Below are 63394 nucleotides of genomic sequence, written 5' to 3'. Positions count from 1 at the left end.
CTTTTTCCGTGTCCGGCAATGGATCGCAACCCTCAGTGTTGCCCCCGTACCGGACCGGGACCGGCAACGGGATCGCAACCCTCGGTGTTGCTCCTGCGCCTCGCTCAGCCAGTGAGCGGGAACCAGTCTGTATGTGGGATCCGAACCCTCAGTGGGAGCGCCGCCGTGCTTCCCAAGCGGCGCACTATCGCAGTGCGCCACCGGGCCGGCCCATAATTTACAACAGTCTTTAACTTCTCTCTCTGAAGTTGTTTTACAGAACCGTCGGGGCTTGGATTTGCTGTTTCTCCAGCAAGGGGGGTTATGCGCTGCCATCAACGAAGAGTGCTGCTTTTATGCCGACCATTCGGGGATTGTTAAAGAATCTTTAGCTAAGCTTAGAGAAGGGTTAGAGAAATGTAAGCGAGAGCAAGAGGCCTATGCTGGTTGGCTTGAAAATTAGTTTTCCTGATCCCCATGGCTCACCTCCCTACTGTCCTCATTAGCAGGCCCTCTTGTCATGTTATTATTAATAATCACCCTGGGACCTTATATATTAAGCAAGATAGTCACTATGGTGAAAGGCAACAAAGCTTCCCTCGTCATGCTTGCCCAAGTGGTAGAAGAAGTCACCCAACAGGATCACCCCCCTCCCGATCCATGGGTTTATGTAGCCCTACAAAAAATAAACACCAAGGTGTAAGGCATCCATCACAGCTTCGCTTGGTTGGATAGTCAACTACGGGTAAGACCCTCATGGAGAGGGCAACCTAAATCAGGCACAGCCACATAAGCAGTGATGAGGCCGAATGACTAGCCGTCACCGGCTGCCTACACAAAACAAAACAAAAGGGGGGAGATGTTGGGTGGCAGCTACCTTCCTGGCACAGATGGTTGCTACACCTAATGACGACTGCTTGTTCCCTTCTTTGTTTTTCACACATGTTCAGGATGGCGCCTGGAGGATGTAAAGGGGGAGTGACTATGGTGTCAGGTAAAACCTCACCCCATTTACGGGGCTTAGCATCATTGGTGCAGAGAGCCTTCTGGGCTCGTGGACACTTCATGATCTTTACTATAAGCATAGGCAGGAGCCATGCATGCACGCATGACCTATAGGGTGATTGGCTTGTTAGGTGTAGACCCCCGCCAGAATCCCCCTCCCATTTAGCCCATTTATGCATAAATATGTAGGCTTTGAGTTGAATAAACGGAACTGCTTGACAGAACCCCCACCGTACCTGAGTGTTCCTTTGCGAGCTGGGTTGGGGCCAGTGGCTGCACTTACCTATCTCCTGGGCTCTCCCGCCCCGCTCCCTCTTGCACCGGGAGGAGGAGGCAGGGAGTAATCTTCTGCCTAGTTCCCTTGAGCTGAGTGCGGTTTAGCTAGTTGTCGGGGCGCTGGCGTGAGTGCCGGCTCCCCCTCACCCCGACAGGACTATATGTCCAATAATAGCCAACCAGCTGTCCTTGGGCATTCACATCTCCAGCTGGGTATTGTCTTAATGGAAATTGTCCTGCCCCATAAAGGGGAACAACTGTACAGAAATGGGTGCTCTGTTGGGTCTTTGAGGGGGAACCATTCCATTCCTGAATCATATTGAGGTGAGGCGGTAACTCCAGCAGGTTCCAAATCATCTGGAAAGTTTTGGGAATGAGGTGTTGAAGGCAAAGCTGCTGTGGGAGTAAGCCCTAGGGCTTGTATAGTATTATGATTACCCCATGGATTTGGAGGGTTTAATGCTGTTAGCAAGTTATGCTCCTCATCTTCCTTCTCTTCTGGACAATGGCTAATTGGGAGGGGCTCAATAGCTCCTTCTTTTTCCTTTATTTGGACTACAAGCTGGGAGCCTCCTTGTGCAGAGTCTTTATTATGTAACAACATAAAAGCTTGTGCTTAAGAGATTTCATCCTATATCCTTGACCTCTGACAAAAAGCTCTAATTGGAGTGTAGTATAGTAATTAAGGGAATCATTTAAAGACGAGTGCTCTTTCGAGTCCAAAATATACATGGGCCAAGCAGTATTGTAATTTAAAAAAATAATTTTTCCTTTTGTCATGGGATTATAATTATGACTGAACCACTCAGCTGAAATTCTTTCCAAGGGATTCCAAGCCAGGATTGAAGGTGTTCCACACTTGTGTTATGAGGTGGCAGTGGTGCCAAACCTGAGAATGAGGATCAAGAGTTTGTCTCCAGTTTCCCAATGGAGAGTTGCAATGGTTAGTGGGGACACACATTTCACAAGATTTTACCCAGATATAATTATCTAACCTGATGGTCTGAAATACCTCCCACAGAGTGAGGGGGTATAGGGGTCTCTTCCCAAAAGGATCAGCAATAGCTAGACACCAAGTGCACAAACATTGGTGTAATGTTTCCTGGGTTCTGATGTTTCCCAAATGCCAATTATTGGTTTCTTGAAAATGTGAATCCCACCAATGCTGTCTGCACACGCTTTCGCATGTCTGCACCCTGGAATTGTACTTCCTCCAATAAACAGAGGCCATAAAAGAAATGTTGAAGCACTAGGGGCTGTCCCACACTGTTGTAGCCAATGTAATTCAAGATTCAGGAGCTCAGTGCATGCACTGAGGAGTTGGAATCTAGGTCTGATATTGTAACCAGGACCCATGTCCAAATGAGGTTTATTCCATTGGTTTGCCTCAAAGAGAGAAAGGAGCCTTAATGACTCTGTCAATGACTGAGAGTTTGTAGATTCTCCCTTTTGAATGGTAAAGAACAGGGGTCTGACTGGCAGTCTGCTGGCACTTAACTAAAACAGCAAAATTCTCCCAAAGTGTACTTGCCAGCTCAGGAGTGTAACAGGCTGAACAGAAGTGACTCTGTGTTGTTAAACTTATAAATTAAAAAAGTTTTTGTCTTACTCTTGTAACCTGAACCACAAAGCTTGCAGCTGGACATTAGAATATAATGATTCTTCTTCACATGCTTGCTATGACATAATGACTTTTCCTCACACTGTACACAGAATAATTACAGAAGAAATTATTAACCCAGATGGCCATTCTTTTTTTTTTTTTTTTAAAAGATGACCGGTAAGGGGATCTTAACCCTTGGCTTGGTGTTGTCAGCACCACACTCAGCCAGTGAGCAAACCGGCCATCCCTATATAGGATCCGAACCCGTGGCCTTGGTGTTATCAGCACCGCACTCTACCGAGTGAGCCGCGGGCTGGCCTCAGATGGCCATTCTTTACGAGCTTACTAACTAGATCTTTTTGAGGTTAACAGGAACTGAATCCGTGACTTGACTTCATGAGGATGGTCAGCATGAATCAGCTCCCACCTGAGAAGTTCTTTGATGTTTATCTGCAATTGTATGATTATGCCTGCACATCCCTGCTTAGATCACCATGAATCAGCCCCCCTGCCACCTGTCCCTCTAAAACCCTTTGGCAAGTCTGGGAAAACCAGAGATGGTCTTTGGGACATGAGTCCACCATTTTCCCAGGCTGCCGGCTTCTTGATTAAAAGCTACCTTTCCTTACACCAACATTTGTCTCTCAATTCCTGGCTACTGGGCGGCGAGCAAACGGACCTTTGGGGTTTCAGTAACAGGACAAGCCATATCAGCGTCAATCCGGTGGACCAGCTGCAGCATAACGGTGAGAGGACAGAGAAAAAGCCTGAGTTTTCTTCTCCCAGTAGCTCAAGACAAAGTTAGAATGGTTAGCTAAAGTGACAAACAGAAACAGGCACCTAACAGACTCCCTGTCCTGGGGATCCAGATTACAGTCCTTGAGTCCCTTCTTCCCCAGCCAGTCAGGTCTGTAGATGCCCCAACCAGGTCCAGACAACCCAGAAAGGGTTCAGACGGTGGAGCAGGGTGCTGCTTTCAGCGTGCACGCTGATGCGACTTACTAGTCAGAAAGTCTCATCAGCCTGTCCAGACAGCTCCATTTCTTTCACCAACTGAAAGGAGAAAATGCATGTGGTGCTTTGGCTGGGAGAACAGGGAGTGCCCCCTGAGGAAAAAACCCTCTGGCTGGGAAAGTCCCTAAGATCAAAGCCACAAGGTGAGCTAGCCATAAGCAACCAGCTGGTGTGTCCAAGCTGCCATAAGCCTGTCAGCAGCAGCCGCAGCCAAGGGGGCTAGGCCTCCCGGGTTGCACAAGTGTCCTGCGGCAGTGGTCATATTTAATGCAGACACTTCAAAGGTCTGTTTGCTCAGTGCTAGATGGCCAATAATCGGGAGAGAAGAGTTGGTGTAAGGAAAAAGGTAGCCATTAATCAGGAAGCTGGCAGCCTGGGGAAATGGTGGACTTAGGTTTTAAACACCATCTCTGCCTCTCCCAGGTTTGTTAAAGGTTTTCCTAGGAGTCTGTGGTGGAAACCTGATTTATGGTGACCAAGCATGGACGTGGAGGCACGCCTGGGTATTTCAAATAATCATCAAGGAACTTTCCAGGTGGGAGTTGAATAGCGTCATACTTTGTTCTCCATGGGTTCAGTCCCTTGTAATCTCAGATAAGATCAAGTTAGTAAACTAGTAAAGAATGACCATCTACGTTAAAATTTTTTTCTCTATTTCGTGTACAATGTGAAGAAGAGTCATTGTATTCTGGCAATGAGCTGCAGGATATGTTGTTTGGATTACAGGGAAAAAAAACCCCAAGCTTTTAAATTCAAAGGTTTAACAAAATGGAGTTACTTCTGTTCGGGCTGTTACATTACGTGGTTCAGCAAGCTTTAACGCTGCCATCGGTAACCGTTCTTTGTATTTCCTAAAATAGGGGCTAAAACGTGCCCTGGAATCTTTATTTTTTAATGTGGCTTTTCCAATTACGACAGACTTTCCCGAAGGCTATTCTTGAATGGCCTTTTCTGCTTGACGTACCGCAAAGACACTGTCAGGTTTACAAGACTCGCCTCAGATTGGAGAGTCTTTGAAGCACTGCGGATCCGACTGCAAAGCTAGGTAGCAACCTCGCCGCAGGGCGCTACTCCGGGGCCGCAGCGCGCCTGCGTGTCCGAGCCCCTTGATTGCGCTGGGGTCCGGCTGCGCCTGCGCGGTAGGCCCGCGCGGACCAGTGCGCCGCACCACCGGCTGCGGCTGAGGGCTAGCAGACCGCGAGCCGCCGCCGCCGCTGCGAACGCCTGCGTGTCCGAGCCCCTTGATTGCGCTGGGGTCCGGCTGCGCCTGCGCGGTAGGCCCGCGCGGACCAGTGCGCCGCACCACCGGCTGCGGCTGAGGGCTAGCAGACCGCGAGCCGCCGCCGCCGTTGCGACCGCCGCCGCCGAGTTCAGAGGGCCCGGAGGTGGGAGGCTTCCCCCACGGGGCCTGAGATGTCGTCCACCATGGCGGTTTACCTTCTCTCTACCTTGGGAGGGTACTTGGTGACTTCATTCTTGTTGCTTAAATACCCGACCTTGCTGCACCGGAGAAAGAAGCAGCGATTCCTCAGTAAGCACATCTCTCACCGCGGAGGTGAGAGGGGTCCCCAAAACCTGACCGCGGAGATGGGGGAGGCTTTTTTCCGAGTAGAGCTGAGGGTTTTTTGGAGCTCCTCAGAAAGGCAGCCGGTTGGAAATGCGTGAGAGTTTGAGAAGGATGGGGATGTTTGAATAGAGGGCTCCCCAGAGGTGAGGGCGCTGAGCGGGGGCGGCCTCCTGACGGGAGGGAGGGAGCGCAGTCTCCAGTCAGCCCAGCGGGCGGCTCTCGAGGGCCGCGGATTCACGCGTTCTCTGAAGGGGGGAAGACCACGGTGAGAATGAAGGGTAGATGGAGCGTTTCTCGGCGGATGGGAGGGTGATCGCAAGGTCCCTTGGTGACAGCAAGGCACAATCGGGGCTGCCCCGCGGGGGGAAACGGGAACAGACTGCTCCGAGAGAGCCCGTGGCCGAGCGGATGCTGACAGCCGGGTCCACGAGCAGGGCTGAGGATCTGCTCGAATCCGGAGCGAGCTGCAGCCCGGGTGTCTGCGGTGCCTGGAGGCCGATCCCACCCCCACGTCCCGAGCACTCATTATTGAGAAGAGAGGGAAACCGAGTCCCCGAGCCAGGGACATTTTCCCAAGGTCACAATTACAGCTTGAGCTGAACTGAGGCAGGAACTGGAGCGTCCTGGTTCTTAGGGCTGCAAGTCTTGCACCTGTTTTTCGTTTATTTGTTTGTTTGGGGTTTTTTTTGAGCATCACCCTGCATCCCAGCAATGACACGTTGATTTCCTAAAAGACTGAAAGATGATTTAGGTTATGACAGGACAGTATTGTTTAAAGAAAACAAAAATAAGATTCTTTTGGAAAAGTGACTTGCTGAAAGGAGCCTGGGTAGTCTGTAATTTCCCAGATAACAGGCCAAATCTTTGCGTCTTCATTGTTGTGTAATAATGTCTTTATTGCATTTAAAGCATGATGTATAAAATGTTGTGAAATTGGATTATTTCAATCAAGTTTAACTGTTCTTTAGGGATGAGTTTTTTTTTTTTTTTTTTTTTTAAAGAGGACCGGTAAGGGGATCTCAACCCTCGACTTGGTGTTGTCAGCACCACACTCAGCCAGTGAGCAAACCGGGCATCCCTATATGGGATCCGAACCCGTGGCCTTGGTGTTATCAGCACCGCACTCTCCCGAGTGAGCCACGGGCCGGCCCCTAGGGATGAGTTTTAAACTAGGTTAAAATTGCTTGGAATTTACAGTCAAATACTTGAAATAGTAAATTCTAGGAGTTTACAGTCTAAAATTTGATTTAGTACCATAACCCCTTTTCTACAAGTATTGGCTAAGGAATAAGGTTTTAAATATCACAGAAATCCATTATTATTCTTTACGTATAATCTGTATAATTCTATCAATTAAACACAGTTCTAATAAGTGACTTCAGTAGGTATCCTAGTCTCCCACTCATGAAAACCATTAAAGGTTTTAAAGCGTTGTCAGCTAAAATGCCATGTTATTGCTTATTTGGTTTATCTGTGTTTAGCTGGCCAGAACTCAGCTGGTTAGAGCTGGCGTAATAACACCAAGGTCAAGGGTTTGGATCCCCTTACCCGCTAGCTGTCCCCCACCCCAAATTCTCTTTTATCTGTTTTAACAGATACATGGTTAAACTTTAGGATGACATATCTACTAATGTACTTTCAACCATTGGAACCAAGGACCGACTTTTAGTGTTCAAGTTGTTGCCACAGAAGCAATTTTCATGGTAGTAGTACATTCTGGGGAAGTGAACAGTTGTGTTTACTGATTTACAAAAAGGAAAAATATGCTTACTAAAAACACCAAACCAAAACAAAACTAGAAAAGACCACAAGGTCAAACGTTCAGATTCCCATATTAGCCATCTGCCAAAAAAATAAATAAATAAAAGAAAGAGACCACAGGTCACTAGGAAGGAGTAGTCACCTCCTTGATTGCTTTTAATTTTTGTCTCAAATACTGATAATAGAATCACTAGTTTTTCTGTGAAAATGGTTAATATTTGGGCTTATTTTCTATTGCTCTAACTGCGAATACCTGATATTTCTAGTAAATCAGATGTATGACCATTCCAATATTGACACATCGATCATGCTGTGTGTCTGAAATATGTGCACCTGAATTGGTATAACTTGAAACTCTTAATGTCTACTACAAAATAATTATGATAAAGATTTAAATCACCAGAGTCAGATTCTGTATCTACCAGTAGTTAGCTTTGGGATTAAGCCTTAGTTTCCTTATGTAAAAAATGGGGAACATTTGCTTTGCTTACCTCTTTGATCTTCATTCTTTTTTTTTTTTGTTGTTGTTGTCCTTTTTGTGACCGGTAAGGGGATCGCGACCCTTGGTGCGGTGTCGCCCGCACCGCGCTCACTGGCTGAGCGCACCGGCCATCCTTATATAGGATCCGAACCCGCGGGGAGCGCTGCTGCTCCCAAGCACTGCACTCTCCCGAGTGCGCCACAGGTCCGGCCCATTGCTTACCTCTTTGGATTGTTATGACAATTGAGTGCATAAAAAGCACTTTGAAAACGGAAATTGTTTAGAAATATGTGTGGATACAGGAGATCCACAGTTGTATTTTGCAATAAAACTTTGAGTTCATTAAGAAGGAATGAGATCATTGTATACATGTTTTCAAAATTTTAATTAGCACTTTTGCCTTTTACTAAGATTGATTGTCCTTGAAAGTAGAAAATACTTTAATGTTTCAAAAATTAAACTTTACAAAATTTGTTTTTACCAAAATGTAGGCTTTGTTGTTACCAAAATGTAGGCTTTGTTGTTACCAGAATGTAGGCTTTGTTGTTACCTCTTTAGAGCATATGTTTTATTGCATTAAATTATAATAGGATCTGTTACTACATCTGCTTTCCTTTCTAGGCTGTGAGTTCCTCAAGGGCAGGAATCAGATTTATTAATTCTTGTATCTCTAGCCCCTAGTACAAATCTCAACATATAATAAAAATAATAGCTAATTGTCTGCTAATTATCTACTGTATGTTAGACACTTTTCATGTGTTTCCTAAATTTATTTGACCAAAGAACACTTTTTATAATTACAATGTAAAAAAACCCACCAAATTTTAAAAAAGCAAAAGAAGAAAGAAAAGAAAAAAAAAAAGAGCAAAAAAATACATAATTCAATGTATGACACCAGCAGGACTAAAGACATACCCTTTGGATTAAATGGAGAGCAAGCAATATTGTTAAAGACCATTTTCTTAATTATTGTATGAAATTATGAATTTTATTAATATTTTAAAGATTCATTTTTTCTGGTTGCATAAGTAACTCATGTTCATTGTAGTAAATTTGGAAAACATAAAAATGAAAAAAGAAAAAATAGTTCCTAAGACTTTACTATCCTGAGATAAACTGTTAACATTTTGAAGTATACCCTCTAAGGACATTTGGAATCATACTATATATACATTTATTCCAGATGCCCTTTGTTTGCTAGAAAAATAGGATAGCAGGGAAATAACTTCCTTTAATCCTCTCTAACCTATCTCTATGGGCCAATTGAATTAAGCTGTAGGCTTTTTAGAAAGAGTTTTGTTTAGGGCCAGCCTGGTGGCGCACTGCTGTAGTGCGCCGCTTGGGAAGCGCGGTGGCGCTCCCGCCGAGGGTTCGGATCCCACATACAGACCGGTTCCTGCTCACTGGGTGAGCGAGGCGTGGGAGCAACACTGAGGGTTGCGATCCCGTTGCTGGTCCTGGTCCGGTACGGGGGCGACACTGAGGGTTGTGATCCGTTGCCGGACACAGAAAAAGACAAAAAGGGGAAAAAAAAAAAAAAAAAGAAAGAGTTTTGTTTATTAGGGCTCAGTGGCCAAGAATAAAGAAGTATCATCAACTCATCACATCCCCACCTTTTCTCTACCCTTGGTCTCAAGGCAGGGTACTGTCACTATCTTGGCATCCTACCACAGATGGATCTGGCAGGTGATAGTTTGAGGTTTAGTATTGTTCTTTGACACTGTTTGGCAGTTTCTGGGCCCTAAACTTTAATTGGTTGTTCAAGGAGAAAATTGAAGCATCAATTTTCCCAAATTGTCACTGGAAATAGAATTCTGCAATTGTACCTGAAATATGTTCCATGTCAGGGTATTGATTCTCTTCAGCTTTTGTTCCTTCATTCCTATTATTGGGGAACTCTCCCTCATTTGTCAATGAGGACTTTTTTCCAACTGGTTTGCTCATTCCTACTGATGGCTTATTAGCAATGGAATAATTTTCTTTTATTTAATAGTACTGTCTTGCTTAATAAAGTGTCAACCTAAATAACAGAATAGGCTCTCTAAAAGAATAATGAGTTTAATGGGGAATAGAACATTGCAATAGTAATATGTGTGTCATGGTAAACTGTGTGTATATTCAGGGAGGTAAGGGAAGACAAAGGTTTTTAAAGGAAAAATAATGAAGGATTACATAGTTATTTCAGGATAATTATCCTTGGCCACAAGGAACAGTAACAAGGGTGACACCAGTCTGAGGCTGGACAGGCAATTGCTGGGCAGATGTCCTTACAGAAGTAATTTTTTGGTAATTTCTGGGAATACCTTTGTGCGAGGTTGTGGTTTTGCAGATTCCTTTGTGATAGTTCTTGTTATCAGGTATATGTGCATAGCAGCGCCTCTTTGTGGCCTTCCCCAGCTCTGTTTGTCAGGGTTTTAAACATGTTACTCCGTTTTGTTTTGACAACTTTCACAAAAGCAAACTTTAAAGTAAAATGTACTTATTTTCAGCAATGGATATGTGTGTATGGAGATATATATATATGTATCATATGTATATTTATATATATATAAATAGATAGCTATAATCTCCATTGAAATATATATATACCTTAAACTTTCTAACTCTATATAAATTTATAAAAATTAAATACTGTTCTGTAAAAATTATTGAAATTATGACAAAACACATTAAGAAAACATTAATCTTTGAAGAGAGCATACATGTGTTAGTTGGTAAGTGCTACCTGTGAATCAACACATAGTTTGAGTATCATCCTTCTGTGCTTCTAGTGATCTCTCATGTGACTTATTGACATTTTTGGATATGGCACACATTTCTAAAAGCCATTGATTACATAATAGCTATATTGATGTGCTTAATCTTTTTCTTATATCTGCAAATACAAATTTCAGTAGTTGTTTTCCCCCTTGAATTATAAAAACAATTTTGCAGTGTTCCAGGGAACCCATATTGAGAAATGCCCTTTTGTATTACCATCTCTAGTCCATCCAAGCTCTTTATACGCTTATCTAAGTGGTAATAGTAGACTGTTTCCAAGGCACACTACAAATGTTAAGAGATTAAATGAATTTGGAAGTGAAGGAATGGGGCTGGCCGGTTGGCTCAGTTGGTTAGAGTGTGGTGTTGTAACACCAGGGTTAAGGGTTCAGATCCCCTTACCAGCCAGCCACCAAAAAAAAAAAAAAAAGAAAGAAACGAAGAAGGAACTTACTTTATTGCTTGATTTACTGAATAATCCATTTTGAGTTGAGAGAATCAAATCTATCATATCTGAGGATATGTTTTATTTGTACTAAGCTGTTCTTTCCACTATCAGAAAATACTTAATTTTGAATATTGTTCTTTTGTGACTGATGTACGTTATCATATTTGTCATTGGTTTTATAAATATCACATACACATAAATGCCATGTATACAAAGATGTTAACTATAGTGGTGGTATAACTGTAAAAAAGTCTGTAATGTTTATTGAACCTTTATTGGTATATAAAACATTTGAGAGATAAAAAGGAAACTGGACAGATATTTCTTTCCCTGTTAGTATTTAAATCTAGTTAAGGATACAAAGTAGAAGGTTTCCTTTACTTTTCTTATCCTATCATAGATTAACCAATCACAAAATAATATTTAAGAACTATATAGGGGAGGAAAAGTTAATATAGAATGAAAAATTTGGAATTATATAGTGAAGCAATAAGTAAAAAGAGCTGAGAATTTTTGGCGGAGGTTTTCTCAAAGAAATGAAGAATGTGAACTAGTGAAGAGGAAGGTCAGAGGACATATGCAGAGGACTTATGAACAAATTATATGAGGACAGCATGTAAAATTTGTGATAGGTATTCATTCCCTTCCACATTTTGTACTAATTAAAAATGAAAATTTTGTTTGTATCTAGAATGTTATTTGCAGAGCCAGGAATTGTGTAAGCTGCTTATTGGGGGAAACAAAAAATTAATGGTAAGCCTGCTTCTGTGAATTACATGATGATAGTTGGAGAGTAAAGGAATTTATTTATTTATTTATTTATTTATTTTTATTCCTTTTTGTCTTTTTTACTGACCGGTAACGGGATCACAACCCTCGGTGTCGCGCCCGTACCAGGGACCAGCAACGGGATTGCAACCCTCGGTGTTGCGCCTGCACCGCGCTCAGCCAGTGAGCAGGAACCGGTCTCCACATGGGATCTGAACCCTCGGCGGGAGCGCCGCTGCGCTCCCAAGCGGCGCACTCTCCAGTGCGCCACCGGCCCGGCCCCATGGAATTTAAACATTTCTTGAGAGAAGAGCTACTGCTAAGTAATTCCTTCTTGGGGAGAAATGTCATATATTTTAATTAATCCCTTAGTTACTCTACAGGCGTTCACCATATGAATCTAACAAGTAATTTATGGGTATTATCATTGTGGAATGTATCTTCAGGCTTTACAAACAAATAGAAATATATGGAAATATGAATAACTTATCTATAAAGCTGAAATAAAGGTGCTGTATGAGTGGCAGCATAAAAGCTGCAGCATAATTAGTGCTAAAAAGGATGGGCTATGTAATCATACCATTTGCACTTGAATCCCAGTTCCCCTTATTGGCTGTGTGACCTTAGCCAATTTTTTTCTAGGAATAGTTAATACTTACCTACTGGTGGTTGTGAGGATTTTAATGAAATAAATAATATATACTTTTTCTTTTTTTTTTTTTTTTTTTAGCGGCTAGCTGGTACTAGGATCCAAACCCCTGAACTTGGTGTTATGTCACTGAGCTCTAACCAATTGAGCTAACCAGCCAGCCCTCAATGAATAATATATAACGTGCTAAGCACGGTATGTGGCTCCTCTAAATTGTTAATATCTTGACCACCTTTTCAATATTTTAGTAATGACTATGTAATCTAATAAGCATAAAATAGATGAAAGATATTAATGTTTGCATGCTTAAGCTGTTAGGTTTAAATAGATTACAATCAAATTAATATGGAAGGCAGACACAAAAGACATAAATAGGCAGGCTTGGAATGTAAATATTAGTAGTAAAAATCATGTTGACTGTGGAGAAATTTATTTCAGTGTACTGAATTTCTGTCCTATCTTTTTTCTAACGTCTTTCCTCCTAATCAAAAGATCAAACAACAAATGTCCTTTGAACTTTTTATTATGGCACGTTTCAAACATATACAAAGTAATAAGGCTCCAAGAACTCATCAACCAGATGCAAGCAATTATCAATTTATGCCCAGTCTTCTTTCTTCTATATCCCTGCCCATTCTTCTCACCCAGATTACTTTGAAACAAATTTCAATTATATGATTTCAAACATAGTGAATATTTATTGAATACTATTTTTGGATTATTCTAAAAGATATATAAGACAAAGTCCTTGCTATTGGGATTTGAGAACACTAATAAATAACACTGCTTACTTTCCCTTCCCAAGATTGGAACCAATTTAGAAATAAAATGCAGATTTTATTTTTATTTCTTTTATTGATGGAAGTCAAAATGTTAACTTTATTACTAATGGGCTGAATTTGAGCTCTGTAATGCCCTCTCTAAATTGAACTTAACACTAAAAATGGAGGCCTCTTCCTTGCACTGGCAGGAAACCCTGGCAAATTTTCTGTATAGATGAGTGGAAATTTTGTGCTTTCTCAAGATGGGCCACTTCAAATTAAGAAGACCCTGAAGGGTTGAATCACAGATGGACAGACAGCTCTTTCTCCTAAGTCATGTCTGCTCCCATGGGGAGGAATTTGTGAGGGAGTAGAGAAAGGTTAAAAGTGTTCCAATCTTTTTCCTTCAGGGGGAATAGTGTGCAATTTTTCTTCACTAGGTGGAAACAGTGTGGGATAAATGTTTCCCCCCAATACTTGCCTTCAAAGAGCCTTCTTAGGGTTTAGGTGAATATACTAGAATGCAAAAAATCATAAGCCTTAGAACTAAAGGCACTGATATTTTAAATTGAAGGATAGCATATGTGTAGTAGTAGCACAATCCTTAAGTGTACAGCTTGACTTAAAAAATATATATATGTATACATGTAGCCACCAGTCAGATCATGACCATCTAGAACTGTGTAAGATTCCCTTGTTTCCCTTCCCAGTCTGTCCCTCTCTATCCCTAGAGGTAATCAAGACAGCAGTTTTCAAAGTGTGGCCTGTGGACTCCTGAGGATCCACAAGAGACCCTTTCAAGGGTCTGCAGGGTCTAAACTATTTTCATGAAATGTTATTTGCCTCTTTCACAGCATTGACATTTGCATTGATGATACAAAAGCATTAATGGGTTAAACTGCTATTGCCTTAGCATGAATCAAAGCAGTGGTACCAAATGTACTAGTAGTCATTGTATCATTCACTGTCATGTACTCACAGTTTAAAAAAAAGGTTTCATTTAAAAATATGCTTGATGCATTAGTAAAAATTAATTTTATTAAATTTCAACTCTTGAATTCACATAACTTTCAATATTCTGTGTGATAAAATTGGAAGTACACACAAAACATTTTTGCTGCTTACCAAAACATATTATGGTGGTTGTCTTGAGGAAAAGCACTTGTGCAGTCATTTGAGTTGTAAGCTAAATTAACTTTTTTTCTTCACTGAATACCATTTTTCCTTTAAAAAATTAGTGGCAAACTGTGGTTATTCAGGCTTTAGTATTTGCCAGATATGTTCTTTAAAATAAATAAAGTGAGTCTGTCACTTTAAGGAAAATAATCTAGCTGCCTTCTATTAAAGCAGTACCAATGATTAAATTTGAGATTTCAAGCAAAAATGGGAATTTTGGAAAACTTACATTCTCCACCATGAGCTTGGCAGTTTTCTAATTCTTAAAGACTTGCCTGATAAGATCAGATTAAAAACCCGATTTTTATTTTTATTTTTTATTTTATTTTTCCCTTTTTGTCTTTTTTTGTGACCGGCAACGGATTGCAACCCTCAGTGTCGCGCCCGTACCGGACCAGGACTGGCAACGGGATCGCAACCCTCGGTGTTGCGTCCGCACCTCGCTCAGCCAGTGAGCAGCCGGTCTGTATGTGGGATTCGAACCCTCGGCAGGAGCGCTGCCGCACTCCCAAGTGGCGCACTGTAGCAGTGCGCCACCGGGCCGGCCCAAAAACCCGATTTTTAAATATGGCATGATGAAATATGTCAGCATTTACAAGATCAGCATAACTCAGTGAATCAATATTCTTTAAATGGCCAGTGCATGATATTATAAAATCATGCATGGATGAAAGATTCATTCAAAGTTCAAAATGGACCAATGGATTTTCATGTAATAGAGTGTGGACATTATTGATATGGTTCAGATTCCACAGTGAAACTAACTTTTTTTTTTTTTTTCTTTTTAAAAAAGATGACCGGTAAGGGGATCTCAACCCTTGGCTTGGTGTTGTCAGCACCACGCTCAGCCAGTGAGCAAACCGGCCATCCCTACATAGGATTCGAACCCGTGGCCTTGTTATCAGCATCGCACTCTACCGAGTGAGCCACAGGCCGGCCTGAAACTAACTTTTAAGAAACTACCACTTGTTGAATTTTGAGGCAGTATTAAAGAAGAGTCTTTCCAACTACATATCTTTGTGAAGGTGGATATACATGAGGCAGTTATGAGAATCTTGCTGACTTCTATTCAGCCAGACACTAAAGAGATTTGCAAAAATGTAAAAGAATACTACTCTTTCAGTTACATTTTTTTTTGCTTTGGAAAAGTTATTTTTCATAAAAATATTGACATGTAATGCATTTATTCTTCAACTAAGGAAATAAAGTTTAAATTTCTAACATTTTATTTCAACTACATAATTACAGATATAACCCAGAAAATCAAAAGCTCTTTGGAGGGCTGGCCTGTGGCTCACTTGTGAGAGAGTGGTGCTGATAACGTCAAGGCCAAGGGTTCGGATCCCTATAAAGGGATGGCCAGTGAGCTCACTTGGGAGAGTGTGGTGCTGACAACACCAAGTCAAGGGTTAAGATCCCCTTACCGGTCATCTATTTTTTTTTTTAAAAAAAAAAAGCTCTTTGGGATATTCAGTAATAATTCAGATATTCAGTAATTTAAAGGGATTCAGAGACCAAAATGGTTGGGATCTGCCTGTTTAAGGCATTAACATTTTTTTTCTTCTTTTTTTTTGGTGGCTGGCCAGTATGTGGATCTGAATCCTTGACCTTGGTGTTCTCAGCATCATGCTCTCCCAGGAAAGCTAACTGTCCAGCACAAGGCATTAACTCTTAAGTGTAACAAGAATCATTGTAATCTGCAGTGATAAGAAAGTGCTTCATGGAAGAGTTGAGAAATGAACTAGCTCTTGAATTAAGGTTAAGAAGAGAATGGTCAAGGAATTTGGCATGTATATAAGACTTCCATTGTCTCTTCTATTTTAAAAGTAAAGCGTATTCATTGTAGAGGGTTTGTATACTATAGAAGAATGCATATTAGAGAAGCAAAATCCGGCTGGCCTGTTAGCTCAGTTAGTTAGAGTGTGGTTCAATCCCTGTACCAGCCAGTCACCAAAAAGAAAAAAAGAGAAGAGAAATCATTTGTATTACAATCATCTGGAGATGACTGCCATTAATTTGTTAAAGTATAGACTGGTTGTTGTGCCAAAAAGCAAGGAAGTTAAAAGGACACAAAAGTCAGCCTGAAGGAGCGAATGATGTTGACTTTGATCCCTTGATGAAGGTGGTGTCTACCAGGCTTTTCCATTGTGAAGTTGCTCTTTCTCTCTTTATAATTAATAAGTATTTTTGGAGGAGTTTACTTTGAAACACTGTTCCTCATCAAACTTTCAACCCATTTATTAAAATAGATTCAGAATTACCTATTTTATTCAGTGGCTTAAAATCTGTCACTATCGTTATTTTGATGCTAGCACTGTCCCACATGGGGCCAGTGAGAGGTCCTTCAAGCTGCCTTCTGCGTTCTTTTAACTTCCTTGCTTATTGGCACAAGAGGTCAGTAGTTTGACTTAACTTACTGATAACCACGTTAGCACTAGATATTGGTAATATTCTAGAGTGCTTTGTTCTTGAATATTGATTATTTGAATATAAGTTATTTCCATAGTTTTTTACCAAAACAATAGCTAACTAACCACATCTAACAAAGGATCATCTAACCTCAAAAGGACACTTTCTTTTGAAAAAACTATAACCTTCATATTTGAGAAATCTGTTTTGTATCATGCATCAACTCTAGTAACCAAAGTAAACCTAAAATCAAATTTGCATTTTTCACATGGGTATCTCTTTCTCTCTGCTAAACTGATGGAACTTTAGAATATTAAAACAGATATATTTGTTTCTGTGTACCTTGTGTTTCTGTTGATTTATGATTAGGTTGTCATAAAAAATATAGTCTAACAATATAAGAAGAAAATTTTAATATTCTCATAAATATGTTCAGGTGGCATTGTATATAAAACATTTTAATGCTGATAAAGATAATACTAATCTTTCCATGGACATTTTGAAGCCCCCTCGTATGTAAGAATTTTAGATACTTTGAGCAGTACCCTGAACATGAATTGCCTCTTTCTATTAAGGAGAAATTGGCTGTTTTTCCAAAGTGTTTGGAAAAGTATTTCTCAAGTATTTTTTTTATGTATATTCCATGAATTTACTAATAGTGAATTTTAGTTTTAGAATATTTCAAAACTTTTGGCTAGCATGTGTAAAGCTAATTGACTCTACCTACTATATAATGTTAGATAATTTTATTTTATTTTATTTTTTCCTTTTTTGTCTCTTTTTTCATGACCGGTAACGGGATCGCAACCCTCAGTGTTGCGCCTGTACTGCGACCAGCAACGGGATCGCAACCCTCGGTGTTGCACCCGCACCACGCTCAACCAGTGAGAGGACTGGTCTCTATATGGGATCCGAACCCTCGGTGGGAGCGCCGCCGCGCTCCCAAGCGCCGCACTCTACCTAGTGCGCCACCGGGCCGGCCCTAATGTTAGATAATTTTTTATCATTCAGTATATTCACATCAAAATCTGTTCTTTTTAAAAATTGCAATATTATTTATTATTTCAGTTAATAGACATTTACCAAGTATCTACTCTTTTACCAGTTACTGTGATAATGGCAATAGTAATAATAATAAAGGCAATAATCCTTTACTTTCACTGAATATTCACAGTAGTATTTCATTGACTCTAATGCCATAGGTTATAAGTTACACAATTTTTATGTACTGTTAAGAAAGAGAAAAGCCTGCTAATTAAACTATTATACATCATCCACTGTAAAATGCACCATAACTTTAGATATGTTAAAAAGTTAAAAGCTGTCATTTTTAAAATTGATGACATATGGCACTTTGAATTTTAATTCATTTAAATATACCAATCCTATGAAATAGGTGCCATCATTACCCTCTTTTTTAAAGATAAGGAAGCTCAACACAGAGAGGTTGGGTAACTTTCCCAAGGTTATACAAGTATTAATAGACTTGAGACCACGTGTCCTTATTCCAGAGTCTCACCCTCAACCACTACAACATACTGCCTTCAGCCAAGGTGATTAAAACACCATCACTTCTTTTAAGCAATTCACGGGAAAGGGAAGAGAAAGAAATAATTTATGCTGTACTTTGATAAATAGCTTAGTAGAGATATGCATAATAGACTGTGGGGATACAGAGGAGAGACTCTCTGAGGAGATGTATGTGCACCAAGTCCTCTTCTGTCTTTCCTCTGACACATAAGCAGATGTTATAGTTTGAAAATTATGTTTAGGTTCTTTTAAACCTCCTGCTTTGCTGTGGCTGCATTTTAATCTTTGATTCCTACTGATGCAGCTAAAAAACAATTCAAAATACCATTACACTTTTTTTTTTTCCTTTTTGTCTTTTTTCGTGCCCGGCAACGGATAGCAACCCTCAGTGTCGCGCCCGTACCGGACCGGGACTGGCCACGGGATCGCAACCCTCGGTGTTGCTCCCGCCCCTCGCTCAGCCAGTGAGCGGCCGGTCTGCATGTGGGATCTGAACCCTCGGCGGGAGCGCCACTGCGCTTCCCAAGCGGCGCACTAAAGCAGTGCGCCACCGCGCTGGCCCGCATTACACTTTTTAAAACGTGTGAAATGTCTACATAATAAATAAAAATCAGGATTCATTAGATGTATCTTGTTAAAATTAATTTTTGGAAAAGTATAATGTTCAAAATGGCTAAATAAATGAAGTTTAAATTTAATGTTTTCACAGGTGCTGGAGAAAATGTGGAGAATACAATGGCAGCCTTTCAACAGTAAGTATGTAAAAGCTGTTCTTCTCTTTTATAGTTTATCTTTAAAGTGATGATGATTCACAAAATGAGGATAATATACATGTAGCATCCACTGTGATATTTGTTCCTATTTTATTAAAATTGCCTTTTTTATTTTGTTAGTATGAAGTGCTACAAAGAATCTTTGGCTTCTATACAAGGGGTCTTCAAAAAGTTCATGGAAAGATTTGTATTATCTTTTAATTCCATTTTTCGATGAACTTTTTGAAGATCCCTTGTATAGGTGAAAAACTAGATCAGAATTTTCAGTAATCTAAAGATATGATAATTCCAAAGCTCAAAGAAGGCATTTGTAACAAGGAACATACTCTGTGTGTATAATGCTAATTAGTCTTGGAGAGAAAGAGAAAATGAAATAACTATTACATCAGCTGCTGCTTATGAATAGGATTATGTGTCTTTGTGCCCAGTAATTTTTGTACAGACCTGAACCTGGTTTTCTTCTTGGAAGCCTCTTGAGGGTTGATCTTATTTTTTTAATAAGGTAAATTTTAAATTTTCTATTATAAATTATTCATATTTCGTATAGATGTCTTTTAGATTACCTCACAGAGAAGCAGCCAGAGAGACAGGAATGAAAGCTGATTAATACCTTGTTCTTTATCTTAGAGTCAGTGATTATCATCAGTCTATGATAATGGAGAGAACACTTTTATTTTCCCTGAAAAATAAAGCAGGGATGTGAAAAATTAAACCATTGAGAGACATTACCTATCCATATTTAGTAAGAAAAATATCTTAAGTAAGTTTTGAGACATTTTTATATATATATAATTGGGACTAAGAAATCAGGAAAATTTGACTTAAAATTTTTGTTTTGCTTCTCACCATTCAAAGACATCTTAGAGATTATTTTTCCCAGTATTAGGTCCAAAGATACTGCTTCGCCGTATTCTAGTTTTATCCAAATTCTATCCTCCTTGTACAACAGTACTTCAAAAAAATTTGTGGAAAAATGGAATTAAAAGATAATATGAATTTTTCCATACACTTTTTTTTTTTTTTTTGCGGCTGGCTAGTAAGGGGATCTGAACTCTTGACCTTGGTGTTGTAACGCTGTGCTCTAACCAATGAGCTAATAACTGGGCAGCCCCTCCTCCATAAACTTTTTAAAAAATTCTTATTTTCTCTTCCACAAACTTTTGAAGACCCCCTCATCTTGTCATCTCTTCTTCCTGTTCTGTAATATGATGCCTTCTTGCTATGATCCTAAAAGTCTCTTAGAAAAATGCATAATTTTTCCTCCTATTATAGACTGTGAAATAGAATATTTTAACTTAAATTACTTTTATGTAAGTTATTTTTTCTACTTAGATTGTAAATCTGGCTAGCTAGCTATGGCTGAGTATAGATGTACAAGTATAATCTTCTGTATAGTTTCTACTGAGATACACAAACACATAAGCACAGACTCATTTATTATTTGTTGTCTATAACTTTTAAAACTTTTTTGGAGGTTCTTCTGGTACTTCAGAAGAGAAAGTGTCCCTTCCATATGTTGTTATTAATGTTGGTTAGATATATTTATTTGTAAGCCTTCTTTTTATCTGACTGAAATTTATTTAAAACCTGAATCAAAACGTCTTTATTTTAACCTCTTTTTGTGAGTTTTTTGTTGTTGGCAGTGGTGGTTTTTATGTGTGTGCATGTGTCTTATGTATTAGTGCTCTTGTTCTCAATGCATACTTTTTTAATGAACTTTTTTTTTCATTTACAAATATTCTACTATTTAACTGCTGGGACACTTAAAAGGTTTGTTTGGTTTGGGGTTTTTTTGTTTGTTTTTTAAACATACCAGCTTCATGAACAACAAGAAAAAATTATTTAAACATACTATTTGCAAGGTACCATATATTAAAAAGCTAAAGAGTTATAATACATAATCATCAAAAACACAGACACTGTTTAAGTATATATATCCTTGATAGGATGGGAAGTCGAGGGAGAGATAGTAAAAATAAAATGTCTAGCTAAAATTTAGATCTTATTTATGTACATATATAGAGATACATTTCACAAATCATATAAATTATAACATGGAGGTAAAGATGAGACAATATTAGAGAAAGTATAAATAGTTGTTATGGGAAGCCTCGTTAAGACTAATCAGAAAACTGAAAGATACTCAGATTAGAAGAGCTATCATTTGAAGAGAGGAAGAAGCTGTTTTAAAAATATGAAATGTTTGAGATTAAGGTGTGAGGGTATGTGGACAAAGTGTGTCTAGGAAATTGCAAGGATCTTAGGAATGTATGGAAAATTAACATAATGGGGCTAAAGAAGTAATTGGACTGATGAAGAGAAATAATGTAACTCACAATTAATAAAAATTCCTTTAATGCAATTTATAAAATGCTTTCACAAACACCGTCTCCCTTAGGTTATGAATATGGCTCTTCTATATTTCCTCAGGAGCAGAAATCTTTTCTTATTGATTTCTCAATCCCTAATGTCTGCCTCAGGCTCGGATACTAATATGCTTTCACTAGTTGCTTACCAAATGAGATATGGAATGGGGCACTCAAGAATATTAGCAAAAGATAGGTGAATGAGATAGAACTCCTTTACAGTAAGCATAGAACCAAGGGCTCATGAATTGTACCACCCCCCCACCCCCCCACACACTCACACTCGCACACACTCTCTCTCACACACTCTCACACACTCACACACACTCTCTCTCTCTCTCTCAGCCCTTGAGTACGTAAAATCTGGTTCTTAAGGACTAATAAAACTAGGTTATTAAACCAGGCCATCTTTGTAAATACCCATAGGACAACACGATCCCTATGGTATATTAGCATGAATGGTAGGAGAAAAGCAAATTGTATTAGCAGTAGCTGGAAGTATAAGTTGGCAGACAATCAAAGTAATTAATCAGTGACCTAGTTCTCATTGTAAGTTTTTCAGAATATCTAATTAATACGATAGTAATTATCTCATCTATGAAATGGGAATGATAATACAACCTCAATGTTGTGAGGAGTAAATAAGATTCAAATCAATTTCTTAATGTAGGCTCTGTTGCATGTTGTTATGAATTGTTTCTGTGGAGTTTCTTTCACATCTTTTAAAGCTAGATTTTTAGTTTTTTCTTCTGGAAATGTTTAAGCCTTGGATTTTCTAGCTTTTCCTTGTGTTTGTTATCAGCTTGTCAGAAGTTCAGCTATATAACATCTTGGTGTTTCAATTGACGTAGGTGCATGTTATTTATAGAAAATTTGGAAGGCCAAAGTGATAAAAAAATTTTTTCTTTTCTCACTATGTTCTAGCTATTTATATATTAAATTTGGGATAATTTACTAGGATAATTTACAAATTGTATACACTTACTGTTGTTCTAAATTCTTATTAGCTTGTTAATAACAGATAAACACACAATAGAAAATATTTTTTATATAATTCCTAAACATTTATAAAAATAGCCAACATTTCAGCTAGAGGCAAACTTCCTACTTAGGAAGTTTTCTTAGGTAGTATGTGTAATTTTTTTACAGGAAAATATAGATAACCCCTGTACTTACTCTCTCTTCACACACTCATACCAGAACAAAACAAAGGGAAAAGAAAATAAGATATGCATATAGCCAAAAAACAGTAGTACCAATTTTTTTTTAGCTATATAAAGGATCTTATAGTTTTATTTTAAAACTGTTTGCTGGTTATGTATATTGCTTACAGTTTCTTTCTTTTTTATCCTTTTTTGTTGTTGCTTAGTTTCTACATTTAAATTAAAAAAAATACACAGTATAACAGCACTGTTAAAGAAATTTAAAAATTCAGAAAAATAATTCTACCAACCTAAAAAGTGTTTTTGTTTGCCTATTTTATTTTGGATTTTAATTTTACACATTTGTGGTTCTAGCAAACACACAATTGGCAAACAAATATTCTCTCTTAAAGGCGAATATCTTCAGAAAAAGACACATTAAGTTAAGGAATTAATTATGTCTTAGTAAGAATCATTAATTATTAAGGAAGCAGGTTTTCTTGTTTGTTTATTTTCCTGTAACAATTAGAAGTAATAGGACATTGAGGGAGTGCAGGTTGCATAAGGAGACATGGGAGAGAGCTGGTATTCCTTTGTAAAGTATTGCAGTATGAAACTTTGGGTAGCACATGGCAGCAAGTGACCCAATCCAAAACTGGGTTTTTGGAATGGGGTGCTAATGGGGGTAGACCATCAGAAGTAGGGGACTAAGCAGTATTTGGCCCCAAAGGAAAATTTTGCCATCTTTATAATGTTAGAATCATTAGATTTGGGATGAACAAGGATCTTAAAAGTCATATAATCCAGCTCCTATCATTGGATGCTTGTGCAACCATTCTTTTCTTTTTTAAAAATTTATTTATTATTATTATTTTTTGCATTCTAAGATGTTGTTATGGAGCAGTTGGGAAGGAGGGGGAGAGGGGAAAGGGGAGGGGATAGGATGGAAAGAGGAGGAAGTGGGGGGCATGGTCAAGGCCCATGGCACCCCCCATCATTCTGGCAGGGATCCCTGGGTGCTTCCAGAGGCAGCTTGGTGGTCATCACCGGGCTGGATGCAGACATTGGGGGCGTGGCTGAGGCCCTCAGCCCCCCATCACCCTGGCTTGAGAGCACAGGACACTTCCAGCAATAGCTTGGTGGTCATTGCTGGGCTGGATGCAGAAGTTGGGGGGCATGACTGAGGCCCTTGGCATCCCCCATCCCCGGCCTAGAATCCTGGGGCACTTCCTGTGACAGCCTGGTGGTCATTGCTGGGCTGGATGTGGACATCGGGGTGATATGGCTGAGGCCCTTGGCCCTTCCCACAACCTCCACCCTGGCTTGGGAGCCTGGGGGGCTTCTGGTCCTTCTAGGTTTTATAGGTGTTCTTTGGTTGTGTTAGACCTTAACTGGTTAATACAGAACTTTGCGTCTGATCTGTGGGTTTTTTGTTTTTTTCTTTCAGTTCTATGTTGGATTATTTGCTATTGCCACCACTTAAACTCTGCACTGGAACTAATTTGTTGTCCTTTGGGGGAACTTCCTGTGGGAACCAGCACTTGAGCCCTGTGGTTGAGCTAAATTGCTGCTTTGCTGCTGATTCCCTGGGGAAGGATTTTTGTGCAGCTCAGGTTTTCATTGTTGACCTTGTCTTCACCCACCTTTTTCTCCTGGTGAGTCCATCTCCCCTACCTCCCACACTCCAAACACTTCCCATGAGATGGGCCATGTGCTGGTCCCTTGCGATGACTCACCAGCTTCTGAGTGGCTCCTTTTTTCAATTGTTTGTGGCCCGTCACTCCTATGTGTGTCCACAGGAACCCTGTTAGTGGTCTTGCCCGCTTGGGGGCCACTAAGGCCCTCTCCTCCTCTGCAGCCTCCAAGCAACTTCATACAAAGGGCATAGCAGTGGCTTTTGCCAGCTCCTGCTCTGTCTGCTCACCAGGGCCAGGATTGAAGTGACTGGGGCTTAAAATGGGCAGAGCGCTGCTTTCTTTCTGTCATCGTGTCTTTTCCTGCTTTCACAAACTGTAGGTCTCTCCTCCTCTTCCCCTGAGCTCTAGCAGCTCCGGCTTGGCAGTAGTTGCTTTTTAATAGTGTAAATTGGTTTATTGTGGGAGATGGTGACAGTGGGTACCATCTATTCTGCCATCTTGATCGGAAGTTCCCACATTCTTTCTTTTTTAACAAAATGAGTTACCACGTTATCACATATTTCTGAGAAACATTAAGAAACTTTAATTTTTAAAAGTTTGTTCTTTAATTGATATATAATTTTTTGGGTCTTTTTTCTTTTTATTTATTTTAATTGGCACATTGTAATTGTACATACTTTTGGGTTACAATCTGATGTTTTGATACATATATATGTTGAATAATAATTGGGTCAGAGTAGTTAATGTAGCCATCAACTCGTGCATTTATCATTTCTTTGTGGCAAAAATATTAAAAAAAACTTAACTGTTAACCATAGTCACCCTACTGTGCACTAGAACACCTATCTAAATGAATTGTACCCGTGGGCCAACCTCTCCCTACCCCCACCCCCGCCCTTTCTTTGCCTGTCTCTGGTAACCACTGTTGTACTCTGTCTCTATAATACCAACCTTTTTTTTTTTTTTAGATTACACATATGAGTGAGATTATGTGGTATTTCTCTTTCTGTACCTGGTTTACTTCATTTAACATAATGACCTCCCAAGTCCATCCATGTTGCTGCAAATGACAGGATTTCATTCTTTTTTACGGCTGAATAGTATTCTATTGTATATGTAAACATTGTACATCTATTGTATATATATTGTATATATAAATGGATTTTTTAATCCATTTATCCATTGTTAGACACTTAGGTTGATTCTATATCTTGACTATTGTAAATGGTGCTGCAATAAACCCCAGAGTGCAGATATCTCTTTGACATACTGACTTCATTTCCACTGGGTATACCCAGTAGTCCTATTTCTGGATCATATGCTAGTTCTATTTTTAATTTTTTGAGGAACCTCTATACTCTTTTCCATAATGGCTGTATTAGTTTATACTCCCACCAACAGTTTGCAAGTGTTCCCTTTTCTCCACATCCTTGCCAAAACTTGTTTTCTTTTGTTTTTGATAATTGCCATTCTAACTGAGGTGAGGTGTTATCTCATTGTTTATTCGATTTGCATTTCCCTGATGATTAGTGATGTTGAGCATCTTTTCATATGCCTGTTGGCCATTTGTATGTCTTCTTGAAAAATGACTGTTAAGATCCTTTGCCCATTTCTCAATTGGATTATTTGATTTTTTGCTGTTGAGTTGTTTAATTTCCTTATATATTCTTCATATTAACCCCTTGTCAGATGTATAGTTTGCAAATATTTTTTCCCATTCTATTTGGTATCCTTCTATAGCACAGTCACTGCCTGACCAGCTGTCAGGCCAGGCATAGGCACGCAGCTGTGAAGTTCTCTCTCCCAGGGGGTGGTCCACTGCTTGACCAGCTTTTGAGCTGGAAACAGGTGTGCCTGGGTGTGGGGGAGGGGGCAAGTGGCTCTGCAAAGGCCTTTCGGAGGAGTGGGTGCCACTGTCTGTCCAAGATCTGGCATGTGTAGGCTCAGCAGGGCTGTTGGCTCTGTGGAGGAGCGAAGCCACTGCCTGATCCACTGTCAATCAGGGAGCAGGCATGCACAGGTGCAGCAGGGCCCGGCAGCTCTGTGGAGGGTCACTGGATGAGCTGTTGAGCCCAGAGCAGGCAAAAGGGTACAGCAGGGCCCAGCAGCTGTGTATAAAGCTGCCAGATAGAAGCGGAGCTGATTCCCAATCTGCTTTCCAGCAGAGAGCAGGCATGCACCAATGCAGCAGGGCCCAGCAGCTCTGTGGAGGGTGAATTGTGGGGAGATGGAGTTACCGCCAGAATGGCTATCGGCTTGGCATGGGCACCTGTGGATTCAGCAGGGAGCGGGTTGTGCAGGGTGGGTGCACGTGAATGTGATAGGCTGCTGCTTATTTGTGGCTTCCCAGCTGAGCAGGTCTACTGTTCTCCTGGGAGGAAGGGGTGCCACATGGGTTCAGACGCCAGGGTCTTGGTTTTTCTGTCTGGCCTAGGGTCCAGGCAGCTGCCAGCGCTTGTATGAATGTGGTAGAATGAAGGTGGGGCCTTAGGATAGAGGGTGTCAGTTTCCACAGGGCCCCTAGGGAAGGAGGCACTCAAGCAGCAGGTTTGGTTTCAAGATGGCACTGTGCCATTGTGGCTTAGGTCGGGAGACTGAGGGTTCTCTACCTGGGCTTCTACTATGAGGCCGTGCAGCTGCACAAACTTCCTGCTACTCTCCAAACTGGTTTTGGGGCCTGAGAAGACTGAGGGACTCCCTTGTGGCAGGGATTGCTGGCATTTGTGGAGGCAGTGGAAACAGCTGGGATTTTTCTAGCTTGCCTTTCCGCCTGACTCAGAGCTGGTCACTGCAGGGAAACAGCGGGGCAGAGGCAGGATGCCTTGCTCTGTTCTCTGTGGTGCTTTTCTGGTCTTCCATGCCCCACAAGGATTTTGTCATTCCCCTGGTGCTCTGCAACATATTTCTTCAGTCATTCCAGTAAAAATATAATTTATTTGTTGTTTTGATCTCTTTCGGGTGGGTGGGGTGGGTGGAGATGAGCACCAAACAACTCTAGTTGTCTATCTTGTTCTGCCCTCTTTCAATATTTTTATATTATGGGTTTAAAGTATAAAATAGAAGATACATTCACCCCATGTAGGACACAGGCAAAGTAAGAATCATGAGAGCTTGTGTATTTAAAAGGATGCTCAGTGTTAATTAGATTAAATTCTTGCTGTAATTCATTATGTCGATATTGAATAAATTGATTTATAAATTGTCCTTTTTAAAAAAAGACATATTAATGTAAGTATATTTTTCCGTTATAAATGTTTCTATTCTAAAAACTCAAATAATCAAATTGTCTATCTGAAGTAAAAAACTGGTCTGCCCAATTCTCTAATCCCATTCCTGGTGTTATTTATAATATGGAGTCACTGTAATGAGATTTACCCTCTATCTTGCTAGTCTTTTAAAAATTTATGTATAAACTTTATTTTACATCAATGGTATCATGTTATACCTATTTTTTTTCAAATATACCCCTACAATGCCATTCCATGTGAATACTTTATCCTTTAAAATAACTTTATATTACTTACTATGGATATGAATCATGATTGATAAACATTTAGTTACTACCTGGGTGATAATTAATTAAAATTTAAAATGTTAATAGATGTCAGTAACTAAAACATGGCTTCAATACACTCATTTAGAAATGTGTTGAATACCTACAATGCGCTCAACATCATGAACATTAGAAAATGTGGAACAGACATGGGCTCTTCCTGTCTAGGCATTTAATATCTAGTTGTGGAGACAATTTGACTACATGGGAATATATTATATAAGCTGTAATTTATCTACTTTTATATTTCTTTCACCCTAGCTCTTACTCTTTCCATTCTGGCATTTTAAAAAGAAAAAAAAGTTTTTAAAACTTTCTCCCTACTTTTTCTTCAATCTTGAAATATTGTCTGTGGTAACTGATAACGTAATGTTCTATGTAGGCATTTTATATATACAGAGAGCTATCTCTCTTCATTTATTTATTTGATGTTTAACAAATATTTATGGAGTACCTGCTGTGCAGGGCCCCGTGCTTAGGCACTAGAAATACAAGTCAACAAGGCAAGAGTCCACAAACCCTTCCCTCAAAGAGCTCATGTGTAATTGAGCAACTTGTGGGGAATTCAAGATGGAGTGGTAAATACTATGACATACTAAACACAGGGTGCTACAGGAAGACCTGGCAATTTGGATATATGTAAATGGGTGACCTAATCCAGTCTAGGGGGACAAGGGAAGATATTCTGAAGTGTGGTAGTTTCTAAGATTAGACTTGAAGGATAAGTAAAAGCTAGCAGATAAGGAGAAGAAAAACTTTAAAACTTGTTATTGTGTGTAAAAGTGCACAAATCTTAAGTATAGCCCAATGAATTTTAACATATGTATACATGTTTGAAACCACCACTCAGATAAACATATAGAATATTTTTAGCACCCCTGAAGGTCACCTTTCCCAGTACATACTCAGCCCTTGCCCCTTGATAACCATTGTCCTAATTTTTATTACGTTAGATTGATTTTGCTCATTCCTCATAACATAAATGTAATCATACAGTATTTACACTTTTATCTCTGGCTTTTCTGTTAGTTTATATCTCTAAGATTCATTCATGATGTTTCATGAAATAATCTCGTACATGTTTTTTGACAGCCAAATAAATGCACTCTCTTGGATATACACTTAAGTAGGAGTGGAATTCCTCAGTGATAGCATGGGTGTATATTTATACCTTCCAAATGATTGTACCAGTTTACACTCCCACCAGCAGTGTATGAGAGTTCCAGTTGCTCCACTGTTTTGTTGACACTGGTATTTTCAATCCTTTTCATTTTGGCCGTTCTGGCTGTAATATAGTAATGTATCTCATTGTAGTTCTAATTTACATTTCCCTAATGAGTTTCGATGTTGAGCATCTATTCATATACTTGTTTGCCATTTGAAAATCCTCATTTGTGAAGTGCCTGTTCAAGTTTTTTCTATTATTTTATTGTGTATGGTTTTTCTGAGAAAGACATTTCAAGCAAAGGGAGTAGGAAGAAAGCATGGGGCTGCTTGTAAAGTGCAAGGTGGAGAGCTAATATTATTATCACTGTTTTGCAGATAAAGAAACTGAGGCATAAAAAAGCTAAATAGCTCACCTAAGTGGCAGAGTCAGGATTTGAACCCAGGCTCCAGTGTCTGCTCTTAACCGCTGCAGTATGCTTTTTCTAAAAGTCAAAGAATCTTAGAGGTGAAAGGAGACTTAGAGATTATCTGATCTAATCCTTTATCATTTTCTTAATTTAAAAAATTTAGTTTTATCATGGTAAAATATACGTAACATAAAATCGACCATTTTAACCATTTTTAAGTGTGCATTAAGTACATTCACATTGTTATGCAACTATAACCATTATCCATCTCCAGAACTTCATCATCTCCTACTGAAACACTATACCCATTATATAAATACTCCCCTATCTCCTTTTCCCCCAGCTCCTGATAACCATCATTCTACTTTCTATCTCTATGAATTTGACTATCCTAGGTACTTCATATTAGTACCATCATATAATATTTGTCCCTTTGTATTTGGCTTGTTTCATTTAGCATAATGTCTTAAAGGTTCACCCATGTCATAGCGTGTATCAGAATTTCATTCCTTTAAGGCTGAATAATATTTCGTTGTATGTCTATACCATATTTTGTTTATTCATTAATCAGATAATGGATATTTGGGTTGTTTCTACTCTTTGGTTATTCCGAATAATGCTGCCATGCATATAGCTGTACAAATATCTCAAGTCCCTGCCTTCAGTTCTTTTGTGCATATACCCTGTGCTGGGTCATATGGTAATTCTATGTTTAATTTTTTCAGGAATCACCATACTCTTTTCCATAGCAGTTGCACCGTTTTACATTCCCACCAACAATGCATAGGGCTTCAATTTCTCCACATCTTTGCAAACACTTGTTATTTTCTGTTTTTGTTTTGTTTTGTTTTGTTTTTTAATAATAGTCATTCTAATGGGTGTGAAGTGGTATCTCATTGTGGTTTTGATTGCATTTTCCTAATGATTAGTGATGTTGCTCATCTTTTCATGTGCTGATTGGCCCTTTGTATATTTTGTTTAGAGACATGTCTGCTCAGGTTCTTTGCACATTTTGGATGTTTTTGGGTCTTAGAAGTTCTTTTTATATCGTAGATATAAATTCCTTATCAGATAGATATGTGATTACAAATATTTTCTCTCATTTCGTGGGTTACCTTTTTACTCTGATGGTAGTGTCCTTTGATACACAAGTTTTTTAGTTTGATGAAGTCCAGTTTGTCTATTTTTTCCTTTGTTGCCTGTGCTTTAGGTATCATATCCAAGAAAACATTCCCAAATCCAGTATCATGAATATTTTCTGTTATGTTTTCTTCTAAGAGTTTTATAGTTTTAATTCTTACATTTAAGTCTTTGATCTATTTTGAGTTTATTTTTGTATGTGGTGTTCAGGATCCAGCTTCATTCTTTTATATGTGGATAGCCAGCTTTCCCAGCATCACTTTTTAAAAACAGTCCTTTTTCCATTGAATGTTCTTGACACTGTAGTCAAAAATCATCTGATCAAGGGCCGGCCCGTGGCTCACTCTGTAGAGTGCGGTGCTGATAACACCAAGGCCATGGGTTCGGATCCCTATATAGGGATGGCCGGTTCGCTCACTGGCTGAGCATGGTGCTGACAACACCAAGCCAAGGGTTGAGATCCCCTTACCGGTCATCTTTTAAAAAAAAAAAAAAAATCATCTGATCAAGTTTACTTCTTAAATCTCTGTTCTATTTCATTTATCTGTATGTCTGTCTGTCTTTATGCCAGTACCACACTGTTTTGATAGTGAGCTTTGATATCAGGAAGTGTGAGTCCTTGATCTTTGTTTTACTTTTTAAAGATTGTTTTGACTATTAAGGGTCCCTTGAAATTCCATATGAATTTTAAGATGGATTTTTCTGTTTCTGCAAAAAGCATTATTGGGATTTTGCTAGGAGTTGCATTGAATCTGTAGATTGCTTTGGTTAATGTTGACATCTTAACTACATTTATATATATCTTCTTTAATTTCTTTTTTTTGTTTGTTTTTTTGGGGGGTGGCTGGCTGGTACAGGATTTGAAACCTTGACCTTGGTGTTACAACACTGTGCTCTAACCAACTGAGCTAACCGGCCAGCCCTTGTCTTTAATTTCTCTTAGCAGTGTTTTATAGTTTTCATTGTACTAGTTTTCATTTCACCTCCTTGGTTAATTCCTAAGTATTTTATCCTTTTTGATGCTATTATAGTTGTTAATTTCCTTTTCAGATTATTCATTGTTAGTGTACAGAAATACAACTGACTTTTGTGAATTGATTTTGTATCTGGCAACTTTGCTGAATTCATTTATTAGTTCTAACAGGGTTTTTTGGGGTGGAATCTTTAGGATTTTCTGTATATAAGATCCTGTCATCTATGAACAGAGATAATTTTACTTCTTCCTTTCCATTTTGCATGCTTTTTTCCCCCTTGCCTAATTGCTAGAAATTCAACACTATGTTCAATCAGAATCATAAAAGCAGGCATCCTTGTCTTATTCCTTAATCCTTTCTTTGTATAGATGTGGAAATGTAGGACCTGAGAGGGGAATTTACTTGCCCAAAGTTATACGAGTTCATAGTGAAGCAGGAATTGATACCCAAATCTCTTAACTCTGGTCTAGTATTCTTTCCGTTATATTGGGTTGCCAGAGTTCAGGATAACTGGTTATGGAAAGTCATAATAGATGATGGTATTGAAGAGATATTTTAGTATTATGGGTTTTTTTTGGATTTGTAACTCTTGTTACATCTGATGCATGTAACCTAAATGTTTGCTTAAGTTTTAGAAGTCATTCTTTTTATTTTTATTTCTTCAGTGCAGTTTCTGTTGGAACTGATATGCTAGAATTGGACTGCCATATCACAAAAGATGAACAAGTTGTAGTGTCACATGATGAGAATCTAAAGGAATCAACTGGAGTCAATGTAAACATCTCTGATCTCAAGTACTGTGTAAGTAAAAATACATGATAAACTAATATCTAATAGACATTAGGGTCTGTAAGATTTTTAAAAACAGTGAGCACCAGATATTGCTTTAATAAATAATAAAAAAAATAGTGATTAAGTAATGAATGTCAATGGAAATTTTAAAAAACTATTCTGACTTCCACTGAAGATTTGTACTGTATACAAATACATCTATGGAGACTTATTTTAATAAATGTTTTAATAAAATTACCAAAGTCCTCAGATATAAAACTATGGGAGCTTAATTTGTTTGAAGTATTCTGTAATTTATTTGATTCAGATTAAAGATATGAATTAGTTTCAGTCTTCAACTATGAAAAGCATCATTTAAAAATCTGATCATTGTAATTTACATGCTCATTATACAAAATGATGATAAATGGAAGGAAAAATGTCTAATTTTACAGGCATTATTTAAAGAAAATTTATATTAACAAGATACTATGTGTATGTATACTCTGTAGGTTTTTTACAGAGTTGTGTTCTCACTGTGTATTGTGTATATTGTGTTTTAAAAACTTTAACATTACAGCCTGATAAACATTTTTCTATGTTTTTTTAAAAAATAGACTTCATTTTTTAGAGAAGTTTTAGGTTCACAGCAAAATTGAGTGGGAAATACAGAGTTCCCACATACCAGCTAACCCTACACATGCACAGCCCTCCCCGCTATCAACATCTGCACCAAAGTGGCACATGTGTTGCAATTGATGAACATACATTGACATATATCACTCATAGTCCATAGTTTATATTAGGGTTCACTCTTGGTGTTCTACATTCTATGGGTTTGGACAAATTAATAATGACATATATCCACTATTATGCTATCACACAAAATAGTTTCACTGCCCTAAAAATCCTCTGTGCTCTGCCTATTCATCCCGCCTTTCCCCCATCGCCTGGCAAACAGTGATCTTTTTACTGTCTCCAGAGTTTTGCCTTTTCAAGAATGTCGTATAGTTAGAATCATATAGTACCTAACCTTTCAGACTCCATACTTATTTTTCAGAAACATTTCAAATGACTGCAGTTGTTCTGTTGAGTGGAAGTTATTTTAATCATGCCTCTATTGTTGGACATTGGATTAGTTCTGAGTTTTCACCATTATAGATAACACTGCACCAAACATTTTACATGTTAAAGATAAAGCTTTCTCTATCTTTACATGCATATACAAAGTTATTTATAAAGATATAAATAAAATATTTTTATAAAGACATATATAGGTATTTACATATATATAAAGATACTTATATAAAGTTTTCTCTATATTTAAAATTATTATTGGGTAAAGAATAGGACTATTGTCTTAATATACATTGCAGATTGCTGTTGCTTGCTTACTTTTTTGTTTGTTTAATGAGTGGAGTTTCCTTGTAAAGACTGGAAAACCTGCTAGACAAATTCAAAAAGAGCTGTAATGCTTGCTTTTTAAAAGTGTTTTAAAGAGTTCTAATATCTGATATTAAGAGAGTTCCTATTTTTCCATACCCTTACCATTATTGGGCATTATAATTACACCAAAATTTTGCTAATTTGCTATATTAAATTTTAATTAGTATTTCTTTGATTATTAATTAATTTAAAGATTTTCCTATATGATTGTTAGTTATTTTTCTTTGAATTGTCTATTCTTGACATTTTTTTTACTGAAATTTTTGTATATTATTGAGAAAAGGTCTATATTTAAAGTATTACAGATTTCTTGTAGGTGGTGGAAATAAGTAATTATATGGTTAATTTGCTGTTGGGGATGTTCTACTAAAGGACATCTAAACATATATAGTGTTTTGCCCTTTTATTTTTTGAAGAAACAAATCTTTATGTCTTAATGTAAGACACTAAAATACTCTTTATTTTTCGAGAGCTAACTCTTTTTCAATCATATCTTTTAAAGGAGCTTCCACCTTACCTTGGCAAACTAGAAGTCACATTTCAAAGAGGTAATATTTCTCATTTGTGGCTTAAACATCTATATTAAAGTGTATTCATTTATGCTGAGAGGCACATGTGTGTTCTCTTGTCATAGTAAGTTCTTGATAAAAGTACTGCCCTCTAAGCTTGTTCTCTCAGGCCTACAAATCTGAAACTTTGATGGTCATCTGACCCTGAGATGATCAGGCCCAAAGATTTAATGGATCATTCTATTTAAGTTCACATACAGTTAGTTTATACCTGAATACAGATTACAAGAAACCCTAGGGATACCTTTCACCTCTAAAGCTTCAAATTCAAGAATATCACCATAACTTGTAGTACTTATGCATCATAAATATAATAAAGAATAAATGAAAAGAACTGGAAAAGACTCCTTTCAGATCCTTTTTGGTTCTAACATTGATTCTGCCATTTAGCAGCTCCATATTTTAAATGATTAAAGAGACTTCTATCACTCAAATAAACCATTTCCTAGTCATCTTCACTTATCGCTTTTCTTTCTTTTAAGGGAACATTTCTCACAAGGAAACATATCATTTGCCCTAATTCATTAGTTATTGCTTGTTAGAATGGAAAATATACCACCCTGAGATACAGATGCTGAGCTTCCTCACTATCACAAGTCAGCCTCACATTTTGAATGATTCAAATGTATATCTCAATAAAACTACAAGATGCTATATGACCTTGGTATGGCTTGCATATAGTTGGAATCCTTGGTTAAATGTCAAGGATCTATTGATATGAATTTTTTTTAAAAAGTGGAAATTGCTCAATGAACTAGATTTAAAATTGGCTAGGGGGCTTGCCGATTAGTTCACTCGGTAGAGCATGGTGCTGACAATACCAAGATCAAGGGTTTGGATCCCTGTACTGGCCGGCCACCAAAAAATTTTTTTAATAAAGTAAGTAAATAAATAAAATAAAATTGACTAGGTCAATTTCCCCTTGATAGGGAAATTTTGGAAAGCCAAATAAAAATCTGAAAATTTAAAAATTAGCTATCTCTAAGAAACATTTAAATCTGATGCATGTTTCATTTTGCCTTCCAGGTAAGTATCATTAAGCTATATTGATTTGAGGAAATAACTTTTCATTTTTGTAATTTATAGGATTATATTTGCCAAGCTATTGTAATATTTGTGTCCATTTTGGACTTGTAAAGGTTAAGAAAATTTCAGAAGTGAAGTTTTTCTTATTTTTCCCTTGGTAGAGCAAAGCTAAAGCCCTGAAAAGATTAAAAGATCCTTTGAGAAAAAAGGTTCTAATTTTTTTCTGGTTTTACATCTCCCTCATAAAGTCATAAAACTTTTGAATGTGAAGAGACCTTTGAGACCAGGTAATCCGGTGTTCTGTTATAGATAAGGAAACTGAGGTCTAAAGATGCAAACTAACTTGGTCAAGTACATATAAGTAAATAACAAGCTAGGACTTGAAACTAGGTCTCCTTGCCAGGCCAGTTTCAGCTACACTATACTGCCTTTCCATTGAACAGTCTCCTCAAGTGCTGTGTTAATAACAATCTTATACTCTTAAGTTTTAGACAACTGTAAACAATAACAAACTGTTATTCATATTGCATTCAAGTCATATCATAATTGACTTTAGATGTGATTCAAATATGAAGTTGACTGTATTTGAAACAGACTAATATATAGTACTGTAAAAACTTGACTCAGATTAATCAGAATGTTGTTCAGTTTTTTCTATCCTATTCCCCTGATCAGAACTCTTGCTTACTATTCTTTAAATACTGGAGAGAGAAACTATCAGAGGAATACAAATTACAGGGCTCTTGCTCTTTTTGTGGTTCTTAGCTTTACTGGAGAAGTGATGAAGTGTTTTCTTTTAAAGGGTTCTTTGATGTACCACAGGCTACATTAAAAAAGTAAGTACATGGGTCTGGCCGGTTAGCTCACTTGGGAGAGCATAATGCTGATGATGCCAAGGTCAAGGGTACAGGCCAGCTGCCAAAAAAACAAAGTAGTAAATATAAAGAAGAAACATGAAAAAGCATTAACCAAAGAGTTTATTATCCTATTTGCTTATTTATTATCTGCTTATTTGAAAGTAGCCTTTTGTTTCATGGAAAATACATAATTAGGATAATCTAGAGTTGACTATAATTGTGGTTTAAAGTTCTAGCATGCTGTAGGGGCCACTATTCCATCATCCAGTACATCCCATGGCATACTTCTTGCCTATATTTCCTGTTTCCTGTTATTTTCCTCTTTCCTTTTTGTAGTTTCTCATTTCCTAGCTGGTTATCCTCTGCCCAGAACAATACTGGGACAAACTTCTCTTTTTTCCAACTCTTTTTCTACATTCTGTGCTGGTTGAGGCATCTAAATTATATCTTATAGCACACTATTATTTTTTCTTAGCACACATTTTAATTTCCTTGTTTCCTCACTATTAGTACAATATTATTCTTATTATATGTATCAATTTGCTGTTCCAAAGTTAATTTTATCTGCTTGACCTTTTTCTAAGTTGATCTTTACGTGTATCTTACTTTGCTGTGAATAGTTACTGGCAATTCTTTTGGCTGCTAAATTAATTTTTTCACATTTAGAAGCTAATTAAATTTTTAACTAACTATAAGAGCACTGTCCAAATAGAAGTTTCTGCAGTGATGGAAATGTTCTATATTTTCACTGTCAATTTGATAGCCAATAGCCACATGTGGCTGTTGAGTACTTGAAATGTGGCTAGTGCAACTGAGACTGAATTTTTAATTTTATTTAATTTTAATTATTTTTAATTTAAATAGCCCTATGTGGCTAGTGGCAACCATATTAAACAGTGCAAAACTACAGTATCATCGTCATACATTTTAGGTTATAAGTAACAAATCAGTTTAAACTAGCATAAGGCAAAAAAAAAAAAAAAAAAGATTAACTGGACAGAATGATGGCAGATCTCACATCAAACTATTGGATATAGAGGCACAAAACCACTCTTTCTTCCCTTGGTTCTGCTCCTGTATGTATCTTGGGTTTTATTCTCTTTTACCTTAGATAGATTTTGCCCATGTGGCAAAGGACTTGATCACTGACAGCTATAAATTCATATCCTGCCTGCACTGTGTGACTCCAGAGAAAAAAAGGCAGTCTTCCCTATGAGCTTCCAGAGAAAAGTCCCAGAGAAAGACATTCATTGGCCCAGGTTGGGTCATGTGTTCATCTGGAAGCAAAGATATTGATTTTTATAATTGTCCAGACCTAGGTCCTATGCCCATCCCTGAGGATGAATGGGGAGTGGATACTGTGACTGACAGTCTTACCAGAATAATGTGGAGTAAGGGAGATACAGTTTTCCAAGAGAAGGAAGAATTCTGGGTAGATGAAAACAATAGCTATATGCTATAAACATAATTTTTTATAGTTTAATTATATAGTCTATGATAATTTTAAGCTCTTTAGTTATAAGTGCTAGACATGCATCTCAAGATAGTTTAATCAAAAAATCAAAAAACAAAAAATGAATTTATTGGTTTTCATAACTAAAAAGTCCAGGAGTTATATATGCCTTCAGACATGATTGAGTCCAGTTGGTCAAGCAATTATTGGAATTTCTCTACCTCTACCATTTCTTGGTTCTACTTTCATCTGTGTTAGCTTTGTTCTCAGAGACACCTTTTCTGTGTAGAGATGGACCCCCTGGCAGCATGTATATGATGCATTCAGCTGAGGATTTCAGGAGACTTCCAGTATCCATCTTCTCATATTTAAATGGTCTCAAACTGGTCATGTGCTTACTCTGACCAGGAAGATGGAGCCAAATGAATGGCAGTCTCATCAGAGTGACCCAGAGCTCCAACAGAATTACAAGGAGTACAGTAACAGATTTTTCCTTTTTTTTTTTATTTACATGCTTCTTTTCCCATGAACCCTTCTTAGAAATAATTTAATTTTCTGACATGAATTTACTTTTTTGATACGCATCTTAAGCATTGAAGACTCTTTTTAGAATACAAGTGATAGTGCAGAAGAAATATCATGACACAAGTAGCTATTCTCAAAATCTTCGTTTTGACTTGCCATACAATAAGGATGGGATAAAGGATTTTTTCACCATTTAGATATTCATAGATTAGTGGAATTGAAGTTTCAGATGGAAGGAGAAATTTTCTTTTTTTTCTTTTTTTTAAAAAGATGACTGGTAAGGGGATCTTAACCCTTGGCTTGGTGTTGTCAGCACCACGTTCAGCTAGTGAGTGAACCGGCCATCCCTATATAGGATCCGAAACCATAGCCTTGGTGTTATCAGCACCGCACTCTCCCAAGTGAGCCACAGGCCGGCCCTAGGAGAAATTTTTGTAGTAGTTATATAGTATGTATAGCATGAAGGTACTTCAAGAAGTTTGTGGAAAAATAGAATGAAAAGATAACACAAATCTTTCCATGAACTTTTTGAAGTACCTTTGTATATTATAAATGATGAGGCAAAAGAGTCTAGGGAAAAAGTAAAACCAAAAAAACCCCCCAAAAAACACATAGTCAGGAAATGTAAAGAGTGATTAAAATTCTCTTCTAATGTTTTCATTACTCTTAGTTTTCTTTGAGTAACTTCATTGATATAATTTTTCAGCACATTACTGAATTAGTATATACTTCCCTTGCCTGAACATTATTCTCAATCTCTGAAAAATACAATCATGATATCATAGCACAACTTTAGAAACAATCTCAATATCTTGTAGTAGGGGAATGGTTACATTAAAATAATCAAATTATTGTATAGGTACTCAATGGAGTATTTTGAAACCTTTTAAAATCATGGTAGAATGAGATTGGTGGATTGTATTGATGTCAATATCATGGTTATGATATTATAGTTTTTGCAAAAGGTTACCATCGGGAAATCTGGATAAAGAGTCCATAGACCTCTGTATTATTTCTTTCAGCTACATGTGAATCTACCATTATCTCAAAATAAAAAGTTTAATTAATAAAAATTAAATCATAATTATCAACAGTGTATTTATATAAAAAGATAAAATTAAAATACGAGTTGCCACACAATGTTATAACTACTGTATATTAAGTTACACATAGGAAAAAAAGAGTAGAGAAAGCACACCAAATGGTCATAATGGTTATGTCTAATTTGTTGGATTTTGTTTTTTCTTCTTTATACTTTCCCTCATTTTGTAAATGTCCTATAATGAATACATACTATAATTTTTCTAATCATTACAAAAGTAAAAATTATCTTTTAAAAATGCATTTAAAAATCTTGCTTTCTCAGCATGCCAAAGTGAAGGAAAAGATAAGCGAATTCCATTACTGAAGGAAGTTTTTGAGGCCTTTCCTAACATTCCCATTAACGTCGATATCAAAGTCAACAACAATGTGCTGATTAAGAAGGTACTCAAGGCATTGCCTCCTCTGGGTGTGTTGCATTTGATTTCACAAACTAAATAATGTTAGAGTAGGTGACTGCATATATTGATAGTGTTCAAGGACATGTGATAATCCGGGGATCAGCACCATTTTAAATAATGTCCTGGTAGAAGAGCCTGTTTTCAGAGTAAGTTAGCATGTCTCTGTCATGGATAAAAGTAAGCTCTTATGAATCAATCATTCTAGTATTTGTATGATTAAATTTAACTTGTTTCATTTGTGGTTAGTTATGTCAAATTACTAAATAGTTGTATTCTATTAAACAAATATGATGGTAAAATGTAAATAATTTTTATATTTTATAAAATAATCTGAATTTGTATATCAGTTTTCCAAAATTTTATACTGTCCATTGGCAGATAGTCAATTTTAATCCATGTTTAAAGTGAAATGATATAAGTGGATTTAAAAGTAGGCATGTGCATAAAATTTTGAATTTTCACCTGTAGGTTTCAGAGTTGGTGAAGCAGTATAAACGAGAACACATAACAGTGTGGGGTAATGCCAGTTATGAAATTGTAGAAAAGTGCTACAAAGAGGTAAGCTTTAAAAATGATACAGAATAACCTATCTTTGATGTTGTGTATCCATAAATGATAAGTTATTACAGTAATAATGTTTTTAAATTATCTTACTTTATAGCCTTCATACAAAGACAGATGGTACTGAGTGGAAGCAACTAGCCAGAAGTTTACTAACAGAGATAATGTATTTGGACCTTGCGATTTAAGTTAATTGTAATCGTACTGGTTTGCAGAATTATTATTTCTAAAAGCTAATACTGTATTATTTACTAACATTTTATTATGTACATCATAAGACCAAATATGACTCTTATCATTTAATGTCTGTTTTTTGTTAGGTAATTGAAATTTTGTGTGTAATTTTTTGTTGTGTGTAATTTTGAGTTAAAGAATTTAATTCTTCAACTCTATAGCTTTAGCTTCTCTTTACCCTATCCACCAAATAGACTTATGTAAATTAAGGATCATGCTTATTGGGTAGTATATAAAAGCAGGGCCTTTCGACCACTGCAAATTTTCTTTTCTTTTCTTTCTTTCTTTTTTTTTTTTTTTTGGTGGCCGGCTGATATGGGGATCCGAATCCTTGACCTTGGTGTTATAACACTGTGCTCTAACCAACTGAGCTATCCAGCCAACCCTGTAAATTTCCTGATTGAAGAAAATGTCTGTGAAAAATTAATGTGATATTTTGAAATGATATGCTAAACCTCCATTCGCAAGTTAGATATATGATCAGCTAAAAGAATTTAAAATTCAAAATGTTAAAATATCTTAAGCATTGAAGACTCTTTTTAGAATACAAGTGATAGTGCAGAAGAAATATCATGACACAAGTAGCTATTCTCAAATACAAAGAACTCTTTTGGGAGGGCCCTCCTAGCAAAGAAAGCAGAAACATCCAAGATCAGCACCATTACAATTCAAAGTACAGTTGAAGCCCTTATTAAGGCAAGTGAATTTTATATATGTGCATCAGGCTCTGTGAGATACCAAGGTAGCTTGTGTATAAAAGTAGAGAACAGATCAATCACTGGGCTGAGTGGCTTCAGATCCCTAAGAACTTAGGAGTAAGACTTTTCTATAACTAATCATTGCTTGATGTATTTTCAGATGTTATTAAAAAGGGAGGTAATGTGCTAGAGACTTCATGACCTGCTGATCTTTTTACATCAACAAAAAAATTTTCAAATAAAAAATAGTGATAATACCAAATGCTGGGAAGGATGCAGAGAAACTGGATCTTTCATACATTGCTGGTGGGAATGTATGTACAGCTACTCTCTTAAATAGTTGGGTAGGTTCTTACAAAACTAAACATACACTTATCTTATGAACCAACAATCTCATCTTGGGCATTTATTCCAGAAAAATGAAAACTTATGCACACAAAAACTTGTACAACTTTATTTGTAAAAGCAAAGTCCTAGAAACAACCCAAATGTCCTTCAACAGGTAAATGGCTGAACAAACTGCTGTGCATGCATATAGTGGAATACTATTGAGCAATAAAAGGGAATGAACTGTTGATACATGCAGCAACCTAAATGGTCCTCAAGGACATTATGCTTAGTGAAAAAAATTAACCTCAAAAGGTCACATACTGCAGGGCTGGCCCGTGGCTCACTTGGGAGAGCGTGGTGCTGACAACACCAAGTCAAGGGTTATGATCCCCTTAGTGGTCATCTTTAAAAAAAAAAAAAAAAGGTTACATACTGTATGATTCCATTTATGTAATATTCTTAAAACTGAAGACATAGAGAGCAGATTAATGGCTGCCAGGGGACAGGGACTGAGGGTGAGATAGAGAGTGGTTACAAATACAAAGAGATAGCATAAGGGAGTTCATGTGTGGTGATGAAACAGTTCTGTATCTTGTTTGTGGTGGTAGTGATTACAGGAATCTTTATATGGGTTAGAATTGCACAGAACTACACACACACACACACACGAATTACACACACACACACACACACGAATTAATGCAGGTTAAAACAAATGGTGAGTACTGAGTAAGGTATAATTAGACTACAGTCAAACTAACTAATGTAATAACAGCAATTCCTGGTGTTGATATTATACTACAGTTATATCAGATGTTACCTTTCCGGGAAGCTGGGAGAAGGGTGCATGGAACTCTACTATTTTTGCAACTTCCTGTTTGTCTAATTGTTTCAAAATAAAAAGCTCACTTTTGGCCCACAATCACAGAATTTCTCCCTCGATTCACATATTTTTCCAGAAGCCTCTGTTTTTTTGTCATTTTAGAATTGAAAAACTCTAAAAACCACTCAGCAGCAATCTTTAAACATCACAGTAAGAATTTCTCAATAATATTTGTCATTCATATTATCAACATGCTGTATAATTTAACTAGTGCATATTTTAAAGTATGATTTATAAGAATTTTACATTAGCCCATTTAATTCCTAGATACTTCAAACTAAAAATATGAAAATAAAAGGAAGTGGAGCACACAGTGGTGATGGGAAAACATGTGGCACTACTTCCCACTTAATGACTTTTTATTCATTGACACTTTGTACACTGGTTCTTTTTTTTTTTTTTTTTTTTTTTTTTTAAAAGATGACCGGTAAGGGGATCTTAACCCTTGACTTGGTGTTGTCAGCACCACGCTCAGCCAGTGAGCGAACCGGCCATCCCTATATGGGATCCGAACCCATGGCCTTGGTGTTATCAGCACCGCACTCTCCCGAGTGAGCCACGGGCCGGCCCCTGTACACTAGTTCTTAAACATGACTACATTGGAATTACCTGAACAGTTAAAAAAAAATACTAATGCTTGGGTCTCATCCGAGATATTCTAATTTAAAAGATATGGGGTAGAGCCAGTTGTTAAACATTTGCCAGCATACCGCTCTCCCCTTGCCTGCAACCTTTGCATGGCTCTCCAGAAGTACCAGTTATTGTTTTTAATGCTCTGGTTCCAAAGTTGTGTAAGTTTTGGCTGACCCGTTAGCTCAGCTGGTTAGAGCGCACCCTTGTATCACCAAAGTTGCCTAAGCTTTGACAGTCAGCCCCAACCCTATTTTTCCCATAAGCTCTGTTATTCTTAGTGTATGAATTTGCAGAACTCAAGGTTTTTCAGGGACTTGTATATTGTGTTACCCCTGAAACACCTGTATATAAATAAGCTGAAAACATTAGAAAGCAGCATGTGAATACAGGGACAAAATAAATCCTCAAATTTATTCACTTTATTTTTTCTGTCCAGTCAGACTTAATTTTTTGTTTTGTTTTTCTTTTTTTGATTCTTTGTTTTTTCTTTTTTGCCTTCTTTTTGGTCAGAATTAATTTTTAAAAAAATAAACAGGTAATTTACAACTAATTATTTAAAATAAATTACTTCTGCATGATTTTTAATATTATTTCTTTTTGTAGAAAAATTCAACTTTATTGTTTTTAGAAAAATATAAGAGAGGGTGGGAGAGGGAGAATGGAGAGTTGTTTAATGGCATAGAGTTTCAGATTTGCAAGATGAAAAGACTTCTGAGGATTGGTTGCATAACATTGTGAATGTAGGTGACACCACTGAACTGTATACCTAAGAATGGTTAAGGTGGTAAATTTTACGTTATGCGTACTTTACCACGATTCAAAAAAAATGTGTATAGGAAGCGTGCATTTTAAAAGTTTGGGGATCTTGAACACATTTTCCAAAAGAAACTTAAAATGATGGTTAGATTCTTGGAGTAGCTCACAAAATCCTATTTGATCCTTTTATATATATATATATATATATATATATATATATATAATAGATAATAGATATATATTTATATATAACATATAGATATCTATACAACAGTATATATAAAAAATATATATAGCTATTTTTCCTAACAGGAGTAGGGTTACTGAATATTTCATTTCTTTAACTCTTTATCTTGTTCCATTAGATTCTGGTATGTTTAGTCTCAAGCACTATAACCAACAGACAGAAGTGGTGTTGCAAAAGCAAAGAAAAGGGAATAGAGAAATTTTAGTAACATCAGTTATACTATGGGCATCCAAGGTAGATAGATCCTGACCCATTTGTCAAGGATTAGCCATTTCTAAGTGTTGTGTGTTATCAGTAAATAGATATTGATAATTTTGGGAGTGCTTATAACAGATGTCAAGATAAAGTCTTGTGAATTTTTGAGGGTTGTGAAATAATCCTCTTTATCTGAGCAGTTGTAAATTAACATATATTGTTTGTGTCTTTTAGAATTCAGATATTCCTCTGCTTTTTAGTCGACAACGTGTTCTGCTCATTCTAGGCCTTTTCTTCACTGGTCTCTTGCCCTTTGTGCCCATTCGAGAAGAGTTTTTTGAAATCCCAATGCCTTCTGTTGTATTCAAGTAAGTGGTTACCCTGTTTTCATCAATTATTAATTACAGGAGAAATATTATAAAGTCTTATTAATATCATTATCAATAATAAAGAATAGATTTTTGTAACTAATTTTATGTTCTATTTAGCTGGCCTATATAAACAATACTTTTTGATATAATTAACACTCAGTCTCTAAAATGAGTAATAAAGGATTATATGTACTGTACTTAATCTGGACCTATCCCTGGTAACAATGACTTTCTGTGCCTGTGTATTCAGAAGTCAGATAAAAAGAATTGAGTTTAATTATAGAAACTTAATAATTCTTTTATATTGACATCAAATAGGATTTGCTTTTCAACTTCCTTTACTTTTTTCTACGTCATTGACAATTATATCCAGCTGAAATTCTGTTAAACTCCAAATTCACCACTAGTATTCATACTTTGAGGAAGAAAAACAACCACCAACACCACTACAATGAAAACCTCTGGGGATAGGAGAAAGAAAAGGGTAGAAGTTACTTTGTTTAAGGTACTTCTTTATTTACATAATTTCTCTATAGGTACAAAGGCTTGTTTTTCAGTCACTAATTTACTACAAGGACAAAAATATATAAAACGCTTAGCATTGCCTGGCAGATAATTAACACTCAATACGTGATAGCTTTTTTTTTTTTTTTTTTTTTGTCTTTTTTCCGTGTCCGGCAACGGATCGCAACCCTCAGTGTTGCCCCCGTACCGGACCGGGGACCGGCAACGGGATTGCAACCCTCGGTGTTGCTCCCGCGCCTCGCTCAGCCAGTGAGCGGGAACCGGTCTGTATGTGGGATCCGAACCCTCGGGCGGGAGCGCCGCCGCGCTTCCCAAGCGGCGCACTATCCAGTGCGCCACCGGGCCGGCCCATATATGTGATAGCTTTTATTGTTAAATTATCTTTATTTTTACTATTAAAGAAAGATTAGTTTCATCTCAAAATCTTACACAATTAGACTATGATTTCTAGCTGTAGATTCATAATAATAACTGAATCTTGACAAAGGAATTTGGAACTCCTAGGGAGATTATATAAATATGATTTCACCTGCATCAAAACATTTTTATCCCCAAAACAAAACTTTAAAGAATCAAGCTGAAAATTATATACCAATTGTTAGAAAATATTGGTAAGAAAAGTGATTTAGCTGGTACCCTTGTGCTCAGCTTCTGTTTCATGCCTGTCTTCCAATTTGAGTTTCTTTTTTTTTTTTCCTTTTTGTCTTTTTTTCGTGACTGGTAACGGGATCGCAACCCTCGGTGTCGCGCCTGCACCGCGCTCAACCAGTGAGCGGACCGGTCTCTATATGGGATCCGAACCCTCGGCGGGAGCGCCGCTGCGCTCCCAAGCACCGCACTCTACCGAGTGCGCCACCGGGCTGGCCCCAATTTGAGTTTCTTAATGATGATCACGTTTATTTTGTCTATTCCCATATTAATGTTAATAAATAAACAGTCTTTGTAGCTGTTTCTCAGGCAAAACGGAAAACACTTTTTTGTCTACAAAGGAACTATTTTCATTTGCTAGATTAAAATGACTCCTAACCACTTATTCCTAAAGTACTTAACTTTCCTCTGGCCTAGAATGGGCTATTGTGCTGTCCAGATTATCTCCATGTGTTCCTTTTAGAAGCGAATATTATTGAAATACAGATATATGAATAAACTCTGTAAAGTTATTCTTTTCTTTAAAAAGTGACTGGATTAAGACACATATAGAATATTACTTGCATGTGTTTTAATGTTTTTTCAGTGGATATTTTCTAAGACAATATAGTAATTGTTTTTAATGAGGTAATTAGTATATGTGGTACTAAATCCCTGAGATTCCTAAAATTGCCAGGACCTTCTATCTGGTCCAGAGTTAGGGAGAAAAAAGGACTTTATTTAGAGAGCTTTGAATAAAAACTGACTTCAGAGAGAGAAAAAAAATGAACTAAAGTGTGGGGGCTCTCAGAATTATCTTGAGTATAGACAGGAGTAGTGAGAAAGGAAACAAGAAATGAAGTTCTAAGGAGAGTGAAAATCACTATGTGCTGGTAAACTTAGAAAGAAGCTGAGAAATCTTCATAGTAGAGAGGCTAATCAAAAATTTCCTATGGGTACAACCCAAAGTTAATGACACAGGTAGTTGAGATGCTGTAGGCATCAAAGAGATTGGAAGAAGGAACTCAGTATAGGCTTAAAAAGTCAGGTATACTCTTTTAGTTAGAAAGATAATTTAAAAAGACAGGGTCCAGGTTTTCAAATATTGAAAAGGAAAGAAAAACATGCTTTAAATGGCTCATTTTTAGCCCAACTATCTTTTAAACCTTAGTAAAGTTTGCTTGTATGTTTAAATCTACCACATATTAAATTATAGCAGACAAAGCAGAAGAAAAAGAGATTTCACCAAAAAGGAAAAGAGATGTGAGCCTAGGGCATCAGGGTCTCTGGGAAGGTAACTTTATTTTTTTAACCTTTTCACAGTGGTAGCAGAAAGTTAGCTTTAAACCAGTGGAAACAGAGAAACCAACTGAGCTTTAATTTATTTTTGTCTTTTTATGAATATTTTTTAAGAACATAACTAAGTATAAGGCACTGTTTTCATTTTTGTACTTTTTTTTTTTAATCACAATGATATATTCCTGTGTTTCCAATTTGTAATTCAAACTTTATTTTACTTTAGGCTAAAAGAATCAGAGACCATGTCCAGAAGTCAAAAGTTTTTCATCTGGCTTTGTGATACGTAAGAATTTTAGTTTCTTGATATGCAAGTTATTGCTTTAGTTATGTGAGGGCATTTCAAAAAGTTTGTGGAAAAATAGTATTAAAATATAATATGAATCTTTCCATGAACTTTTTGAAGTACCCTAGTATTTATTAAATACTACAGTTGTATTTCAGTGCAAGCTTTTCACATGTAATTGCAACAAGGACTTGTTGAGCATCTACTGTGCTAATATGCTTGTGTATGAATCACTTAAAACTAGCTTAATTCCTAGTCACAGAACCTGAGGAGGAATCGAGAGAGAATCTCATCCAACTTCATGAGAAAACTGACCCCCATTCACCCAGTTAAATGATTTACTTGGAGTTATCTAGCTAATTAGTAGCAGAGCTGGAATAAATAACCATGCCTTTCTACTTATTTGCTGTTCCCACTAGCCCACAGTCAAAAATATGATGAAAAGAAGTGTGTATAGCAATACAGTATATGTAAAAATGTATTCTGCCTACTGGCACATTTCTCAGAAAAATCTGCACCAAGACTTAACAGGATAAAGGAAGTCCCGCTACAGGGTGGACATCTACTTTAAAGAAAATGCCTTAATTTCTGAGACATGTTGAGTTTAATTTCAGATAAATTTCACTGAGTAATTGTGCTGTATTTTGCTTTAAAATGGAACCCTGAATGCTTTAGTATTAATAGCCCTAGATCACAACATTTTATTATTTAGATCCTCTTTCAGAGAATCTTAGAAAATTAGTCTTATCTTTTCTCTGTTCCATAGGGTTTATCTTTTTTGCTTTAGTCCTGACTTAATTTCTAGTTTTCAAGGATGCATTTTTAATTGGTTTTAAATGCACACGATTTCTAGTTCCTGTTATTTAATCATTCTAATAGACATCATAGAAATGATATGTATAATTTTCTAGTACAGTTAGTTCCTATCTTGCTCAAATGATTTGTATTCTAAAAGTTTACTTGTTAAGTCAGTTATTTGGAACTAAAAAATGTTTTTTTCCTAGATATAGAATAGTGTAATTAATGGACGTAAGCTTTCTAAGATAAATGATAAAAGACTAATTCAATATGTAGCCAAACTATGATATTATAGAACTTGATCCAAATTTGCTGCCTTATTTTAACTTGGAAAGTTAGGAACACATACTTCCAGCTCTTTCTCACTCACATTATGGCTCCAGCAGGGAAAGTGAGGAAGCCTCTTCTCCACTGAGCTGCTTCAATAAGAATGGGTCTCCTGAGGATCTAGTGGCAGCAAGAAGAAGAAAGGAGGTTCTGGTCGTCCACTAGCCAGCAGCCAGCAGTGAAAGGAGATAAAGCAGTTAAGACATAAAGTTATCCACGGCAGCCACTCTTACTTGAGGCCATTGCTTGTATTGCTGAAGCATTGGGATTAAATTAAACTAGGAATTACTAAACTCTAAATTGACTAATTTAGGACTAAAGACTAATACTAGTCCTCAGTTAGGACTAAGAAATACCTAAATCTGTTCGGCTTTTCTTTTCTAGCCTACTAATGAGGAAAGCTTTATTTGACCACCTCACCGCCCGAGGCATTCAAGTAAGTTTCTGGAATGATGCATTTTGGAAACAGCTTGGCTGGTCAGTTTAACACAAGTGTAAAGGGCGGGAGCTTTGAAGTGACTTAATGAGGACCTTAAGCTCTGCCTTATAGTTAGCAACAAAGTGTTGGCCCTTCTGGAGTTAGATTCCTCTTATGTATAGACAAGAATAGCTGAGGTCAGAGGGGGGAGACAGCCCGTATTTAATGAGCAAAGTGGAATTTTTAAAAAGGGTTTAATGATATTTTAAAATGACAGCTTTAAAAGGTTATTTTAGTACAGTGTGCTGAGACTGTGGTGGGTAAATATTATTATAAAAATAATTTTCTATTTTAACATCTCTTCTCACACTTCCCATGCTTCTAATTTTCAGGTGTATGTTTGGGTATTAAATGAAGAAAAAGAATACAAAAGAGCTTTTGATTTGGGAGCAACTGGGGTGATGACAGATTATCCAACAAAGCTTAAGGATTTTTTACATAATTTTTCAACATAGAAAAAGATGTACTCAGAAGCTTTCAGAGAAAATACGAAAAGACCTAAGGAAAAAAAAAATGTCATCATCACTCTAAGCCATTTCCAGAATGGTAAAAGGTTTAATCAGTTAAGTTTTTATTACCTCATTTTTAAGCCTGTATGAGAACGTAGAAACTATATATTGTATATTTATTTTAAGTAATCTTGCATAGTCTACATTTGTAAATTGTTTAGAAAGATAACTGGTTATGAGATATAAGTAGGAGATTATTGATCAAGATTTTTGTATGTGCACCAAGATCAAGGGTTCAGATCCCTGTACCAGCCAACAAAACAAAACAAAACAAAAAAAAAAAAGATTTCTGTATATGATGTGGTATTATACTACCTGTATTATAAGTAATTCTGAAATCAAAGGCTATTGAATAAATTTGGCATTAGCTTTAACTGGAATGAGATCAACTAATTAGTAAAAGAAAATTATTGAAGACTATTACAGCTATTCTGCATTATTTTATTATTTCTATGTATGTCTTAGTTAAAGGGGAAAAATACAGTGGAAGAAGAGCTTGGAAATCAGTGATGTAGTTATCTGGAAAGTTATACATTGTTAACAGAAGTCAGGCTCAAGGAAAAACTGAAAGTTTATTACTTGATCAGAAATAAAATCTGTAGACTGATTATATTTCTCTATTACTATTGTTAATGGGGACATCCTATTTGGAATCTTTTTCAAGTGTGTAACAATGCTACCTTGTCTGTTTTTTAAAAACATTAAAAATGGGTTTATTATACCTGGACAGTTAGCTCAGTTGGTTACAGTGCAGTATTATAACACCAAGGTCAAGGGTTTGGATCCCTGCACTGGCCAGCCACCAAAAAATTAAAACTGAAATTTAAAAAGGAGCTTATCAGTTCTACATTAAGACAAGATCCAAATAGTCATTTTTATGTTTTCTCTAAAAAAAATACAAGGTTTCCATTTTTGGCATTGACTAGCTGTTTGAGCCTATATCTAGAAGTAGCGTCTTGAATCCTAATAATCATATTAAATCATTGTTTTTAGTACTTCTGGTATGAATCACCTGTTTCTGATCTTTAAGAATTCATTCTTCTCAGTATTAAGTAGGAACAATTTCCCAGAGCATCAGACATCATTTTCTCAACATTTCTTTTCTTTTTTCTTTTTTTTTTTTTGTTTTCCAGTATCCCTGCCATGGCAGCATTCCTAATATTTCTGATGTGACTTCGTGTAAATCTGTTTCTAATCTTTTTGACTAATTTTCATGATCTCAGACTGGGAGGTATATAAAATCTGGAATAATAAATGTCTTTTACCTAGATTCCATCTCACATTTGCCAGCTAAACAGCTATGAAAGATGACCAAACTCTCCCGTCTGTCTCTGGATTGCATAAATATCATTTGCTTTGTTGTTTAAAATTAAATAAAGTTTTCTAAGAGCAAAATAAGGAGTCTTGATTTTTTTTTTAGTTTTTTACTTGTTTTTTTTATAGTTGTATAATTCCGAATTCCAAATACACTTTATAGATTTTTTTGCAGAATTTAATGAGGTGATGAATTGGTAATATGTATAAATGCACCTGAGATTTCTCTGTAGAGAAAATAAAAAAATATGTAAACAATTTATGGTAAGGAAGTTTCTTCTTGGTATTTGAAAAAATAACGGGCAGGTGATCCATTAAATCAGTCATTTTCACTTTCACTTACTTATTGTGACTTATAGTGGCTAGGGATCATTTTGATCATCTTTGATATAACCTTTTTTGTTATGTCTTCTTCCCAACTTTTGCTTTGTTATGATTTAGAGCAGTCATACTATAGGACTAGCATATATCTTGTGTCAAAATGGTAAAGATGATGTTTAGCAGATCATGTTTTAAAAGTTTGATGATTTTATAGTCAAAGTGACTAATTCTCTTAATAAAAGTACAGTCTCTATAGCAAGTATCATTACCAGATAACATCTGAATACTGCTCTTCTGATTGGGACATCATGTTTAAAAGAGGTTCAGTGCCCTTTCATGTTGAAATAGATATTAGTAGGTGTAGTGAACAACATGGTAGGGAAGGCTAGAGAAATGGTCAAAAGATGTGACTAGGCCTTCTGCTGGTATGGCTATCCCTAGATTTGACAGACATAGCTACAGGTCTAGTCCAGTACACCAACAGTATCCCACATACATAGCAATGGACTACAGTTGGCAGGTGATTCAGCAAACGATTGGCATGAGGGAGTTGTAACATGAAGTAATGAGATCATCTCTGTAGGACGAGGGTCCTACACAGGTTACCAAGGCAAAACAGGACACCAGGTACCAGAACTAGGATCCAGGTCTTGGAAAGAAGCTCATTTAACAGAACCAAAGAACTAAGTGATAACATTGGATTATTATGGGGGTAAGTTCATCCTGGGTCCCAGAGCTTCTTAAACCTCTCGTTTCTGGTTAGGACTGGTTCTAGAAATTGGGATGGGGGTGACTAGGGGTGGGCATCTAGTAGCCACACTGTGGAGAAGTGGAGAAAGAATGGCTGTGGTGGGTTGGGAGAAGAGAACATAAAACATAAATCATAGTACGTTCCAGTATGGAAACCATTAACAGAAATAATAAATAATTCTGCCTAGAGTTACACAGCATGGTGGCCCCAAAAAGTCCATTAAAAAAAAAAAGAGAATCTGCTATAGGCAAGAATGACAATTTAAAGAAGAGCATGAGTGCAGGTTGAAGAGTTTGTTCCAAACTGCAAGTTATATGTCTCAAGTAGGCGGCTAAACTTGAGACATTAAAAACAAAACCAGGCAGCAAGGTTTAAAAATAAAATAAAAATAAAAATGAAAAAAAAATTGCTAGGCAACAATGTGACATAATGATTTCAGTCCCAAAAGGAAAATATAAACAGTAGTCTCAGTCTAGGCACCAAAACAAGATCAGAACTAAAGCAGTCAGATACAAGAGTCAAAGAGCGTACTAACAGTTCATTAAAGCCACTAGTGATGTTTAGCTTTTTTGCCTCTTTTTTATAGCACTGACAAACTAATGTTTGGGAAGTTGGATCCTCCTATAATCTGAAATAAAGATACAAGCCCAGAGCAGAAAACAGTCCAGACACGAGGTCAGAATGCTAAACAGATCCTCAGATCTAATTGCCATTAGATTGCATAAAAATTAATTTGGCAATGGTCTACAGGTTGGGAAACACTTGCAGTAATCCAGGCACGAAGTTGTAAGTTTCCAGATGAAAGTAAGGACAGTGTAAGTGGAAACATGAATATATATGTCTCTGTAAGGGAAAAATTAAGAGTTGGTGACAGGATATGCTTAAAAGGAGACAGAAGAGTCACTGATAACTCCAAAGCTGCAAGAAAATGGGGAACAGGGAGAAGGGATTGATTTTGGTGGTAAAGATGATGAATATGGGTGCACTTGAGTTTCAATTGACAGAAGTTTGAGGGGCTATGCTTTAGGTGTATGGGGGTACTTCAAGAAGTTCATGGAAAAATAGAATTGAAAGATAATACTAATCTTTCCATGAACTTTTTGAAGTACCCTTGTATTAGCCCTTGGATGAAGGGATAGGTTTGAAGGAATACATTTAGGAGTTTTATGTACTTTATAGATATGAATTTGCAAAGCAGTTTAGAGGTGATGTTAGCTCCTTCTCAGTATTCTACTTGGAATTTGAATGTTACTATGTGTCGTGCTCTTTCACCTTCCCATAATCCTGCCGACTGGGCCAACTGTAGAGCTAGGGCTGGGTCTGGAGCTCACAGACCCCTCAAGCCTGTTCACAGACTGGGTCACAAACCCTTCATATGCCAGGCTGGGTCCCCAGACCCCTCACACGCAGGTCTATGAGCTAGGTAACTGGCAAACAGGTCCTTGGAAGCCATAGGTTTGAGAGCACGGCCATGTGTGGTGGATGCCCGAGGCAGTCACTAGCCAAGGTGGCAGCCCTGTGCATGCACACTAACCCCACCCACATGCACAATTTGCTTACAAAGAATGCGCCACACCACCCCCAACCATCCCTAAGGTGAGGGGGCATGATTATTCTATTTTCCCAACAATCCACCCCTTCAAGGCCCTTTCCCATACAATCTACGCATTCAGAATCTTCCTCAATGTTCCCTTAGCAACAATAAATGACCTTTATATTTACATAACCTATTGTTTTTTCAATATACCTTAAGGCCGGTCTTTAAGGCTTGTAGTTCTGGCCTTTTAACTATTAGCCGCATATGTCCAGTTAATAGTCACCATTGGTGTGATCCTCCATGGGAATCCTGCAGCCATACTGATGGGAAGTTCAATGCATATTCGGTAAATGATCACGCCAACATATGTATGTACCCAGTTTACTCTGGTGCTTGCAGCCAGCACACTATGGGCGAAAAGACAGAAGAGTTATTGGTACCAATAGGGGGAGTTCTCGCCCCTCTGGTAAGATACAAGCCAGTTTGCCATCCTGGGAAAGGATGGTTGCAGGAATAGGTATCTTACCTGGTTTATGATACCATACTTTATCTGCTAACACTGTTGGGTCTGTAGGTTCTACATGTAACAGTACAGGGGAGCTCATAATTGGCCATAATGATAATACAAATGTGCCCTTTGGAATAGAGTGCTTATCTGTTCCAGGCCATGTTACCTTTACTCAAGGAGGCCAGGTACTTGTCACCCAAGGTGAAACCTGCAAGCCTTCCTCTAATCCTTTCCTCAAGGCCCTATTAGACCTACCCAGCATATATGGGAGGCTTTTATTCTCCAAGGCCATTCCTATTGTACTGTCTGTCCCTGTTGCAAACAGGTTGGGGCTGGTAAGAGAATATTTCCATTCTTGCCATATCCTGGCTTCAAAAGCTCATCTCTATAGTGACTTGCAGCTGTATAGGTGCTGCAGCCCTATGCAACAGAGCTTCCACTGGAGAGGGCTGCCCTTGCGGGGTCTCTCATTTAGAATTCTGACTGTCGGCCATAACTGCCATGTCCACCCCTTCAGGGATGGGGGTTGGGTAGATAGCCTTAGTCCCTTTTTTAAAAGACCATTGTACCATTCAATCATTCCTGCTGCATGGGGATGATATGGCACATGTAACTTCCACTGAATAGACAACTGGGAGACCCACCTCTGAACCCCGTGTCCAGGAAAGTGGGTTCCATTATCACTCTCTATAACTATAGGCCAACCATACATGGCCTTTAAGGCTATTCAAAGCCTTCACAGTGTTTACCTGGCCTGGGGCCTTACAAGGCCATACAAACAGAAGACCAGTAGCCGTATCAACAGCAGTGAAGATGTATCTGAAGTTCTCTGACGTTAGCAGTGGTCAGACAAAATCCACTTGCCATCAAGTCAGGGGCACCCTTCCTCGAGTTATTTGCTCATCTGTATGAGGCATCTGCTGGGGTGTGGACTCTCTTGAGCACACACTGGACAAGCACAACAGGTGTTCACAACATCTTCCCATTTTATAGGCAAGGCCCATCTTTGAGTTACCATCCACATGGTTTTGCTGCCAGCATGCTGCATTTGTTGACGTAACCACTGGCTACATCAGCAGCTGGGGCTCTCTCCAGCCATCTTACCTTAGCCAAGGCATTGGCTTCATCATTTCCTGGACTGGCTAGGGGGAAATGTCTTGTGACATGGAAAAGAGTTACTTCTTTCTCATGTCCCAATTCCCATAACTCTTGCCACATGGCTTGTCCCCACAGGGGTCGGTGGCCTACCATCCACCATTGATATTTCCAAATAGAAATCCAAAGGGTAAAACCTTTGTACACAGCCCAGCTGTCAGTACAGATGGTTAATAGCCCAGGCTCATTTTTTATCAACATCCATACTGCCTCCAATTCAGCCCATTGACTGCTTTGCCCTGTGCCATTTTCATACCACATAGTATCTGTTAAGGGCTGGACAGCAACAGCTGTCCACAATGCTGAAGGTCCCATGTTAGAGCCATCTGTATACCAAGCTTGCTCTGTGATAGGTCCCTGTCCCTCATGGAAAGGTGTAGCCTCCACCTCTATGGGTAAGGGGTGTGTCAAAGTTTCCCCCACAACCTCTACTGGGCCTAGCAGAGTTTGCAACTCTTTGGACTTGTTGACACAGTGCTTCTTTGTTCTATATATGCTCCCCGTTTAGACAAAGTGGGAGTCTGAGCTACAGCTGTTTTAGGGTTGGTTGCCCATGTGCACAGCCAACCTATTATGGGGTATGTTGTCCTTACTAGGACTTTGGCAGTTCCTGTGATAGCTTCAGTGGCTATCAAGGCAGAATACACAGCGGCTAAGTGTTTTTCTCTTAGGGAATAACGCATTTCAGCACCCTTCCAGAGCTGAGACCAGAATCCTACAGGTGTTTGGCATCAGTCTTGTCTCTGCCACAAACCCCATCCTAACCCCTCCTGGGTTATATATAACTCAAATGGCTTAGTGGGGTCAGCCACTGGTAAAGCCTGTACTTCCTGTATTGCCATTTTTGTAGCCTGGTAAGCATGTTCTACTTCCTCAGTCCAATCCCAGAGGGCTCTTTTCTTTGTTCATGCATATAGTGGGCATACCATTTGGGCCATATGGGGTACAAAAGCTCTCCAATACTCCAAAAGTCCCAAATATGTCAGTAGCTGAGCTACAGTTTTGGGTCAAGGATATGCCTGTATCTTATCTATAATAGCTTCTGGGATGACCCTCATCTTACCCAACCAGACCACTCCCAGGAATTTGACTGATACCCCAGGTCCTTGCAGTTTGGCTGTGTTCACGGGCCACCCACATTGTTCCAAATGACTTAAAAGCGTTGGAGCTGCCTGGGTTAAATCTGCAAGAGAATCAGAGGTTATTAACATGTCATCGATGTAGTGAAATATTATAACTGTGCTGGGCCTAGTCCACTTGGCTAGGTTCCCCCCCCCCAACCATGACAGATGGGCTATGCAGATAACCGTGGGGCAATACTTGAAAAGGTCCACTGTCTTCCTTCCCAGGTGAAGGCGAACTGATCTTGGCTATCAGCCGAGATTGGAATAGAGAAAAAAGCATTTGCAAGGTCCAATACATAATGATAAGTCCGCAGCTGATCCATCAAGTGGTGAACTGAAGGCATGGCTGCATGCAAAGGAGGCACTACTTTGTTCAGTTCTCAATAATCTACAGTCATTCTCCAGGTACCATCAGGCTTTTTCACTGGCCATACTGGAGCATTAAATGGGCTATGAGCCGGATGAATAATGTCAACTTTCTCTAATCCAATATAGTGGCACGTATCTCTGCATGTCCTCCCGGTAGGCGATACTGCTTTACATTAACTACACATCTTGGCTGGGGAAACACCTGTGGGTCATGTTTAGCATATCCTCATAACACAGTCTTTACTGTCCATATTCGCAGCCAAAACTCTCCAACTGTTGTTTGCAGGTGCAAACCATAAAGTACATCCATACCCAAGATGTATTCAGCTACTGGAGATATATATATACAGTATATACATGAGGAGGCAATCGTCCTATGCCCAATGGCAATGACACAGCTTTGACTTCAATAGTATGTCCTCCATATCCATCTATATGAACTGTGGCCCCTGGAAACTTATCTGGATTGCCATGTATCAGGCTACATTCTGCACCTGTATCCACCAATGCCAAAACATGCTGTACATTTGTCCTTGACCAGTGTATTGCCAATTCAGTGTGAGGCCTCCGGTCCTCACCTGCCCCCAAAAGATGAGCACCTTGGCCTGCTCCCTAATCAAAATAGAACAGTTTATCCACCTCCTCGGGAGCAACCAAAATATCTTTTAAATCCACTGAGCGTACCTTGCTACCTGTTTCCGGATGTTTGGTGAAGCGCTGTTCAGGGTGCAATTGCTGCCACAAGGCAAACAGGACTGCATTTCGTTGCTGGTCAATTTTCTTTTTATCAACCCCTGCTGCAAGCAAGTCAAGCCACATCTGCTTATGGCTAGTCTTGCTTGGTCCCTTTGGGATAAAATCTTGAGCCTTTCTTGGGGGTTGTGTCTTAGCCACCTTTTGGACCCCTTTTGCTTGTCTTTTCTCCTCTACTTCACCCAGGCTGGCTATCATGGTCAGTACTTCATGTATAGGAAGACCAATGTATAGGGCCAGTATGGCCATCAGTGACCCAAAGGATGTTGAGGGGGCATTTTGCAGCACTATGTTTCTCATGCTGCCTGTAAAATTTTCATTGTCTGGGCCACGAGTGTTCACATTAAACATGGACTGCCACATCCCTAGCTCCTGAATGATTTGGACCAACTCAGCATACGTTTGCCATTTGTTAACAATCTTGGGCAGTTCTCCAGCATTTGCCCACATGGTTCGGGCAGCTGCACTCACCCAGTCCATTAAGGAGTGATTACCTCGCCCTTGTGCATATCTGTGGCTACTCTGCAGCCGCTGCCTCAGGGACAGGTGTGTGGTAATGGAGGACAACTTCTCCACCTCCTCACCAGAGCACATCACACTATCCACCCCTAGGTCCCATAACCACAACAGCCAAGCAGCCAGGGGCTCCCCATGTTTCTACCTGAACTGTCTTCCCAAGTCAACCAGTTCAACCCAGGTATATGGGACATAGGTGGTGAACCAGGTCACCTGTGAATTGCCCACTGGTTGTCCGTCCAGTCCCACAGGCTGCTCGTGTTTCAATTTCTCGTGCCTGGAGATGCACGGTTTCCCCCAATTCACCACTGGGTTGGTCGTCTTCCCTGGTGTGAGAGGCAGGAGTGGCCAGTTGCTGCGTGTTATCCTCCAGGACATTTATCCAGGCTTCTAACAGCTCTGCTTTCTGCTACAAATCTCGATCAGTTTGCAGCATTGTGAGTAGCAGCCAGGCTCCAGACAGCAGAAAAGTGGCCACCAGGCACCACATGCTCAAGGATAGCCACATTTCCTTCCCTTCCCAAGGGGTTTTCCATTGTAGTACCTGGTCTATGCTTCCTTGCAGTTCAGTGTGCAGCAATAAGATCCAGGTCAACAGGAAGGTGGCCATAGGGCAGGGCATATTCAAAAGTAGCCACACTTCCTCCTTCTTCCAAGGGCTTTCAGCTCCTGTATGTGCTCAGAATCCTGTCACAGACTATGCCAATTGTCAAGCTCTTTTACCTGGCTGTAATCCTGCCAACTATGCCAATTGTCATGCTCTTTTACCTGCCCATAATCCTGCCAACTGGGCCAATTGTTGAGCTAGGGCTCGGTCTGGAGCTCATAGACCCCTCAAGTCAGATGGGGTCACAAACCCTTCACATGCCAGGCTGGGTCCCCAGACCCCTCACACACCAGGCTGGGTCACCAGACCACTCACGTGCAGGCCTATGAGCTAGGTAACCAGCAAACAGGTCCTTGGAAACCATAGGTTTGAGAGCATGGCTGCATGTGGCGGACACCCAAGGCAGTCGCCAGCCAAGGTGGCAGTAGCGCCCATGTGCACCAACTCCACCCACACACACCACTTGCTTACAAAGAATGCGCCACACCACCCCCAACTGTCCCTAAGGCAAGGGGTCCTGATTAAATTATTCTATTTTTCCAACACCATGCCACCAGGTGCCTACATTGTGAATAACAGTAGTTCATACTATAGTGAGATTGAATGAAAACATACTTTCCCACTCATTTATGCCTTTTTCTTTCAAAAGTAAAGAACTCTATTAGAACAAGCATAATATTAACTAGTATTGTTTATGAAAAGAATGCAAATACATTAGTCTTGTTTTTCTGGTAGTTTTTTTTTTTTTTTTAAGATGACCGGTAAGGGGATCTTAACCCTTGACTTGGTGTTGTCAGCACCATGCTCTCCCAAGTGATCTAACCGGCCATCCCTGTATAGGGATCCGAATCTGTGGCCTTGGTGTTATCAGCACCACACTCTCCCAAGTGAGCCATGGGCTGGCCCTTCTCTGGTAGTGTTAAAATTCAGTTTCTTTTTTTTTTTTTAAAAAAAATTCAGTTAAGGTAACAAGGTGGGTAACTAAGGTAACAAGTTGGATCCTGGATAGCCTCTGCTGGGTAAGAGGAAGCTAAGTAGTTATAGCTATGGGTCACCTATTCCCACTCGGACCAGAGCTGCTCTACTTTTTTCTGTTTCATATATGAGTTCCACATAAAATTTGATTTAAAATCGTTTTCTGCTTTGATAATTTTCTAAGTAAAACTTTTCCCCTCCAGGGGATAAACTCCCTTCCTCCCTTCCACTTTCTCTCTTTCTTCTCCCCTCCCTTCCTTCCTGGTGAACTCACTCTAACCCTTTTTTTATTTAGTTAGTTCTTCAATGGTTTATGATTCTTTCTGGTCAAAACTTTTCAAGAACAACCAACGGGTTGGGAAGGAGAGGTGGGAGGCAGGCATAGGACATGAACAAGTAATTTGCAAGTGTAAATAGCCAACAAACATGAAAAATGTTTAACCTTCCTAGTAATCAAAGACTTACAAATTAAAATGACATTGAGTCTGATACCAATTTCTAACAGGTGGGCAAGAACGAAACTATTGGTAAGAGGCATGGGGAAAGAAGCGCTCATGAACTATTGGCGGGAATATAAATTGGCAGAACACTCTGAGAATTAATTGACAGTACTTTTACACACACGCTTTCATTCAGAAGTTCCAGTGCTAGGAATAATATCCTAGGAAAAAAATTGGACAAGTGTCCAAAGCTACATATGCAGAGTGAAAAATTGAAAACAACCTAAATATGCAACATTAAGGGGCTGGTTAAATAAAGTACGATGGATCCATATAATGGTATCCTTAAGAATATAACTGTTCTATATCTATTGATCTGACATATTAAGTGAAAAGACTAAGCCATAAAACTGTATGTATATTGTGTAAACAAAAAAATACATATTCATTTAAAAAGTCTGAAATAGTATTTGCCAAAGTGTTTTTTTTTAATTTTCAAAATGTTAATACTGTTTTTTTTAAAATTGTGAGAATACTTAATAAGAGATCTGCCCTCTTAACAGATTTTTTTTTTTTTTGTCTTTTTTTTTCATGACCGGTAAGGGGATCGCAACCCTTGGTGTGGTGTCGCCCACACTGTGCTCAGCCAGTGAGCGCACTGGCCAGTCCTATATAGGATCCAAACCCACGGCAGGAGCGTCGCTGTGCTCCCAGCGCCACACTATCCTGAGTGCACCACGGGCCAGCCCTTAACAGATTTTTAAATGTACAATACAGATTTGTTATCACCAGGCACGATGTTGTACAGCAGATCTGTAGAACGTAATCATCTCATAAACCTGAAATCTTACACCCGTTGATAAGCAACTCCCTATTTTCCCCTCCCCCCAGCCCTTGGCAACCACCACTCTATTCTTGGCCTCTTTGACTATTTTAGATACCTTATATGAGTGGGATCATGCTGGATTTGTCCTTCTGTGACTGGCTTATTTCACACAGCCTAATATCTTCATGGTTCATCCATGTTGTGGCATGTTGTAGGATTTCATATTGCAGAGGAAAGAGCTTGTGCAAAGATCCTGAGGCATGAAAGACCTTGGGTGCTAAGGACTGAAAGAAGGGGGGAGGATTAGAACAGAAGTAGAGAGATTGACTTTTTTTTTTTTTTTTTTTTGAGAGATTGACTTTTGATGAGAAAGACTCTTCACTGTAACAGAAAGGAATCAAGGTGCAAATAAAAAGCAGAGTTTTGTAGCTTTGGCGGTGGGAAGATTAGTTTCCATTCAATGGTTTCTAATTTCTCAGTGGCAGATGACTGTGGTCTTTAGCTAAAATTGAGATTGAGAAAGGGGAGTAAAAGGTGTCAGGAAAGAGAAGGCCTATCAGACATTTTAGGGAGTGGGAATGTGAACCTATTAGAGAAACATAACAGGATTGCTGGGAAGTTCTAAGTGCTAAACTGTGGCTTGAGATTTTGCATTTAAAATGAAATCAGTCAACTTAGATGTGATTTCACAAGAGTCATCAACAAGGGGCCGGCCCGGTGGCGCACTGGATAGTGCGCTGCTTGGGAAGCGCGGCGGCGCTCCCGCCTGAGGGTTCGGATCCCACATACAGACCGGTTCCCGCTCACTGGCTGAGCGAGGCGCGGGAGCGGTGCCGAGGGTTGCAGTCCCGTTGCCGGTCCCCGGTCCGGTACGGGGGCAACACTGAGGGTTGCGATCCGTTGCCGGACACGGAAAAAGACAAAAGACAAAAAAAAAAAGAGTCATCAACAAAAGAGTTGATCATTGAAATTAAGAGAATAAACTCTGAAGGAGTTGAGTGGGGAAATGAGTAGTGAGTTAAGTCTTAGAATATTGCCAAAGGAGACAGAGAAGGCGTGGGCTGAGGAACAGAAGTAGAGGCGTACAATGTCTTCAACCCCATGAAAGTAGAGAATCTAAGAAAGAAGGTGGTTATCAGCAGTGCCCAAAGTAGGACATTGAGATCAGAGAAGGCAAGAGCTGGGAAAAGATGATGCCATTTGGTTTAAAAGGTGGCCTCCAAAACGATGGTTCTTTTACTCTATAGTTGATGGAACTGACATCAGATTGCAAAGAGATGAAGAGGACTGAATGGTACTAAATGAGGCTAGTAAAAAATCAGCCACTTAGTCAATGGAATTAGAAAAACCAGGACATTTGAAAGGCAGCAGTATCAAGTGAGTTGTGTTCTAAATGGGGAGGCTTATAAATGTGTGAAAACAAGGAGGAGCTGGAAGAGAGAGACTGGAGATATTGGAGAGAGAGGACTTGTGAGCCAAGACCTCTTCACGACTGCGTGGGTTGTTATTTACTCAACTAATATTTATGGATGCCTGCCTTGCCTGCCTTGCCTGCCTTGCCAGGCCCCTGGGTTACGCCATGAGCCACAGAGAACAATTCCTGCCCTTGGTGCTTATAGTCCAGGTAAGTAACCCAGAGCTGAGGGAGGAGGAAGAAGAGGTATCTTTCTTCTTATACTGCAGGGTAGAGTGGGAAGGTCTGTATAAAACCCTGGGATGCTGTGCACTTAGAAAAGGGTAGAATAGCTAAATAGCGTGGAGAGAAAGTGGTCTCTGGTGTCTCTTCCACCACCTATAAGGACATTAGTCCTTTTGGATCAGGGCCCCACCCTTATGACCTATTTAACCTTAATTACCTCTGAAAGGCCCTATGTCCAAATACAGTCACACTGGGGATTAGAACTTCAACATACAAATCGGGGTAGGGGTGGAAGTACTAACAATTCAGTTCCTAACAGGTGGGGCTGGGTGTCAAAGTGGGAGAACTGGAGACTGGTTATGTGTGGGAAGAGGTGGATATGAGAAAGGTAAACTGAGGAAATCTGAGTTGGAAAAGCAAGCACTTGTAGCTGACCATGGAGGGGCTAGGAGAAAGAGGAAATTTAGCACCGCTAGGAATTGTCAGAAAGCAGCTGATGTGTATTTCTTAGTTTCCTAGGATACTTACTTGGAGATTTACAGAGTGCTGATACCAAACAAGCCCATAAATTGCTAGAGGGGGAAGAAAACCTTTTCAAATGTTTAAATTTAAATTAAGCTTCAAGTAACAGTGTTTGAAAGTTTGGGCATTGCTGAATAATGGTAAAATCTAAATACATAAAGGTAATATATTATTTACTTTTACATACATTCTCATGTATTTCTTACAAGAACCTGGTACAGTATTTGATATTCTCACATTCCCATATTTAGATGAAACTTTCAAAGGGAATTTACAAGGTCACCTGTCTAGAAGTGGTGTAGATGGGTCTTCTTAACCTGCCCACCCACTCTGATTTTTCTGAATTGTCTTCAGTTCACCATTCAGTGCTGAGAGAAACATAAAAACCAGGCAGGGGTAGCTGTAATGTAGTCTATAGAAAGAAGACTTGGTGCTCGCTCGCTCTCTCTCTGCTTCTAACATCTTGCAATGTGAGACCCCTGGGTCACTGTCACCACTACCAGATGGACTTTGGACTTCCCGGCCTCAGAAACTCTGGACGGGATGGGGATCTGAACCCTTGACCTTGGTGTTATAACACCTCGCTGTAACCAACTCAGCTCAGTGACCAGCCCCCCATTGTGCCCTAATCTCAGTCAGGAGAGTCTCCGTATTGTCACACAAGCTGCCACATTCAACAGCACCATATCAATTACTACAAGGCCTGTCTCTCTGTGGTTACCCCTTGTCATCCCCCCTTAAAATCTCACTTCTGTCTCATTTCTTCCCGTTAATGTTTTCAATCCATG

At 38.5% G+C, this 63394-nt stretch overlaps 1 protein-coding gene across 4 annotated transcripts; it reads left to right on the top strand.

Annotated features, from left to right (window-relative positions):
- The first annotated feature begins 5256 nt into the window (after nucleotides 1-5256).
- On the top strand, nucleotides 5257-50644 carry GDPD1 (glycerophosphodiester phosphodiesterase domain containing 1). Of its 4 annotated transcripts, XR_551530.1 has the most exons (11): nucleotides 5257-5432; nucleotides 18897-18939; nucleotides 32012-32147; nucleotides 34066-34111; nucleotides 39360-39478; nucleotides 39964-40053; nucleotides 44267-44400; nucleotides 47078-47137; nucleotides 48647-48698; nucleotides 49073-49302; nucleotides 50383-50644. XR_551530.1 is itself a non-coding variant. In XM_008586844.1 (10 exons), the coding sequence occupies exons 1-10, from the start codon at nucleotides 5291-5293 to the stop codon at nucleotides 49193-49195; spliced, it is 945 nt and encodes a 314-aa protein (XP_008585066.1). In that variant the 5' UTR covers nucleotides 5257-5290; the 3' UTR covers nucleotides 49196-49857. The 4 variants fall into 4 exon arrangements, 1 of the variants encoding a protein (XP_008585066.1); XR_551532.1 differs by lacking the exon at nucleotides 50383-50644 and having other exon boundaries at nucleotides 48322-48698; nucleotides 49073-49109; XR_551531.1 differs by lacking the exon at nucleotides 50383-50644 and having other exon boundaries at nucleotides 48319-48698; nucleotides 49073-49109.
- The last annotated feature ends 12750 nt before the right edge of the window (nucleotides 50645-63394 follow it).

The sequence above is a fragment of the Galeopterus variegatus genome, unplaced genomic scaffold (genome assembly GCF_000696425.1).
Source record: "Galeopterus variegatus unplaced genomic scaffold, G_variegatus-3.0.2 Scaffold4155, whole genome shotgun sequence".
Lineage (NCBI taxonomy): Eukaryota > Metazoa > Chordata > Mammalia > Dermoptera > Cynocephalidae > Galeopterus > Galeopterus variegatus.
This window is presented reverse-complemented; position numbering and strand designations above follow the sequence as displayed.

Bases quoted from the DNA above. Each gene is read 5' to 3' on its own strand.
- GDPD1 (XM_008586844.1), top strand. From the start codon at position 5,291: ATGTCGTCCACCATGGCGGTTTACCTTCTCTCTACCTTGGGAGGGTAC. The intron at 34,112-39,359 runs GTAATATTTCTC...TTGCTTTCTCAG, and splicing joins AGAAGTCACATTTCAAAGAG to CATGCCAAAGTGAAGGAAAA. The intron at 48,699-49,072 runs GTAAGTTTCTGG...TCTAATTTTCAG, and splicing joins TCACCGCCCGAGGCATTCAA to GTGTATGTTTGGGTATTAAA.